Raw genomic sequence first — 70672 nt, 5'->3', positions numbered from 1 at the left:
CAGCGGTCAAAATTATCCTTGGAGGACTAAAGAAATATTTCTCGATTATGGAGGTGATAAAAGAGTTCGTCATAAAGAGTTACGTCGATGCAAGCTTTTGACACCGATCTAGGTGACTCTAAATCTCGATCTAGATACATATTGAAAGTGGGAGCAATTAGCTAGAGTAGCTTCGTGCAAAATATTGTAGACATAGAAATTTGCAAAATACATACGGATCTGAATGTTGCAGACCCGTAGACTAAACTTCTCTCGCAAGCAAAACATGATCACTCTTTGGGTGTTAATCACATAGCGATGTGAACTAGATTATTGACTCTAGTAAACCCTTTGGGTATTAGTCACATGAAGATGTGAACTAATCACATAAAGATGTGAACTATTCACATGACGATGTGAACTAGATTATTGACTCTAGTGCAAGTGGGAGACTGAAGGAAATATGCCCTAGAGGCAATAATAAAGTTGTTATTTATATTTCCTTATATCATGATAAGTGTTTATTATTCATGCTAGAATTGTATTAACCGGAAACTTAGTACATGTGTGAATACATAGACAAATAAAGTGTCCCTGGTATGCCTCTACTTGACTAGCTCGTTAATCAAAGATGGTTATGTTTCCTGACCATAGACATGTGTTGTCATTTGATGAACGGGATCACATCATTAGAGAATGATGTGATGGACAAGACCCATCTGTTAGCTTAGCATTATGAACGTTTAGTTTTATTGCTATTGCTTTCTTCATGACTTATACATGTTCCTCTGACTATGAGATTATGCAACTCCCGAATACCGCAGGAACACCTTGTGTGCTATCAAACGTCACAACGTAACTGGGTGATTATAAAGATGCTCTACAGGTAGGGGTGGACTAACGAGCAGCTCGGCTCGTTAAGCTCGTGCTCGTTAAGGCTCGACTCGTTAAGATTAACGAGCAGAAAACCCTGCTCGGCTCAGCTCGTTTGAAGCTCGTTAAGATCGTGAGCGCTCGTTAACAGATTATAATGTGTTACGATATACATGATGAATGTGTAGGTGTGGTTTTCAAGCTAAAATATGGTGACTACAAAATATGTAGTAGTTTGTTGCCTCATATGTCGATTAGATTGAATAGATGCGCTGATGTGCTACACAAAGTTTGTCACGTAAGATGAAAATATGTGTTGTGTTCTATCTAACGAGCTTAACAAGCTACTCGTGAAACTCTTTAGCTGGCTCGTTAAGCTCATTAAGCTTAACAAGCTGAAACCAATGATTGGCTCTGTTCATAAGAAGCGAGCTACGAGCTTAACGAGCCGAACTATCGAACGTTCATTAAGCTCGCGAGCTACGAGCTTTTGCTCTAGCCCTATCTACAGGTGTCCCCGAAGGTGTTTGTTGAGTTGGCATAGATCGAGATTAGGACTTGTCACTCCGTGTATCGGAGAGGTATCTCTAGGCCCTCTCGGTAATGCACATCACTATAAGCCTTGCAAGCAATGTAACTAATGAGTTAGTTGCAGGATGATGCATTATGGAACGAGTAAAGAGACTTGCCGATAATGATATTGAACTAGGTATGAGGATATCGATGATCGAATCTCAGGCAAGTAACATACCGATGACAAAGGGAATGACGTATGTTGTTATGCGGTTTGACCGATAAAGATCTTCGTAGAATATGTAGGAGCCAATATGAGCATCCAGGTTCCACTATTGGTTATTGACCGGAGATGTGTCTCGGTCATGTCTACATAGTTCTCGAACCCGTAGGGTCCGCACGCTTAACGTTCGATGATGATTTGTATTATGAGTTATGTGATTTCATGACCGAAGTTTGTTCGAAGTCCCGGATGAGATCACGTACATGAAGAGGAGTCTCGAAATGGTCGAGAGGTAATTATCGATATATTGGAAGGTTATATTCGGACACCGGAAGGGTTCTGAAGTATTTTGGGTATTTTCCGGAGTATCGGGAGGTTACCGGAACCCCGTGGGGAAGTAATGGGCCTTAATGGGCTTTAGGGAAATGGAGAGAAGGGCCTCAAGGGGTGGCCGCCTCCCCCCCCATGGCTGGTCCGAATTGGACTAGGAGGGGGCGGCGCCCCCCTCTTTCCTTCTCCCCTCTTCCTCCTTCCCACCTTCTCCTAGTTGGAATAGGAAAGGGGGGTGCGAATCCTACTTGGACCGGGAGTCCAAGTAGGACTCCCCCCTATGGCGCGCCCCCCTTGGGCCGGCCTCCTCTCCCCCCTCCTTTATATATGTGGGAGGAGGGCACCCCAAAGGGGCACCAAGTCTTCTCTTAGCCGTGTGCGGTGCCCGCCTCCACAGTTACACACCTCGGTCATATCGTTGTAGTGCTTAGGTGAAGCCTTGTGCCGGTAACTTCACCATCACCATCAACACGCCATCGTGCTGATGAAACTCTCCCTCGTCTTCAACTGGATCAGGAGCTCGAGGGACGTCATCGTGTTGAACGTGTGCTGAACGCGGAGGTGCCGTACGTTTGGTGCTAGGATTGGTTGGATCGCGAAGACGTTCGACTACATCAATCGCGTTACTAAATGCTTCCGCTTTTGGTCTATGAGGGTACGTGGACACACTCTCCCCTCTCGTTGCTATGCATCTCCTAGTTAGATCTTGCGTGGTCGTAGGAATTTTTTTTAAATTACTACGTTAACTGTGGAGGGGGGGCGCCGCACACAGATAAACACCAGAGATCTTCCCCAACAATTCCAACAAAAGAGTATACTTGGAATTCATTGGAAATCCACCCGATGCACCAGAACCATACCAATGGATATGGAAGTCCTACAGCTTACCTAAATAGAAATTATTTTTCTGGTTGCTCATACAGGACAGGCTAAACACTAGTGATCTTCTCAGAAAGAACTTCTATATTGAAAACAACAGATGTGAGCTATGTAATGATGAACCTAATGAGAAATTGATGCGTTTGTTTGTTAGCTGTGATTTCAGCCAATTTTTTTGGCTTGCACTAGGTTCCCAGTGAAACACTGATTATGATCTAACAGAGATGCTGATGGATGGAAGGAAAAGGGATAACTCAGGGTTTTACAAGGAATGCTTAATTTCTAGATGCCAGAGCTTATGGAAGCATAGAAATGGCATCATCTTTGACGACAAGACCAAAAAACTAGCATACTGCATTGCCTGTTTTAAGGAGCACTTTGGCATCATTATCAAGAAGGCAAAACCAAGTCTGGAAGAAGGAATGCAATCATGGCTAGATTACTTGTGAACTAGATCCTTAATGTAACCCCTGGTATAAAACCATGTATATGTTCCATCCATATTAATGATAAAGAGTTACAGTGGGAGTTTTCTCCACTGTGTTTACGCAAAAGAAAATGCATATCGCCGGAAGGCCTAAAATAAACGGTGTCAAAGTCTAGTACTTGAATTCTGGTAGGCTAGGGATACCACTTTCCTTTTAAGAGTAACTCTAACAGATACCATATATTGCGGTACTATAAAATCGGTTTACAGGTCACCGTAAACTGTTTTCGGTATGAAATTGGGCCTGCCAGAACAGATACCGCACTGTACTACAAAAAAAACCCCGCTTGCTCCAGCGACTGTTGGAAATATGCCCTAGAGGCAATAATATTTGTATTATTATATTTCCATATTCATAGTTAAGAGTTTATATTTCATGTTATAACTGCTATGATCCTGGAATATGCGATTCAATGGAGAACTCATATGCGCGTGTGGAATGATAAACTGTTGACAATAGGTTCCTAGTCTCGCCTCTAAGACTAGCTCAAGTGTTGTTGGTGATCACGTTTTCCAGATCTTATGATATCTTTAAGTGTAATGATAGTCCTAAAACAGCATTGGGATTATGACGTTGGAAGAACGATTGAATCGACCCAGTCTTGTCTGTTATACTTTGTGAGTATTGTTGGGGAACGCAGTAATTTCAAAAAAAATCCTACGCACACACAAGATCATGGTGATGCACAACAACGAGAGGGGAGAGTGTTGTCTACGTACCCTCGTAGACCGTAAGCCGAAGCGTTATAACAACGCAGATGATGTAGTCGTACGTCTTCACGATCGACGGATCCTCAGCACTGAACGTACGGCACCTCCGCGTTCTGCACACGTTCAGCTCGGTGACGTCCCGCGAGCTCACGATCCAATAGAGCTTCCGGGAAGAGCTTCGTCAGCATGACGGCGTGGTGACGGTGATGATGATGCTACCGACGCAGGGCTTCACCTAAGCACTGCAACGATATGACCGAGGTGGATTATGGTGGAGGGGGCACCGCACACGGCTAAGAGATCAATGATCAATTGTTGTGTCCTTGGGGTGCCCCCTTGCCCCCGTATATAAAGGAGCTAGGGGGAGGCGGTCGGCCAAGGAGGAGGGCGCGCCAAGAGGGGAGTCCTACTCCCACTGGGAGTAGGACTCCTCCTTTCCTAGTAGGAGTAGGAGAAGGGAAGGAAGGGAGAGAGGAAGAGAAGGAAAGGGGGGCACCGCCCCCCTCCTTGTCCAATTCAGACTAGAGGGGGAGGGGGCGCGCGGCTGCCCTTGGCCGCCCTCCTCTTCTCCCACTAGGGCCCATTAGGCCCAATATACTCCCCGGGGGTTCCGGTAACCCCCGATACTCCAGTATATGCCTGAAACCTCCCGAAACACTTCCGGTGTCCGAACATAGTCGTCCAATATATCGATCTTTACGTCTCGACCATTTCGAGACTCCTTGTCATGTCCGTGATCATATCCTCGACTCCAAACTACCTTCGATACATCAAAACACAAAAACTCATAATACCGATCGTCACAGAACTTTAGGCGTGCGTACCCTACGGGTTCGAGAACTATGTAGACATGACCGAGACACATCTCCGGTCAATAACCAATAGCGAAACCTGGATGCTCATATTGGTTCCTACATATTCTACGAAGATCTTTATCGGTCAAACCGCATAACAATATACGTTGTTCCCTTTGTCATCGGTAAGTTACTTGCCCGAGATTCGATCCTATGTATCTTAATACCTAGCTCAATCTCGTTACTGGCAAGTCTCTTTACTTGTTTCGTAGTGCATCATCCTGTAACTAACTCATTAGTCACATTGCTTGCAAGGCTTATAGTGATGTGCATTACCGAGAGGGCCAGAGATACCTCTCCGACAATCAGAGTGACAAATCCTATTCTTGATCTATGCCAACTCAACAAACACCATCGGAGACACCTGTAGAGCACCTTTATAATCACCCAGTTACGTTGTGACGTTTGGTAGCACACAAAGTGTTCTTCTGGTATTCGGGAGTTGCATAATCTCATAGTCATAGGAACATGTATAAGTCATGGAGAAAGCAATAGCAGTAAACTAAACGATCAAGTGCTAAGCTAATGAAATTGGTCAAGTCAATCACATCATTCTCCTAATGATGTGATCCCGTTAATCAAATGACAACTTATGTCTATGGCTAGGAAACTCAACCATCTTTGATCAACGAGCTAGTCAAGTAGAGGCATACTAGTGACACTATGTTTGTCTATGTATTGACACATGTATTATGTTTCCGGTTAATACAATTCTAGCATGAATAATAAACATTTATCATGATATGAGGAAATAAATAATAACTTTATTATTGCCTCTAGGGCATATTTCCTTCAGTCTCCCACTTGCACTAGAGTCAATAATCTAGATTACACAGTAATGATTCTAACACCCATGGAGTCTTGGTGGTGATCACGTTTTGCTTGTGGAAGAGGCTTAGTCAATGGGTCTGCAACATTCAGATCCGTATGTATCTTGCAAATCTCTATGTCTCCCACCTGGACTTGATCCCGGATGGAATTGAAGCGTCTCTTGATGTGCTTGGTTCTTGTTGAGGATAGTTATGAGGATGGATCGGAATCTCGCGGCGAGACCGTCGTTTATTCCGGTGACGAGTCATCAACCGGAGAAACCGAATCTCTATATCAGCTACAAGATGGCCGGATTGGGGGCTGTTCCGATGGCGACAGTATTCCGGACCCCTCTGATCAACCCAACCGAGTTGGAATATTCATGACCGGCACACAAGCAGCGCTTCATTCTTCGACCGCTGCGCCAATAACCTCCGGTTCAATAGCGGCGACAACTGTCGGGGGAGGAAGCTCTGCACACCCTCCGGCTCAAGTTCTGTCAGATCTATTTGATGCATTGGCTGCGCTTATGGCAGAAGCTAATCCAGCGGATCAGGAAGTCCACAACGCGGAGATTGCAAAGGTGAAGGAACAGATCACCCAGGCCAAGGCGGACTTGACAGCTGAGAATGCCAGGATGACCACAGAGCGGGCCGCTTTAGACGCACAAGCCTACAGGCTCATGTTGGACGAGAATGCATCGCATGAAGTCATGAAGAGGAAGTACCGATCCCGTTTGCCTTCAGTTTTCGAGGCCAGAGACCTTTTCAACACCCCAGGAGCAGGAACCAGTAATCCGCTGGAGGGGAACCGGGCGAAAGCTCCTAGGACCGGTGCGCCGGTTCAGCCCCGTCTGATGGATCTGTGCCTCGTCAAAACACTGTTATACCTCAGGCTGTTTCAACACCTCCGGGTCACTACTCCAACCCAATGGACAATCTTGTTGCCGCTACTGCACGGCTGGAGGCCATTCCAATTGAAGGCGACTCACCACAGGCGATAGAGACGCGACGGGTCAAGGAGCTTCTTAGGACAACTTTGGACCAACAGGAAGCATACTCGTACAGCCGCGACCGGATCCACTCGACCCCTCGCCCAAGCCGGAGCTATAGCAGGCGTATGGATGAACTGGCAGTGTCAAGCAATGAACGACGTGGAGCACCCCGCGGCAACAACCCGGCGAGTGGTGCTGATAACGCTCAGGAGGTGGTGGACAGGGCCCGAGCACGCAGGGAGGCCGAGTTAGTCGCACAGTATCAGGCTCGGCAGCTTACGCCGGTTCGTCCAACTATCTCAGTCGAACCCGGTGTTACTTCTAGTTCTTTGGGGGTGCCTTGCCTTGTCCCCGCTTTACGCAATGTGCGCCTACCCAAGGATTTCAAGGGCCCGCGCAAGGTACCAAATTACACGGCGGATCAACCCCCAGAGACGTGGGTGGAGAGCTATGAGATGGCCATGGAGATGCTTGATGTGGATGATGCGGCATGTGCGAAGTACTTTACCATGATGCTTGAAGGAACGGCCCGCACTTGGTTAAAAAGCTTACCGGCCAACTCTATCAGTTCATGGGCCCAATTACGAGCCCGGTTTATCAGTAATTTCAAGGATACATGTAAGCAGCCTATGTCGATAGTGGACTTAGCTGCCTGTGTCCAGGAGGAAGGAGAATTAACGACTCATTGGGTGCGCCGGGTCTCACAAGTGTTGCATTCATCAGACCGCATCAACGCTGACACCGCAGTCTTAACCCTAGAAGGCAACTGCCGGTTTGGGCCCCTAAAGCTGAAGCTGGGACGGATGAAGCGCCATTGCACTGACATGGGGACCCTCATGGCTGCTTTGGTAAAGTATGCTGATTCTGACAGTACCAAGGATCCCGAATCTGATGATGACAAGGCAGGGAAGGGAAAGAGGAACAACAACTCCAAAGGTCAGCAGCATCACTTGGCAGGCAATGGTGGCGGAGGCAAGCGTAAAGCAGATGGTAACATGGACTTTTTGGCTAATACCAATGCGCAGGATAAGGGCCAGCGACGCAAGGGTAAACTGCCAAATCACAGTGGGGGACCCAACCCTAACCCGGACCGCCTAAATTATCTACTGAGCCAGCCCTGTCCAAGACATGGGACGAAGGAGGTGCCAACAAACCACCTTTGGAAGGATTGCTTCATTATGCAGGAGTTCAAGAATTCTAATGCTTTCCGATATGATCACGGCTCCGGCGGTGGCTCAGGATCCGGGCCGGGTTACGGTGGAGGAAATTCCGGTTCAGGATTTAATGGTAATCCGGGCGGACATGATAATCAAAATAATCAGAACAACCAGGGTGGTTACAACCAGCAGTAGCAACAGTCAGGTTACCAGAGCAACCCAAAGCAGTTGAATAGTGGGCAGTACCATGTCTTCACCACTAGCTTGGACAAGCGAGACCGGAAGGTTCAGAGGCAAGCAGTCAACTCTGTTGAACCGGCCGTGCCCCATTATTTACGCTGGTCGGAACAGCCAATCATATGGGGCAGAGAGGATCACCCTCCCCAGGTTGATAATCCGGGTCAGTTGGCTCTGGTGGTGGCGCCTCGGGTGGGAGGTTACAAGTTCACCAAAGTGCTCATGGATGGAGGGAGCAGCATTAATATCTTGTACTATGAGACCTTCCGTCGTATGGGACTAACAGATAAAAATCTCAAACCGTCTAATACAGTGTTCCACGGTGTGGTACCTGGCAAGTCAGCATATCCTGTTGGTAAGATAGCTCTGGAAGTGGCCTTTGGAGATGATCATGATTCCAGATCGGAAACATTGACGTTTGAAGTGGTGAAAATCCAAAGTCCATATCATGCCCTGTTTGGGCGACCGGCCTACGCCAAGTTTATGGCACGGCCCTGTTATGTGTATTTGCAGCTCAAAATGCCGGGTCACAAGGGGACAATAACGGTTCACGGAAGCCGTAAAATCGCTTTGGAGTGCGAGGAAGGAGATGCGGCCTACGCAGAGTCGGTTTGTGCCACCGAGGAGCTGAAGTATTATAAGGATAATGTTGATCCGGCGGACATGACTCCATTAAAGAAGCCAACTACGGAGCATGATCCGGCCCTGAAGTTCAAATCGGCAACAGAAACTAAGCTTGTTGACTTCGTACCTGGCGATTCGTCCAAGCAGTTTAGCATCAGTGCTAACTTGGATCCGAAATAGGAAAGCGCGCTCATCGAGTTCATCCGTGAGAATCGGGACATTTTTGCATGGAAGCCCTCTGACATGCCAGGTGTACCGAGGCAACTCGCTGAGCACACCCTTAATGTGGATCCTAAATACAAACCGGTGAAACAGTTCCTCCGCCGGTTTAATGAAGAAAGACGCAAGGCGATTGGAGAAGAGGTAGCCAGGCTCTTAGCAGCTGGCTTTATTGTTGAAGTTTTTCACCCTGAGTGGCTTGCCAATCCGGTGCTGGTCCTTAAGAAAAACGGCACCTGGCGCATGTGTGTGGATTACACAGATCTTAATAAGGCTTGTCCAACAGATCCTTTTGCCCTCCCCCGTATTGATCAAATTATTGATGCTACGGCGGGTTGTGAGCATTTAAGTTTTTTGGACGCATATTCTGGCTATCATCAGATCAAAATGGCAGTTAAGGACCAGGAGAAGACGGCATTCATAACTCCCTTTGGAGCCTTCTGCTATGTGTCTATGCCCTTTGGGCTCAAGAGTGCCCAGGCAACTTATCAATGGTGTGTACAAAATTGTCTTCACAAGCAGATCGGCCGTAATGTACATGCTTACGTGGATGATATCGTGGTTAAGTCCAGGGAGAAGGAGACTCTGGTTGACGATTTGAAGGAAACCTTTGATAACCTGAGGACGTACAAGATGATGCTTAATCCGGCCAAGTGTGTCTTTGGTGTATAGGCAGGCAAGTTATTGGGTTTTCTGGTGTCCAACAGGGGAATTGAGGCTAATCCGGAAAAGATCACAGCCATCACCTCCCTGGCTAAACCGAAGTGTGTCAATGATGTTCAACGCCTAGCAGGCCGGATTGCCGCGTTAAGCCGGTTTATCAGTCGCCTTGGTGAGAAGGCAATCCCTCTGTATCAGATGTTGAAGAAGATGGATCAGTTCGTCTGGAGTTCCGCTGCTGATGAAGCGTTTGAGGACTTAAAGCGGCAATTGGTCAATCCGTCTGTGCTCGCCGCTCCCATTGACAAGGAGCCGTTACTGCTATATGTTGCTGCTAATGCTCGTGCGGTCAGCGTGGCTATTGTGGTGGAGCGAAAGGAGGCAGGTAAGGAGCATCCGGTTCAATGTCCGGTCTATTATATCAGCGAGGTACTCATTGAGTCCAAGCAAAGGTATCCGCATTGGCAGAAGCTGGGGTACGGAGTTTTTATGGCAAGCCGAAAGCTTAAGCAATACTTCCAAGGGCAGCCAATTACGGTGGTCAGTTATGCTCCTTTGGGGGATATCATCCAGAACCGGGAAGCGACTGGCCGGATTGCCAAGTGGGCTATAGAGCTTGGGCCGCACGGATTGAAGTATGTGCCTCGGACGGCGGTTAAGTCTCAAGCACTTGTTGATTTCATCAATGATTGGACAGAACTGCAAGCACCTGAAGAAAAGCCAGATCACACATATTGGACCATCCATTTTGACGGATCCAGGCAATTGGAAGGCTCGGGGGCTGGAGTCGTATTAACTTCCCCACGAGGTGATAAGTTTTGTTACGTTCTCCGTTTAATGTTCCCTTGTACTAACAATGCAGCTGAGTATGAAGTCTTGCTCCATGGTCTCCGAATGGCTAAGGAGATGAATCTAAGTCGAGTTAAGTGCTTCGGTGACTCGGACCTCGTGGCTCAACAAGTATCTGGCACTTGGGATTCCAAGGACCCACTCATGGCAGCGTATCATCGTGAGGTGGATATTGTTGCAGGTCACTTTAAAGGCTATCAGGTGGACCACATGGACCGACGGAAGAATGAAGCGGCTAACGCTTTAAGCCGGCTGGGCTCTCAGCGCAAACCGGTCCCGCCCAATGTTTTTCTGGATGTGCTGCACAACCCGTCGGTCAAGCTCCCTGGTGAAGCGGACTTGGCTATTCCTGATCCGAAGGCTCAATTGGTGGCAGCTCTTCATGTCATTCCGGATTGGACGCTTCCTTACCTGGCGTACATGAATCGGGGCGAGTTACCAGAGGATGAGACTCTGGCCCGACAGATAATCCGGCGATCCAAGTCCATGACTATTGTCAATGGCGAGTTGCATCATTGCAGTGTATCAGGGGCGTTTCAACGTTGTGTGTCTCCTGAAGAAGGCTGTGAAATTTTGCGTGAGATTCACGAAGGAGATTGTGGTCACCATGCCGGTTCAAAATCTTCGGTAGCTAAAGCGTTTCGCCATGGCTTCTATTGGTTAACTGCTCATGCTGATGCGGAGGATCTGGTCAGACGATGTGACGGTTGCCAAAAGTTTTCAAGACGTGCTCATGTGCCGGCTCAAGAATTGAGAATGATTCCAATTACTTGGCCATTTGCGACTTGGGGGCTGGATATGGTTGGGCCTTTCAAAAGGTCTAAAGATAAGAAGACCCACCTCCTGGTGGCGGTTGACAAGTTTACAAAGTGGGTGGAAGCAGAACCTGTTAGCAAGTGTGATGCGGCCACGGTGGTTCAGTTCATCAAAAAAGTGATTTTCCAGTTTGGCTTTCCACACAGTATCATCACAGATAATGGTACCAATTTGTCTAAGGGTGCCATGAAGGATTTCTACGAACGGGAGCACATCCGGCTTGACATTTCATCAGTGGCACACCCGCAGTCCAATGGTCAAGCAGAAAGGGCTAATCAAGAGATCTTGAGAGGCATCAAGCCCCGGCTTATGGTTCCTTTACAGAGAATGCCGGGTTGTTGGGTAGAAGAGTTACCATCTGTGTTATGGAGCATCAATACTACACCCAACAGATCAACAGGATACACGCCGTTCTTCATGGTCTACGGAGCGGAGGCGGTTCTCCCAAGTGATATCCGTCATGACTCACCTCGTGTGACGACTTATGTTGAAGCAGACAACGAGACAGCACGGCAGGACGCTTTGGACTTGTTGGATGAAGAACGTGACATAGCAGCCGCCCACTCGGCGATTTACCAACAGGATCTTCGTCGTTATCACAGTCGCCGAGTCAGAACCAGAGCCTTTCAGGAAGGAGATTTGGTGCTTCGGCTCATCCAAGACCAGACTGATATGCATAAGCTATCCCCACCTTGGGAGGGACCTTTCGTGGTCAGCAAGAATCTGCACAACGGGTCATACTATCTGATCGATATTCGAGAGCATAAAGACTCACGTACATTAGAGGAAGAGACCAACAGGCCGTGGAACATAGCTCATCTTTGGTCTTACTATACCTGAGCCATTGGCTCTACTTATGTACATATTATGACGATGTATATATTATGATTAAATAGAATAAACCGGAACCTCAGCTAAAGCGGGTATCTGTTATTTTACATCATGTGTGGTTACACGGAGTCGTTCTAAAGCGGCCTCCGGTTTACCCCTTGAGTTAGCTTTTCAAAAGCATTATGTTATATCACTTGGGGGCTTGGTCATGTCCGAACCAATGCAACACCTCTTGATAGGCGAGAGCCACCAGATCACTTGGGGACTTGGTCACGTCTGAACCAGTCACGCCTCTTGATCGGCCTAAGGCCACAGAATCACTTGGGGGCTTGGTCAAACCTGAACCATTGCCACGCCTCTTGATCGGCATAAATGCCACGGTTTCATTTGGGGACCTGGCTGACTTGAACCATAGCTACACCTATCGGGAGCTTGGTCGTGTTCGACCATGGTAACGCCATCTGATTGGCTCAAATAAGCCTCTTTTTGCAAACGGTTTTATCATTGCCTTTGCTTCACATTTTTTCTTTGAAAGATATTTCTTTCTTTTTGTTGCGTTTTTTAAACCGACAAAGTTTTAAGCCGGTTCAAACTGTCAATTGACGGAACACGGTGTATTTTTAATCCGGAGACTATTTGCCCGGTTTGATTTTTTGTTAACATCCTATTACGGAGTAACACGGTGCTTTATTATAACCCGGCACGGTTTACATGGTAAACCGGCATTATATATATACAGGAGCTGCTATCTCCTCCAACAGTGTGGGTTTATGAAACCTCCGCTTCAAGATTGGCTAAGCCAACTTCATGCCCAACGATGGCAGGTATTATGTATCTCAAAGATTTGATCATATGCTTAAATTTCAGATATTTTGATTTTATATATGCAGACATCATACTCCACCTGACGGTACAACCGCGGTGGCACTTTAAGATTTTTTATGTTGCAGAAAATACTTTGGAAAGTTCATCACCCAAAGGAAGCACAAGTTGCAGTGGTTATGCACGAAGGCATATTAAGATCGAGAGTATCAGCTAGCCTATTACAAGGCAACACGGTGCCCAAAACAAGATCATTGTTTTTTCAAAGGAGAAGCAGTTTAAACCGGCTTCCGGTTCAAGCTTGGTCACCAGCCTGGCCTGATGGTTGTGGGTCATCCCGCGCCGCTTCAACTTCAGTTTCTCTACCCAGCGGCTGGAAATCAACAGTTGTCCAGTCGATTCCCATTAATGCTCGAAAGACAGCTTCATCATGGATCAGCAACGACGGTTCAATATCGGGAGCGTAAGTATGCTTACGGATTGGAGGATAAGATTTTCCGCTTCATGAATTGGTGCAGCTACTCGCTTGTTTTGATTGTCATATTGGGCTTGATAATGAGACAAGTCTGCTTCTTCAGCCAATTGACAAGCTAGCGGACGCACCTCCCGGTTTATTGCTCGCAGATCCGCTTCACTAAACTCTGACCCGTCTTCCTTCAAGCTAGGATAGCCCTGAGCCGCTTCAATAGGATCAAAACCCGGCACCCAAGCTTTTGCCCGGATTAAGGCATTGATCGCACCGGTTCGAGCAGCAGATTTCTTCAGCTCTTCAACCCGGGCAGGAAGCACCGACAGTTTCTGCAGAGTGTCCTGAATCAATGTGGGCGCCGGCTTGTTGTGGGATGCAGTACAGATGATCCGCTGTGCACCAGTGTATAGTTGTTCGATCAACGTATAGGCGGCTTTCAATTTCTTCCGCACATCTGACCCCAAATGACCAATGCGTGTCCCTGAAATATCACAAAGGGTTAACAAACCGGCAGCTCTATAAGACGGCAGAATCAATTCAGAAATCAAACCGGCTTACCAAAGATAGCAGTGGTCATGGCATGCACGTGCCGCTTTATGCTGGTCAATTCATCCACCACCGGTTTTAGTGCAGCCTCGGCGTCTTCTGCTCGTTTGGTTAAAGCGGATTTTTCAGTAGCCCAATCCGCCCGCTCCTTCTTGAAATCCTTCTTAAGCTGTTCCATGACGCTTAAGGCGCTGGTCAACTCCTCTTTTGCTTTTGAGGTTTTAGTCTGTTGGGACTTCAGATTTTCTTGGAGATTGGCGATTTGGGTCTCTTTGGTCTTCAGCTCAGCCTGCATACAGACAGTTATATGATTCAGCAAAACGGTACAAGAATTGAAGTACCAACCACATAACAAGTTATGCACTTGGTACTTGGGGGGCTAATGCATATTCGATCTTCATCTTTCAATTGCTTACAAAGTCCCAAGCTCAATACAAGTATTCAACTTGGCACTTGGGGGCTAATGGATATTTCTTCAAATAAGTTCTGATCCGGTGATATTAATTACTTAAGTCCCGGTTTAACTACACTAAGTTGAACCGGCCCTTGGGGGCTACATCAGCGAATTTTGAGGCATTAAGATTTATATTAGTAAGTCCTAGTTTGAAAGAAGATTACAAACCGGCCCTTGGGGCTAAGAGAGTCGGCAAGAATTGAAACATACAAGCAGGAAAGAGCATATGGAAGTTACCTCATATTTATCTTTCATCATGTTAACCAGACCGGCTTCATAGTCACGACTGGTATACAGCCGGTTCAGATAGCCGGAATGGATGTCTTGGGCGTTCAGAGCAGCGTAAGTCGCTAGATCAACATTCCATTTGCCTTTGCCAAAGGCAGCAAATTCTTCCTTGGCAGTATGTTTAGACAAAGCGACAGGATTGCTTGGCTCTGTATGGCCAATGCCGGTAATAACAACTTCATCATCCTTGGCGTCGCCGGTTTGCACTGGGGCCGTTGGCTTATCAGTAGGCTTTGTTGGATTGGTGGATTTCTCATTCCGGATGGGGCTTGTGGGTTGGTTGACAGGACTTGAGGTATCAATAGGCCTCTCTTCAGCAATAAGATCGTCATCTCACTGCGGTGGATCATTGGGTATATCTTCAGGAATAGCCGCTTCAAGATCTGGTGTTTTGCCCGGTTCAGGGACGGCATCCTCCTCGGCCGCTTTATCCAGGCGAGCCTTCTTGCTCGGCCTAGGCTTGGCCCTGAAAGGAATAACAAAGTCAAATACAACATATGTTCCAAGGTGATGTACCGGAAATATTATGATAAGTATAGCTTACCCAAGCACCGTTTTGAGCGGTGGCAGCTGAGTAGACGATGACTCGCCAGAGGATGAGTGGGAAGTAACCTGATAGTCGGAGTCAGATGGATTAAGAGGTTGACGAAAACAGCCCGCTTTAGGACAAGCACTGACAAGCAAATTAGAGACCTCTGAACGGCGTTTCCGAACCGGACTATTCGGTAAACCGGTGGAGGTAACTACCTGGCCACTATGCCGGGTTATGCGGCGAGCTTCGTGCTGTTGGGTCTTCATAAGAAATTTGGGATCCAAGTAAGCAAGAGGATGAGAAAATTTAACCTTCCGGTTTGCCCGACGGATTTTTAGTGAAGGCAAAGGGTCTGAATCGGAAGAGAGAATAATTACCTCTGCAGCATCAGCATGGCTGGCTTCGGCATCATCCTGACAAATATCATCATCAATAAGACGCATGAAAAATAAGCCAAGTGAGCCAAGCTCTACCTCAAGGTCCGGATTATCCGCATCATCATCAGGGGCCGGATCAGAAGATGCAGTGGTTTTCTTCTTGGGAGCAGGCCGTTTCACGACTTTAGTCTTTGGTCGGGTTGGTCGTTCCGGTTTGACTGGTTTTTCTGGCTTCTCCTGTGGAAGTTTCTTGCTCCAAAACGGATCATTAACCTGTTTAAGCAGACATTGATATTAAACAATGACCAGATATATCAATAACAGGTTCAGTAAAAACAAAAAATCAAGTTCTTACAGCTGGTGGTTTGTTGGTGGCACAGAAGGGAAGCAGTCCGGTTCGAGCACAGACGTGTTCCGGTTCATTCAGCATTTTATTCACAGCCTCTGTGATTTCTTCGTCGGTGAGCTGGATGTTAGCATGTCGCAGTGGGTCATCAACACTGCCGGTATACTCGCACATTAAACCGGAGCGCTGACTAAGGGGCAGTATGCTCCACGATATCCAACAGCGAGCAAGATCAACTCCGCTTAAACCATTGGCCATGAAGGCTCTGATCTTGGACAGTTGAGGAGCGTATTTTCTTCTCTCCTTGGCAGTCAACCTTTGCGCAAAGGGGTGTGTATTGCTAAGCCGCTCCAGACGAAAGCCAGGCAAAGGATTTTCACCAGCAGGGGAGGTGTCTTTGCAATAGAACCATGTTTGATTCCACTCTTTGGGGTGGCTGTGCAGTTTGGCGTGAGGGTATGTGACCTCTTTCCTTTTCTGAATCGCCACACCGCCCAATTCTGTATTGGAACCATCAGAAAACTCAGTACGGCGGTTTAGATGGAAACAGTCTCTGAACAATTCCACTGTGGGCTCCTCTTGAAAGAACACCTCACAGAGCACTTGGAAGTGACACATGTTTGTAACAGAGTTGGGGCCAGTGTCTTGTGGATGGAGTTGAAAATCGGCTAAAACGTCCCGGTAAAATTTAGAACCAGGCGGCTTAAAGCCCCGGGCTAAGTGGTCTACGAAAACGATGACCTCTCCTTCTTGAGGTGTGGGAGGACATTCTTTGCCAGGGGCTCTCCAATGGATGGTGTTTTTGCTGCCTAAAGCGGCGATCAGGACTAAGTTGTTCAATTGAGTCTCTGTGACGCGAGAAGGAACCCAGTTGCACTCATATACTTGCTTGGCCATGATGAAATCTACAAGATAGGTGATTCCGGTTCAAGAACGAATTGATTAAAGTGCACTGGTATGTACAATGTTAAACCGGAGACAGTTCTATCTAAACCGGAGTTTTATGAAGCAACAACATCCGGCGGTTCAACAAGGGGACTAATGGTATATACCGGTTTGGCAATTTTTCTACAAAGTTAAACCGCCGGATCTAAGCATTGAAACAGTTGAGATTGCGGATGGATAAGTATACAAAAACAGATTTCACAAGATTTCTCTACAGCGACGGATCTAAAGCAAGTTCAGAAAACAAGGAAAATATTCAAGGTTCAAAAAAGAACAGTACCGAATCAATGGGCAGAAATACAGGTAGATCTATGGTCTTGAAGCATATAAGTAAAGGCGGATGCTAAGAACTACCGCTACACAGAGCAAAGGTTCACAGGTTCATCTAAGATCTATCATATGAGTACGAAGCAGACAATGAACACTGAAGAACTTGGAAACCCTAGAACGGATCTACGGGGGAAAAGGTGAAGAACTCACCGGAGCCGAGGAAGAAACAGAAGGTCACCGCGATGCTCTGGTACAATCAGGGTGATGCAGCGGCCAAGGTTGGAGTAGAGGTCGTCGACGGCGGAGGAGCTCCGAAGCTGGACGACGCGGGGAAGACGAAGCAGAAGGGCACGAAGGGGAAAAAGAAATGACCCTTCGGTCGTATTTATAAGGCAAGGGACCGTGGGTTTGGAAACGAAGTTGTCGCCTTAATTGTCGCAGACCTGTTAAACAGGTGACGTCACGCTGGTTTACAACGACCAGAGAAGATGACATCACGGCAGTTCAACAACTACAAGAAGATGTTGAAAATGAAGATTTTTGCTAAGGATTGACATGAACCTGTTCAAATCAATCTGGGGCCTAATGTTGAGGATATCACTACTGGGCGTAAACCGGCCTATCCGGGCCGGGTTAACTTCTTCAGTAGTTAACCATGTTAAAACCCAAGAAGGCAGATGAGGGCTCAAGGCCCATAGTCGGTTCAAGGCCTGTAGCCGTAAACCGACGTTGGTATGTAACTTGTATTGTAAGTTAGGAATAAGTAGAGACCAAACCGAACACATCTATGAGCCGGTATTGGGAATCTGTGAACCGACGGGCGTCACCCGTGTATATAAGGGGACGACCCGGCGGCGGTTTAGAGAAGAGACAACAACTCGAGACATAGGCGAAGCTTGTTTGCTCCCTAGTCATCGAAACCCCATCAATTCCATCACAACTAGACGTAGGCTTTTACCTTCATCGAAGGGGCCGAACTAGTATAAACTCTCTTGCGTCCCTATGTCTTCTTTAACCCCTTCAAGCTAACCCGTCGCGATGGCTCCACGACTAAGTCCTTTCATGAGGACATCTGCCGTGACAAAACCACGACAGTTCTCTTGTGAAATCTGGATTCATTTGCTAAGGCAATTGCAGCAGTATTGTCACAAAAGATTTTCATTGGACCCGATGCACTAGGTATGACACCTAGATCGGATATGAACTCCTTCATCCAGACTCCTTCATTTGCTGCTTCCGAAGCAGCTATGTACTCCGCTTCACACGTAGATCCCGCCACGACGCTTTGTTTAGAACTGCACCAACTGACAGCTCCACCGTTCAATATAAACACGTATCCGGTTTGCAATTTAAAATCATCCGGATCAGTTTCAAAGCTTGCATTGACGTAACCATTTACGACGAGCTCTTTGTCACCTCCATAAATGAGAAACATATCCTTAGTCCTCTTTAGGTACTTCAGGATGTTCTTGACCGCTGTCCAGTGATCCACTCCTGGATTACTTTGGTACCTCCCTGCTAAACTAATAGCAAGGCACGCATCAGGTCTGGTACACAACATTGCATACATGATAGAGCCTATGGCTGAAGCATAGGGAACACTTTTCATTTTCTCTCTATCTTCTGCAGTGGTCGGTCATTGAGTCTGACTCAACTTCACACCTTGTAACACAGGCAAGAAACCTTTCTTGCTTGATCCATTTTGAACTTCTTCAAAACTTTGTCAAGGTATGTGCTTTGTGAAAGTCCAATTAAGCGTCTTGATCTATCTCTATAGATCTTGATGCCCAATATGTAAGCAGCTTCACCGAGTTCTTTCATTGAAAAACTCTTATTCGAGTATCCTTTTATGCTATCCAGAAATTCTATATCATTTCCAACCAACAATATGTCATCCACATATAATATTAGAAATGCTACAGAGCTCCCACTCACTTTTTTGTAAATGCAGGCTTCTTCAAAAGTCTGTATAAAACCATATGCTTTGATCACACTATCAAAACGTTTATTCCAACTCCGAGAGGCTTGCACCAGTCCATAAATGGATCGTTGGAGCTTGCACACTTTGTTAGCTCCCTTTGGATCGACAAAACCTTCTGGTTGCATCATATACAACTCTTCTTCCAGAAATCCATTCAGGAATACAGTTTTGACATCCATTTTCCAAATTTCATAATCATAAAATGCGGCAATTGCTAACATGATTCGAACAGACTTAAGCATCGCTACGGGTGAGAAAGTCTCATCGTAGTCGAGCTTTGTAAACAGTAACATTACCGTCAGCGTCAGTCTTCTTCTTGAAGATCCATTTATTTTCTATGGCTTGCCGATCATCGGGCAAGTCAACCAAAGTCCACACTTTGTTCTCATACATGGATCCCATCTCAGATTTCATGGCTTCAAGCCATTTTGCGGAATCTGGGCTCACCATCGCTTCTTCATAGTTCGTAGGTTCACCTTGGTCAAGTAACATGACCTCCAGAATAGGATTACCTTACCACTCTAGAGCGGATCTTACTCTGGTTGACCTACGAGGTTCAGTAGTAACTTGATCTGAAGTTTCATGATCAATATCATTAGCTTCCTCACTAATTGGTGTAGGCGTCATAGGAACCGGTTTCTGTGATGAACTACTTTCCAATAAGGGAGCAGGTACAGTTACCTCATCAAGTTCTACTTTCCTTCCACTCACTTCTTTCGAGAGAAACTCCTTCTCTAGAAAGGATCCATTCTTAGCAACAAATGTCTTGCCTTCGGATCTGTGATAGAAGGTGTACCCAACAGTTTCCTTTGGGTATCCTATGAAGACACATTTCTCCGATTTGGGTTCGAGCTTATCAGGTTGAAGATTTTTCACATAAGCATCGCAGCCCCAGACTTTAAGAAACGACAACTTTGGTTTCTTGCCAAACCATAGTTCATAAGGCGTCGTCTCAACGGATTTCAATGGTGCCCTATTTAACGTGAATGCATCCGTCCCTAAAGCATAACCCCAAAATGATAGCGGTAAATCAGCAAGAGACATCATAGATCGCACCATATCTAGTAATGTACGATTACGACGTTCGGATACACCATTACGCTGTGGTGTTCCGGGTGGCGTGAGTTGCGAAACTATTCTGCATTGTTTCAAATGTAGACCAAACTCGTAACTCAAAAATTCTCCTCCACGATCAGATCGTAGAAACTTTATTTTCTTGTTACGATGATTTTCCACTTCACTATGAAATTCTTTGAACTTTTCAAATGTTTTAGATTTATGCTTCATTAAGTAGATATACCCATATCTGCTCAAATCATCTGTGAAGGTGAGAAAATAACGATACCCGCCATGAGCCTCAATATTCATCGGACCACATACATCAGTATGTATGATTTCCAATAAATCTATTGCTCACTCCATTATTCCGGAGAACGGCGTTTTAGTCATCTTGCCCATGAGGCATGGTTCGCAAGTACCAAGTGATTCATAATCAAGTGATTCCAGAAGTCCATCAGTATGGAGTTTCTTCATGCGCTTTACACCAATATGACCTAAATGGCAGTGCCACAAATAAGTTGCACTATCATTATCAACTCTGCATCTTTTGGCTTCAACATTATGAATATGTGTATCACTACTATTGAGATTCAACACAAATAGACCACTCTTCAAGGGTGCATGACCATAAAAGATATTACTCATATAAATAGAACAACCATTATTCTCAGATTTAAATGAATAATCGTCTCGCATCAAACAAGACCCAGATATAATGTTCATGCTTAACGCTGACACCAAATAACAATTATTCAGGTCTAAAACTAATCCCGAAGGTAGATGTAGAGGTGGCATGCCGACGGCGGTCACATCGACTTTGGAACCATTTCCCACGCGCATCGTCACCTCGTCCTTAGCCAGTCTTCGTTTAATCCGTAGTCCCTGTTTCGAGTTGCAAATATTAGCAACAGAACCAATATCAAATACCCAGGTGCTACTGCGAGCTCTAGTAAGGTACACATCAATAACGTGTATATCACATATACCTTTGTTCACCTTGCCATCCTTCTTATTCGCCAAATACTTGGGGCAGTTCCGCTTCCAGTGACCTGTCTGTTTGCAGTAGAAGCACTCAGTCTCTGGCTTAGGTCCAGACTTAGGTTTCTTCTCTTGAGCAGCAACTTGTTTGCCGTTCTTCTTGAAGTTCCCCTTCTTCTTCCCTTCTTTCTTGAAACTGGTGGTCTTGTTGACCATCAACACTTGATGCTCCCTTTTGATTTCTACCTCCGCAGCCTTTAGCATTGCGAAGAGCTTGGGAATTGTCTTATCCATCCCTTGCATATTATAGTTCATCATGAAGCTCTTGTAGCTTGGTGGCAGTGATTGAAGAATTCTGTCAATGACACTATCATCCGGAAGATTAACCCCCAGTTGAATCAAGTGATTGTTATACCCAGACATTTTGAGTATATGTTCACTGACAGAACTATTCTCCTCCATCTTGCAGCTGTAGAACTTATTGGAGACTTCATATCTCTCAATCCAGGCATTTGCTTGAAATATCAACTTCAACTCCTGGAACATATCATATGCTCCATGACGTTCAAAACGTCATTGAAGTCCCGGTTCTAAGCCTTAAAGCATGGAACACTGAACTATCGAGTAGTCATCAGCTTTGCTCTGCCAAACGTTCTTAACGTCGTCAGTAGCATCTGCAGCAGGCCTGGCACCCAGCGGTGCTTCCAGGACGTAATTCTTTTGTGCAGCAAGAGGATAATCCTCAAGTTACAGACCCAGTCCGTGTAATTGCTACCATCATCTTTCAACTTTGCTTTCTCAAGGAACGCATTAAAATTCAACGAAACAACAACACGAGCCATCTATCTACAATAACATAGACAAGCAAAATACTATCAGGTACTAAGTTCATGATAAATTAAAGTTCAATTAATCATATTACTTAAGAACTCCCACTTAGATAGACATCCCTCTAATCATCTAAGTGATCACGTGATCCATATCAACTAAACCATAACCGATCATCACATGAGATGGAGTAGTTTTCAATGGTGAACATCTCTATGTTGATCATATCTACTATATGATTCACGCTCGACCTTTCGGTCTCAGTATTCCGAGGCCATATCTGCATATGCTAGGCTCGTCAAGTTTAACTCGAGTATTCTGCGTGTGTAAAACTGTCTTACACCCATTGTAGATGAACGTTGAGCTTATCACACCCGATCATCACGTGGTGTCTCGGCACGACGAACTTTGGCAACGGTGCATACTCAGGGAGAACACTTTTACCTTGAAATTTAGTGAGAGATCATCTTATAATGCTACCGTCAAACAAAGCAAAATAAGATGCATAAAGGATAAACATCACATGCAATCAATATAAGTGATATGGTATGGCCATCATCATCTTGTGCCTTTGATCTCCATCTCCAAAGCACCGTCATGATTACCATCGTCACCGGCGCAACACCTTGATCTCCATCGTAGCATCATTGTTGTCTCGCCAACTATTGCTTCTACGACTATCGCTACCGCTTAGTGATAAAGTAAAGCAATTACAGGGCGATTGCATTGCATACAATAAAGCGACAACCATATGGCTCCTGCCAGTTGCCGATAACTCTGTTACAAAACATGATCATCTCATACAATAAATATAGCATCATGTCTTGACCATATCACGTCACAACATGCCCTGCAAAAACAAGTTAGACGCCCTCTACTTTGTTGTTGCAAGTTTTATGTGGCTGCTACGGGCTGAGCAAGAACCGTTCTTACCTACGCATCAAAACCACAACGATATTTCGTCAAGTTAGTGATGTTTTAACCTTCACAAGGACCGGGCGTAGCCACACTCGGTTCAACTAAAGTTGGAGAAACTGACACCCGCCAGCCACCTGTGTGCAAAGCACGTCAGTAGAACCAGTCTCGCGTAAGCGTACGCGTAATGTCGGTCCGGGCTGCTTCATCCAACAATATCGCCGAACCAAAGTATGACTTCTATCGCCCACAACTCACTTGTGTTCTACTCATGCATATAACATCTACGCATAAACCTGGCTCGGATTCCACTGTTGGGGAACGTAGTAATTTTAAAAAAAATCCTACGCACATGCAAGATCATGGTGATGCACAACAACGAGAGGGGAGAGTGTTGTCTACGTACCCTCGTAGACCGTAAGCGGAAGCGTTATAACAACGCGGTTGATGTGATCGTACGTCTTCACGATCGACCGATCCTCAGCACCGAACGTACGGCAACTCCGCGTTCAACACACATTCAGCTCGGTGACGTCCCGCGAGCTCATGATCCAGTAGAGCTTCCGGGAAGAGCTCCATCAGCACGACGGCGTGGTGATGGTGATGATGATGCTACCGGCGCAGGGCTTCGCCTAAGCACCGCTACGATATGACCGAGGTGGATTATGGTGGAGGGGGGCACCGCACACGGCTAAGAGATCAATGATCAATTGTTGTGTCCCTGGGGTGCCCCCTTGCCCCCGTATATAAAGGAGCTAGGGGGGAGGCGGCCGGCCAAGGAGGGGGGCACGCCAAGAGGGGAGTCCTACTCCTAGTAGGAGTAGGAGAAGGGAAGGAAGGGAGAGAGGAAGAGAAGGAAAGGGGGGCGCCCCCCTCCTTGTCCAATTCGGACTAGAGGGGGAGGGGGCGCGCGGCTGCCCTTGGCCGCCCCTCCTCTTCTCCCACTAGGGCTCATTAGGCCCAATATACTCCCCGGGGGGTTCCGGTAACCCCTGGTACTCCAGTATATGCCCGAAACCTCCCGAAACACTTCCGGTGTCCGAACATAGTCGTCCAATATATCGATCTTTACGTCTCGACCAATTCGAGACTCCTCGTCATGTCCGTGATCATATCCGGGACTCTGAACTACCTTCGGTACATCAAAACACAAAAACTCATAATACCGATCGTCACAGAACTTTAAGCGTGCGGACCCTACGTGTTTGAGAACTATGTAGACATGATCAAGACACGTCTCCGGTCAATAACCAATAGCAGAACCTGGATGCTCATATTGGTTCCTACATATTCTATGAAGATCTTTATCGGTCAAACCGCATAACAATATACGTTGTTCCCTTTGTCATCGGTAAGTTACTTGCCCGAGATTCGATCGTCGGTATCTTAATACCTAGCTCAATCTCATTACCAGCAAGTCTCTTTACTCGTTCTGTAGTGCATCATCCCGTAACTAACTCATTAGTCACATTGCTTGCAAGGCTTATAGTGATGTGCATTACCGAGAGGGCCCAGAGATACCTCTCCGACAATCGGAGTGACAAATCCTATTCTTGATCTATGCCAACTCAACAAACACCATCAGAGACACTTGTAGAGCACCTTTATAATCACCCAATTACGTTGTGATGTTTGGTAGCACACAAAGTGTTCTTCTGGTATTCGGGAGTTGCATAATCTCATAGTCATAGGAACATGTATAAGTCATGGAGAAAGCAATAGCAGTAAACTAAACGATCAAGTGCTAAGATAACGAAATGGGTCAAGTCAATCACATCATTCTCCTAATGATGTGATCCCGTTAATCAAATGATAACTTATGTCTATGGCTAGGAAACTCAACCATCTTTGATCAACGAGCTAGTCAAGTAGAGGCATACTAGTGACACTATGTTTGTCTATGTATTGACACATGTATTATGTTTCCGGTTAATACAATTCTAGCATGAATAATAAATATTTATCATGATATGAAGAAATAAATAATAACTTTATTATTGCCTCTAGGGCATATTTCCTTCAAGTATATCGTCTGAAATCATCTATTATAGCACAGAGCATTAGCATGTGTTTTGGTTCCTCAAACCATTAGAGTGTCCCGGTCACTTCCTACCATACGGTGGGCTTTGGGGTTGCTCAAATGTCATCTATAACAAGGTGATCATAACAACAACTTTTAGGCTCACCAGAAAGTTTGACAAGTGACCGGATAGCTCAAGAGTGGCATTTTTTGCTCCAACGATGGAGAGATATTCTTAGGGCCCTCTCGATGTAACGGCATTCATCATCGTCTGGCCAGACACAGGTGACTATGTCACAGGGATGCCTGAACACGCGAATGAGAAAGAAGAACAAAAATCGGTAATGGGAGCAACGGTATAGTGAGCATGGTGATGACTCAGGAGGATACCGATGCACACTGAGTTTTGTAATGTATCGCGAAGCAAAGGGAACATCACATGATAACCAAAGGTTCATCAAATATCATTTGTGTAATCATAGGGACCGATATGGATGTCCACGGTTCCGCTATTGTCATTGAACGAAGGGGTTTCGCTCATGTCCATGATTACCGAACCTACGGGGTCACAAGCTTAAGGTAATCACGATTTACTGAGTGTTAGTGGTACTGGAGTAATGAGAATATATTTATGAAATTGTTTCATCAATATCCGGAATAGTTCCGAGAGGTTCTAGAAGCGTTTCGGGGTCACCGGAAGGGTTTCGGTGAATATCGGGTTTTACTAATAAATATATATATATATATAGGTGCAAAATGTTTCTAGAGATGTTAAATTATATATAATGGTCTGAAAATATTTAGAACATTTTATATTTAATTTAAATATCAATGGGCCTAAAAAGACCAAGAGGTGGAAGGCAACTTGGGCCACAAGGGCCCCTTGGTGGCTGCCCTCTCCCTCCCCTCCAACATATATATACTGGGGATTTTGCTCTATAGTACACACAAGTTTTGGAGCCTCCTCTATTTGATCTAGTTCTAATTTTAGTTGGTCCTAGTTGACTAGAGCTAGCCCTAGCCACCTTTAATCCTCATAATTAGAAGCCCCGTGTGGTTCTAATCTCCTTCCTCTAATTCTCCGGCGACGATTAGCTCTGGACGGCGAAGCGCTGCCGGATCATGAAGACTGTACGCTTGCAACCAAATAGAGAGATCGTGCTTTCGGTCTTCCGTCTGAGGGCGGTTCGCGGGATCGTTATTGATGTTTGAGAGACTCCAAGTACGATCTACACCGACTCATCTATCTCCGCTGCACTCCGATGTCGGTAATGATGGTTGATCCAAACCCAATATGCATCTTTATATTGTTCCTGGGCTTTCGTTGGATGATTTTTTTGTTTTCTACTACGTTTCCCAACAGGACGCTCCTCCGCTTGCTTCGGCGACCCTCTGGCGAGGCTCCGGCGGTCGCTAAGCGGCGATGCTCCGACGACGGTCCTGCCGGGCTCCTTCGCTTGCTTCGGCGATGCTTTCGACGACCGCTGTTGAGCTCCGCTGCTTCGGCGACGCTCCGACGGCCGCTATCGAGCTCTTTCGCTCGCTCTGGTGATGCTCCGACTGTCGCTGCCGAGCCCCGCTACTCCGGCGATGCTCCGGCGGCCGCTGCCAAGCTCATCTGCTTGCCCGGGCGACATTCCTACTACCTGCTCCGACGTTGACTATTTTACGGTTCACCTCAAAAATTGGCTCGAAAACAGCAAATATAGGGTATGTGGTAGATAATATGCGGTCACCTGCAATTTCTTTTAACGAGATGTGCTATTTTACGGGATCTTTTTTGAACACAGTACAGACGCAAGCGCTCATATACACGCGCATACACTCACCCTATGAACGCACACACGCACACCCTACCCTTATGAGCACCTCCGAAAAACTGATCTGGCATATCATCTTGAGCACCAGGACTTGAACCCTGATGGGCTGGAGATACCACAGCCCCTCTAACCATCCAACCACAGGTTGGTCTTTCTGTGCGTTCTTTTACTAGAATCGTAGATTTGAGCGCTCTCTAGCCAACTAACCCTTGGATAATCCTGGATCGTTATGTGCAACAATCCTAAGAGCCAATTATTTCCCAGAGAGCGATTTGATGAGCGCAGTATTAAAAAGGGCTCCTCTTGTACTTGGCAAAGCATTATGGCAGGAGTGGATTCTCTTGTCGGTTATACTTTGTGACTATATCGTCTGAAATCATTTGTTATAGCACGAAGTGTTAGCATGTGTTTTGGTTCCTCAGACCATTAGAGTGTCTCTGTTACTTCCTACCAGAAGGTGGGTTTTGGGGTTGCTGAAACGTCATCTGTAACAAGGTGAACATAACGACAACTTTTAGGCTCACCGGAAAGTTTGACAAGCGACCGGATAGCTCAAGAGTGGGATTTTTTGCTCCGATGATGGAGAGATATTCTTAGGACCCTCTCGGTGTGATGACATTCATCATCGTCTGGCCAGACATAGGTGATTACGTCACGGGGATGCCGGAACACGCCAATGAGAAAGAAGAACAAAAACCGCTAACGAGAGCAACGCTATAGTGAGCATGGTGATGACTCAGGAGGATACTGATGCACACCGAGTTTTGTAAAGTATCATGAAGGTTAAAATTTTTATTTGGCGGACGCTTCACGGGACTCTACCGTGTCGTGTTACATTGGCCAACAGACATATAAAAACTCAGCCAAACTGCCCAACATGTTTGGATGGGCGAGAGGGCACGAAACATATATTATTTCTGTGCCAGAAGGCAAAAGAAGTGTAGGAATATTTGGGGCCGTATGAAGTGGTAAAGAAAAGTCTGCGTCATTCGGTGCAGGAGAGCAGTCCTTAAATTCTTACTCTTATGCTTGATCATGAACTACTCATCTTGGGCTTCCGAAATGTAGGGAAACTAATCGCTATAGCTAATTGGTATTTATGGTGGAATAGACGGAAAATAATCCATGAGGGTAAGTCTCAGGAGGCGTCCCAAACCTTGATGGGGATTCGGGCTATAACAGTGAATTATATAAATGCCCACTCTCCTAAAGCAAAGAGAAATAGTGAAAGATGGTGCAGACCTTCCATGGAGTTTGTCAAATTGAATGTGGATGCTTTTTTTTATCATGATCAGCTTAGGGGGACAGCGGATGCTGTTATTAAAAATGACAAAGGAAACTTCATAGTAAGTGGTAACTGGAAGATTTAGTACTGTGCAAATATTCTGACAGCAGAGGCGTTAGCACTCAGGTTTGGTCTACTGTTGGCACAAAAGACGGGTTGTAATCATTTTATTATCAATTCTGATAATATGGAAGCCATTGACATAATGAAGAACGGAGGACAGTCTGCGGGAGCGGCGGCTGCAATTTTTGAGGATTGTTTTTTATGGCCTGTGATTTTCCTCAAATCAGTTTTGAACATTGTAATAAAAAAAAAATAAAGTAGCACATGAGCTTGTTAGGTTAGCAAAATGTTCCATGAGTAGGAATTGGATAAAGGAGCCCATGAAAAATCTTGTAACTCTATGGACGATGTAACCATTATTTTAAATTATAAAGTTCAAGTTGTTTTTCAAAAAAAAACCCACAGTTTGGTTCTCTATTCTTTGCTTTGCTGAGGAATGACTCGAGCATTTCCTGCTTCTCTCCCTGCTCACGCAGAGCTGGTGTCCAGCCGCCGCCGGGTGCCCTTCGAGGCCGTCGACCGGAAGGTACTGCGCCGGGCTAAGCCGGGAAGCGAGGCTGCCTGTTAAACCTTCGAACCAGGCCGGCCTCGCCGTCGGCGATGGCTCGCTCGCCGGGGACGGGGGCGATGTGCCCCGATTGCCTGGAGCGGCGCATCCGATCCGACCTCGCTGGTTCCGGACTCTCCTTCGTCCACGGCGTCTCCGACTCCCCGCTCCCCTTCGCCTCCTCCGCTGTCGTCCAGGTCCGTCGCCACTCTGCCTCCTAATTTCTCGCTATTCTCCTGTCCTCGATTATACGGTCTCTGAAGCTCGCGCCCAGTTCGAGCCACCTGCTCTTTCCGATAAAGATTTTAGCCAAGCACCTTTCTGTATGCATTTTAGTTCATTCTTGAGAAGCATGCTAAAGCCTTGTCCATGTAGGCTTGTAGAAGAGCTAATTATTGTGCTTTAGGAATAATTCATGTGTTCTCTTCATTGCAGATGGCATCTGACGGACCCGACCAATGTATTGGGAGGTAAGACTAGGCATTCTTGGTTTACTGTCATACTTCTCCATTTGATTTGGACACGGATCATACTATAAGATCAGAATGTACATCCTATTAACTTGTTATGAAAACACAACTTTATACCTTAGTTAGATGGAGAGGTTAATTAAAATATACAGTACTTCTCTACATTTTTAAGTAATGGGTTTTTCTAAACTTGTAACCACACCAATACAAGTACTCCCTCCGTTCGGAATTACTTGTCGCGGAAATGGATGTATCTAGACGTATTTTAGTTCTAGATACATCCATATCTGAGACAAGTAATTCCGAACGGAGGGAGTAGGTACTTGTCAATTGACGTATCCAACTGTAGTGATTCTACTTTTGATCTAATCAAAGCTACTGCGAACATTTCTGTTGTACATTGGATTTTTTTTAGGAGGAGATACTGAGAATTAATGCCAGATACATGGAATAAATTTGTGTACTATGAAACCAAGTCTTGACAGTGTTGACAAGCCTTACAGTTTTGGAAACAAGAATAATGAGAAATTATATTCAATGGAAAGTAGTTGCAAAACTAGCCAACTTAATCATATGGATAATGTCATGCTTTAACCATATGGATAGTGTCGTACATTAGTCATATATGTAATACCAGTAAACACTCATTAAACAAAGCAATAGCTAAAGCAAATTAATATTAGCACCTCCATGCAGTCCGTGCTTATCAGAGGTAGTGCTGTCGGATGTGATCTATTCTCGTGTCACATCGCTTTCTTTCTTCTCCCTCCATTTTCTTCACTACTACCGCTTCTACACATAAATCAAAGAAGCATTGTGGAATAGTGGCATTTCGTTAATGGCTTAAATATTATTAGTGAAAGGGTTGCGGCAAAACCGGCAAACTCAACTACCAGTTTCCCCTTTCTTATAATTTGCTATTTTTATTTGTTAAAAAGTGACAAATATGTATCTTGCAGCCAGAAGACCTGTGGTTATTTTGTGTTGGTTGTACTAAATGGTGGTAAGACATATGTGGATACAAAAAAATGGTAAAGCTTCTTATCAAGTGTATTATATACATCTCCAAAAGGCATCCATTTTCAAGATATTACATGCTCCACATTTTTCATCCCTGCAGTGAAAACAACCCATCGGAGCAATCACTCATATTTAAAGATGATAATCATTGTGCTGTGCAAGCAGATTCCTCTCCTGGTACTGAACATATTGGAGATCTTCAAAGTTCTTCTAGCTCGAATAATCAGCAACTAATTCTAAACATAATCACCAAGTTAACTCCTGTTTACTATCTGGGCAGAGTCTCCACTACAGAAATTAGAGATCTTATGGCAAGTTATATGAATTTATCCATTGAACAGGATGTGATTGATTCACTAAATCTGTTGTGTGAAAACACCATCAGTGGACCAGCTGGTTTAGGTTTTCTCAGTTTTGTTGGATTTTCAGCATTTGATGATATACATCCTTCTGGGCTTGTGAGACACCCCAACATCTTACCTGTGTTAGGTGTTGTAGAATCATCTGATTGTTGCTACATGTTTCAACCAAAGGCTCCATACACTTTGGAGAACATCATGCACTACAGTCCAGAGGCATTGTGCTCAGATTGGCACATCAGATTTTTCATCTACCAAATAATGTCTGCGTTGGCATATCTTCATGATTTTGGAGTTCATCACGGCAATCTGAAACCATCAACCATCTTGATGTCAGATTCTCTATGGCCTTATCTCAGCATAAGTGATATATCTCATGTTAAAGAGAACTGGGGTTTTGGGGGACCTGAAGGTTCAACACCTAATTCATGCTGTGCTGAGGAGGATTGTTCTTCAAGATCCATTTTTGCTAGTTTCAATCTTCCATCACCCTTAGATTGGTCTTCTCACTTCAAACGATGGTGGACGGGTGAGTTGAGCAATTATGAGTACCTTCTTGTCTTGAACAAGTTAGCTGGTAGGAGATGGGGTGATCCAGCTTTTCATCCAGTGATGCCTTGGGTAATAGATTTCACAGTGAGGCCTGACGAAAATTCTGACATTGGCTGGAGAGACCTCACCAAAAGTAAATGGCGGTTGGCAAAGGGCGATGAACAATTGGATTTTACTTACTCATCATCTGATGTTCCATATCATGTTTCTGATGAGTGTCTCTCAGAGCTAGCAGTTTGCAGTTACAAAGCAAGAAGGCTATCAAAGACCATCTTGAGGTCAGCTGTCCGCTCTGTCTACGAGCCCAACGAATACCCATCTAGTATGCAAAGGCTTTATCAATGGACTCCAGATGAATGCATCCCAGAGTTCTATAGCGATCCTTGGATTTTTGTCTCTCTTCATTCTGAAATGAGTGATTTGGCTTTGCCTTCCTGGGTGACCTCTTCAGAGGAATTCATTTGTGTTCACAGGGATGCCTTAGAGAGTGACCGAGTCTCACAACAACTGCATCATTGGATTGATATAACCTTTGGCTATAAACTTGCTGGGGAGGCATCTGTTGAAGCTAAGAATGTCATGTTGCCTCCCAGTGATCCATCAAGGCCTAAACCAATTGGGCGACGGCAACTTTTTACAAAGCCACATCCTAAGCGTCTTATTAGCACACCTCACTCAGCCTACCACAATAAAGTGGAATCTTGTGCAAGATGCCAAGGAAAAGGAAGTAACTCAACTACTGATCTATTGTTAAATGACTGTAATCCCCCAAATATGTTTTCACAAGTTGACTATTTGGAAGAGTTTGAACAAGCAACATTATTTATGGAGCTTCAACATCATTTGAATCCAATATACAGTTACTCTAACACTGCTGCTTGTTGTTGTTCATCAGTCAAATATTCCAAGAGCCAATTTTCAGATCAGGAGGTATTGCAACCTGATAGTGTATTATCAGTGGTGCCTGATTTTGATTTTGGCTCCTATCTTGAATGCTTTGAGTCTGATGATAGTTCTTCTATTGGTTATCAAGAGCTGTTGCGCTGGAAGCAAAGGTCTTGTTCTGTTATTGAGCATCATGCAAATGATATATTTTCAATAGGGTGCATGTTAGCAGAAATCTATCTGCACAGACCACTTTTTGATGCTTCCTTGCTAGCTGCATATAAAGAAACTGGTATGCTGCCAGGAGCACTCCATGAATTGCCTGTTCATGTCCGTTTGCTTGTTGAGTCATGCATCCAAAGGCAATGGAAAAGGTAACTTAAATAATTATGTCTGACGTTTATATTTGTAGTTTAATACCTTGCCACATTGGTGATGTTTTTCTTAAATTTACAAGCAGAAACTGTTGAATGTTTTTGAATTTTGTGATCTCCTGCAGGAGGCCGTGTTCAAAGCATCTTCTGGAGTCACCATATTTTCCTCCATCAGTTCGATCCGCATATATGTTTCTTGCTCCACTTCAACTTCTGTGTACATCTGGAGACCGCCTGAAGTATGTTACTAAGCTTGCAAGTGAAGGGACACTTAAAGCCATGGGAGAATTTGCTGCTGAAGTGTGTGCACCTTACTGCCTACCTTTTGTTTCATCATCTCGGTTGGATGTTGACACCGAGTCTTGCTTGCGTCTGCTTAAAGAGTTTTTGAAGTGCTTGAGTGTCCAAGCAGCTAAGAAACATATTCTGCCCATCATTCAGAAAATCTTACAGGCCGGTTAAGACATATCAGTGGGGAAATTCCTCTTATATTTTCTTTCATTTCAAGGTTCTGGTCTTTGCATATGTGTCTTTGTTCTGACAAGTCATTTCTGCTGGTTGTTGCTACAGGCACCAGAATATTCCCATCTGAAGGTTTCTCTCCTTCAAGATTCTTTTGTCCGAGAGTTATGGAAAAAATTGGGAAAACGAACTTATATTGAGAAGGTGCATCCGTTGGTCATAGAAAACTTACACAATTCACCTAACAAGATCACTGCATCTTCTGCATCCATTGTTTTAATTGGTTCAAGTGAGGAACTAGGAATACCAATCACTGTTCATCAGGCAAGTCTCAGTGAACACATTCTCTTGGTGTACTGCACTGGCACCATCCTTTACTGATTAATGTGTCCATTTTATGCAGACAGTTTTACCACTAATCCACTCTTTCGGCAAAGGTTTATGTGATGATGGAATTGAAACTTTGGTCAGGATAGGTATCCCAGTTAACACTGTCTCCTTGTGGTGAAAATGTTTTTTTTTGTCGGTGCTTGACGTCATTCATAATAGGTGGACTTCTTGGGGAAAGTTTTATTGTCAAGCAAATTCTCCCCTTGCTGAGGAATGTTATACTTTTTTGTATCGACTCCTCCAAGGCGACTAAGCCAGAACCACAGCAGAGTTGGAACTCTTTTGCTCTGATTGATGGTTTATCTGCGTTGGAAGGCCTTGTATCAGTTCTTCCTGTTAAGGCAGTTCTCAGGGAGCTTCTCCAGGTATTTTGGTGAAAAATACTAAGTTTGGTGAATAAATATAATCATTGGTGAAAATGGATATATTTTGAGTTCTGTTAGAGCTTTGCTAAATTGGACCATATATTTTCAAAAGTGAGCACAAATCAAATTCCGATATCACTCTACTTTAAGCACAACTTTGATGACTACCAGATACCAATCATCATATCTTAATTACACTTTTTTGGGGGGTTTCATGTACAAGTCAATATGATGTAAAAAAATTATAGCAAGAATTCAGCACATTACAATATTTAAATGAACTTGCACAAGATGTCCCACCATTGATAAATTTGAATTCAGGTTTATAAATGCATCATTTTGTTAGTTTAAATTTAGATGCTAATTCCTCTTTCATTTTATTGAATTATATTATTACTTTTTATAGATAATGACCTGGCCATGAAATCCTTGCGTTTAAATTGGCATATATATCAAATTAAATGTGTACTTACTCCTACCTTGACCGCATTTACAGGACCAAGTCTGTCTTCATATAAAGATTCTTATGCTGATCCATTTGGACCTTGATGTGATTCAGGCAATAACTCTTCACTGACAAAGTGACATGATTTTCTTGTACTAGTTCTCTCCCAATAACACTCCTTCAAATTCATTTGATCGAGTTAATTTGCTTGATTTCTATTAATTAGGTGGCAGCTACTGCATTTGTTGACCTTTGTCTACGAATTGGACCAGATAATACTGTCATACATGTTTTGCCACATCTAAAAGAGCTTTTTGCTGAATTGGCCTTTTTTCAAGACTCTTCCGCTGTTAGCCTTCCTACAAAAGGGTTAAAAATCTCAGAAAGAAACAAAAGCGAGACGATTAAAATGGAATCTAGAATTGATCTCGTGTAAGTAGAAACATGTATTTTCCGTTGTTACATTGTTTGGTATAAGTAACTATACACGCTTCATTATATTTACTTATTGAAGGTAGCTGTTGTAGGTTGTTGCTATATCCTTTCTTGGCATCACTTGTTGGAATAGAGAAGCTCCGTGAATACTGCTCTACATGGTTTCTATTGGAGCAGTCTCTTCAAAGGTTGTACAATTGGAAGGTATGTGAAAGCTGCTTTGGTTCCTATTGACCGGTGAGATTTGTGTTTTCCTTCTTATTTGACTAGCCGTGCTTTCTTTCAGTTTGAGCCTTCCAGTAAATGTTCTATAAGTGGTGAAAACATGAAAACTCAAAGGTTCCAGCCTGGCAACGACACCTCGTCTGAGGTTGTTCCAACAGAACTTTTTAATGGGGCAGGGTCATCTGTGTCTCAATCTGAAATCCCTAAAACTGGTTGGATGGCAGCTTCCAAGCACAGATTTAGGCTTGAGCATGGGACATCTAGTGACAATTTGTCTGCATCAACTTCTGGAAATCAGCCGTGGTTTTGGTTCCCTTCTCCTGACAGTAGTTGGGGCGTACCAGATCTTCTTGGACGCAGTAGCGGTTTGAAGGATGAACTTCCATGGAAGATCGAAGCTTCCGTCCTTTACTCAGCCCGTGCACACCCTGGGGCTCTGCGGTCATTAGAAGTCCATGATGATGGGTGCACGATTTTTACTGGGGGAGTTGGACCTGGTTTTAAAGGAAGTATACAGCGTTGGGAGTTGGCCAACATGAATTGCACATCTGGATATTACGGGCATGAAGAGGTCAGTTTCTCTTGCTACCTTCATATGACTTTCTTTTTCGCTATTATTGTTGGATGGTTCTTATTTTCTGAATGAAACACAGTTTGTACAGACCATGTAGTGATGTTTAGCTTAGTGTCTGAAATACGGTGCTCTGATCGTTTAGTGGTTATGTTTGCTGTGATGAAACAATAAATCACTAAAGGGTAATATCACTGAGAGGACGGTGTTCTTTCAGTAAATGCCGATTGATTTCTAGCTCAACTGTTCTAATAGTATTAGATTCTATACCATATATTGGATTGCTCGATCTTGCTTGCATTTCTTCTGCGTTTGAACTCATTGATGTACTCTTTGTAAGTTAATTTCACCCCCTAGATATAGCGCTTTATCAATATATTCCAACAGTTCATTTTTTGATATTTTATTTACATAGGTTGTCAATTCCATCTGTATCCTGTCAATTACTGGAAAAGTAGCTTCTTGTGATGGCACGATTCATATTTGGAATGGGCAGACAGGAAAGCTCATAGCAGCTCATACCGAGTCGTCAACAAGCTTTCCGCTGCAAACTGCATCTGTTGAACAGGCAAACATGCTTAATCAGGACGCGCTCTCAGGTGGAATATTGTCGAATGCATTTCGTGGTAGCTTGTATACGACCATGCATTACATGGCATCTGAAGATAAACTTGTTGCTGGCATGGGAAATGGATCTATCAGGTATATACACTTTGTCATCTGTTTGTTGGATTTGGTCATTTTATTATGTTTCTAACATACGTTGAAAATATACTTCCTACTATTTTACTGGGGTAAGTGTATGGGTGATCACTGCCGTTCCACTTGATTACTTATGTTCACAATTTTGACTATGTTTGGTAGGCACATCTGAAACAAAATAGGGAGAATATCTACTTCACTTAACCAGGGCATTGTTATGTGAGCTTGGAAGCATTGTTAGTTTTTGTTGTAGAATTATTAATGCAAGTTAGAACATATTTCTTTCTTGCTGCAACTCACTGTTATTTCACTCTGTTTCTACCTCACTACCGAAGAATTTGTCTACTATTGAACTGCACACTGATTGAGTTAAAATGCAGATTTATTGATATCTCTCGGGATCAGAAGCTGCATTTATGGAAGAGTGATTCGGCTGAAATCTCCTTCTCATCACTCGTGTCAGCTATTTGCTCGTCTGGCTCAGACAAGCCGAGGAATGGAAGCCTAGTGGCTTCATCATCCTGGATTGCAGCAGGTCTAAGCTCTGGTTATTGTCGATTACTTGACGAGCGTAGTGGAAAAATCATTGCAGTTTGGCGAGCACATGATGGTCACATTACGAAGGTATGCCAATGCCCCTACTAGGTTGCTATCCATCGTAGGGCAAAACCATGAGCAATTGTTATTCTGGTATCTGATGGGTTCCTTTTTATTTGCGCATAAAGTTGGCATCACCAGAGGACCACTTGATTGCATCTAGCTCCCTTGACAAGACTCTTCGAATTTGGGATCTAAGAAGGTATTATTCTTTGACTGCAACAATTCATTGGTTGTATTACCTATTTTGGTATGACATGTTCTCCATTCTCTTATTGTATTACTGCAGTGTACAATATTTTCTTGCACTATTTGTGTTCTGAAACTTTCCTGATACACGACTATCTTGTTTGGGCCATAGTGGTAGTGATAAGATTATGTTATATCACACTGAATCCACAATTTCATAGAAGCAGCAGTTTGATTCTCAACTTTGGATATACGCATATATCTTATTGCTTATGATTTGTTTCCAGTTTAAACTTTCTTAGTTTCTTAAAGTCTTGTGCGCAATGTGACAGGAACCTATCAGTCCAGTCAAACATTTTCAGAAGCCATTCAGATGGCATCTTTGACTTCTCTGTTTGGGGTCAAGACCTGGTATCGGTGTCAAGAAACAAAATTGCACTTACATCCCTATCGAGACCAACAAGTGAGGTATGTTCTTTCTCCTCTTGACCACATTCACCACCACGCTCTTTTGCAAGCTTTACTATTTGGAGCAGCAGTGCAGCCTCTTTTGGAATTTCACATACCATATGAATTGCAAGTCCACTCAGTTCCTGCCGAAGTAACTGTTGGTACATTTTGTCAAAAAAAAAACATGCAGATCGGACATCAGCAGCTCGTACTTCAGAACTTATATTCGACTGACAGAGGAGTAAAATATAAAAACATGTCTGTTCTTTCGGCTATTTCTGTGCTTCCTTTGTCAAGATTGTTTGTCGTTGGAACAGAAGATGGTTTTCTCAAAATCTGCCACTAGATGGTTCCAGTAGTGGTAATCATCTCTCCCTTGTATCAACTTAAATATTTTAGCAGTGCCTCTCTCATTTCTAAAATTTTAGTGGTGCCTTGCTCATAGTTTTTGTTTACTTCAATTCGCCAGCAGACACTACAGGTTACAGGATACATATGTAGCCAAATTTACTGTTGTAAAATTCATGGCTGAGTATAAGCTTCAAGTTTTGTCTAATCTTTTCCCTTGCAATTATGCAATAACACATCGCTATATATTACTTGAACTTTCTAGCTTTGTTGTTCTAGTGAAGCCGAAGGTTGTAGCTCTCACTCTTTGCTCTAGTTTGTTGCACCGTATGGTTTTGCTTGCCCGGTTTTGGACACAATGTATCCAAATTGTAGTTGGCAAAACCTGATCAACGGTAGGAAAACTTGTCAGCATATATCGCATACATTTGTTGTACTGGACTCTGGAGTCTGGATCACTCTAATAATAAATCATTTCTTGTTGACCGTGAAGCCATCTTCTACACCTTGAGTTGAGATCTGTTCTGAAACCTACCTGTCCTTTATTTGAGAAATGTTACAGGGTTGTCTGTCGATTTCCTATTGGTTTGTTCTGCCACAAAGCTGAGGATGCCTTAAATTTGCTGCAGACCTACCTGACATGGATCATGGGAGCTTAAATGTGGGTAGTTGGGTAGTTGTGGAGGAAGAGTAAATTGGTGCTTGGTTCCTGTTACGGTCCTGATATGAATGCTCTCGTTTTATACTGCAGTCTGAGGCCTTGCAACCCTCGATATGCGCACCCAGGCCACTGTACACCCAGCATCAGATATGTACATAAGTTCAGTATGTCAAGTCTTAGCTTTATGAGTTATGATCTTAACTCAAGCTAGAAGTACACCAACAGAGTAAACATGTATGGTCCCATGGAGATCTGCGGTCCATGTTTTGGTTTGACCGTAGCCAAAACCTTTGGAGCCACTGGCATAGCTACGCTCACTGGCAGGTGGGTCCTGCCGCAAAGAAACACAAGTTAGACCCACCTTTCAGTTCCAGTCATAGCCACCACAACGATCATGCACAGTACACTACACTAGCGGTTATAAAGGAGGGGGATGTGCAACTTGCTCTTGGCCAAACAAGAAGGTCGGCAAGCAAAAGCAGTAGCAACAATGGAGAGACGTAACGGCGTCAGCGCGAGCCTTGTTCTTGGCCTCCTGCTCGCCACCACCGTTGCTTGCCATGGTGTGAGGGACATCCCAGCAACTGAGCCCGAGTCCTACCGTCCCCAGAACGTCTTTGGGTTCGGTGGTTTCTACCCTGGCCCGTCAGTCAACTGGGTGTTTCCGGGGCCAAACGGCATCACACCACAGGTAGGCTTCGGCGGGATGCCGGGCTCTAGCTCCTTGCCTGGCACTGGTGGCTCGTCCGGCAGCAGTGGCGTGGTCGGCATTCATGGTGCTGCCAATCCCTGATCGTGTTGTTGTCTGTCTTGGTGTCTTGATGTTTAAGCCTTTGCTCTTTAGAGCTATGCAGGTGCAGCATTCTACCGTGGTGTTAGAGAGTAAGCTTCTTGCTTGCTCTAGTTTAGTAGTATTGTGTTATGGCTTATGTGTTGTGTGTTGTTTTCAAGTGATCTGATCTGTGTCCCGTGTCTTTGTAAAAGACTTGTTCTTGGTTGTTATTTAACCTTGTGTACTTCTTAGAGGTTGTATTGCTGTCGTGGGTTCGAAGTCCCATTGCTGTATCTTTGATTTGGAGAGTGAGGATTTGAACCCATGAGCTTTCATTGTCTCGTCTCTTTAAGTATTTCCGTCATTCTTCTCAGTGTGCTTTCAGTTTATTATGTTGTTGATGAAATGCATTTCCATATCTTTGTTCTTGTTCAAAAAAAATATATCTTTGTTCTTGTTTATTTTCTGTGACCATTCATAGGTTGGTTCAACTTGCGGCATCATCTTTAGTCATGGAACACTGGGTAGCATTGATACTGTGCACATTGGTTAAGCACCTGGAAGGCTACAGCCAGCCAGTTATAATTGATAATCGTTATGCTCAGTGATAGGACCCAGCTTGTTTAGAATATTCGAACTTTTTTGCGTCAAGTTTATGGCCTTTTCCCCTCCTTTTCCTTAGGAATGGGTGGTTCTCTTATCTACTACAAATGCCGAGAGGTTGTAATGGGAACTGTCGAAGATCTTCTAAGTAAACTAACCACTACTTGTACTTACATCATTTTTTGTTGAGATGCTAGTCTTCCTGTTTGATATATGCACTGATTATATCATGTTCATGTAGCTAAAAGTCTAAAAGTATCTCTGTAATTGCTAGTGGCCCTTGATGCTAATTTCTTTGAATGTGAATATGATGTCTCATTTGGGCCTCAACGAAGTATAAGAAGGGCGAGTCAGCTTTTAGCATTTAAGCCGATTAGTTTTCATTACTAGTTCTCTTCAAGAAAAATGCTCCCGATATTAGTTTAACTACTACTAAATATTTCTTGAGATAACAATTCAGTTGCCATTTCTTAGCATAAATTTAAGAGTCCAAATAGAGGGGCATCTGTTTCTTGTGCCCCAAACAAAGCCGAAAATACGGCGATGAATGTCATTGTCAGATTAGGAGTAGTTCTTGAAGAATCCCGCGTGTATGAAAACTGGAGATAGTCAAGACTGGCGCTCAAAGCTGAAGAAAATAGGTTGTAAACAACTTTGACCACAGCTATAGAATAAAATTCAGCATTTTGTGCACATGTTTGGGCTCAAAGTTTCCGAGAGCTATGACCAGAATAGCATTATCTGGAGTTGTCGGCATTGATGTTGCCCTCCTTTTGCTATTGTCATACCTAATTAGCAGCAATGATCTCAAAGACTTGTGATATTTCTACGGACGCGCAACATTGTAAAAATAACTTTTATCTGGCATTGTTACAAGAAAACTAAACAGACGGAACAAAGCAGAAAACCGGACAATCTTTTCTTTTCCTTGAGTTGTTCTATATGTTTGTTTTTCTTTTATTCTTGTCAAAGCAACGACCTAAGCATAGCGTTTATCGAGTTACTAGAGACCAGTCCACAACTGCCACTAGCTTGTCGCTAGTTCAGTGAATTCACCAGAGTCAGGGTCATTGTTAAGCTCAAGACCAGTACAACCTTTGTTTATGACCCTGCAGCTGAGCCGTATCTTAACCATGGACTTTAACAAACTTGCTCTTCCATCTCTTCTCGCTTTTGACAAACTCGTCAACTGATGCTCCCAGATTTGAGTTTGTGAGCAATGCCTGGTCTGACGTGAACAGGCCTAGGTTGTTTGTCAGACCCACATAATACTTGTTGCCAAGCATCGTCGGGGTAAGATCAGCCTGGCAGTAAAACAATCATTATAGACATAGATACTAGACTAGATGCATACCATAAGGCCCGAAAGGAAAATGTCTGAGATCTAGCGATAGTTCTGAACACCATCATACCTGACTGGTGTTGCTGAAGCCATATAGGATCTTTGTAAGGACGAGCAATGCGAGACGCCTATGGTGTGCGCACGAGAGAGGATGACCATGTCCTGAGCTGTGAGGTCCTTCAGGTGAAGTCGCCGACCAGCTCAGAAGCTGTTGAGAGTGGTGACTAGTGAGGGTAGGTTGTTGAGGGCATTCTGGTCAGTGGACGTCATGCCGTCGCGGCGCCCAGCAGGCACCTTGTAAGTAACATTTCCTCCTAGCGCGATGCCGTCGTGGGCGGCGAAGGCAAGGATGTCCACGCATGAGACTGTCTTGGGGCATTGGGCTTTGATGGCCTTCTTTGCAGTTTCAGTTACCTCGAACCCACGGAGGCTGGGTTTGTTGGGAATGACGTCTTTCTCAGAAGTTTTGTTTGCCGTCGAGTCAATCCGGATTCAGGACTGAGCCATCACAAACCTGTTAGCATATGGTAGTTGTGTTTTATAACAGTAGATCACCTCGCAAATATTTGTTTGAGTATGAACGTGGGCATTAGATTTGATGATAGACATATATGCTGGTTGCTCTTTTGCATTTTGTTAACATGCATGTTTCTTGTTGGTATATACAAAAGCAGTGTTGACTGATCAATATTGCATATTGCATATCAGCTTTATCTTTTTGGGCCATATGCTGGCTAAATGCAAATTTGCATACAAATTGAGACTTTAACGAGAATGCGTGCCACAAACCAATCTTTGCCTGTGTGTTGGGAGTTTTTGACAGATCAAATACCCTTACCTCCGCGATGGGTCTGAGGTGCTTTGGTGGCAGCACGAACTAGTCAACGATACAAATAATTATCAGCCTGCAGTTGCGGCTAGCTTGAAAATAATACTTACACGATCGCTTTATGCTATGTGCTTATGTTGATTATAAAGGATGGTACCGTCTTTTCTGCTATGAGAAAGGTGTTTGTAACTCATATTTGTTGTAGTTTCTACGTTGTGCATATGTGACAACAAATAGATGTTCCTGAGTACTTTACTCTAGCTTCTACGTATGTGGCATGCTGCAGAATCGATACTTTTCCTGCAGTTCATAATTCAACTAGGGGTGCAAAGAAGGAATCCTATTGGTTGTTACCGTGAACATACATACAACTCATGCTTACCTTATGTTGATAGTGCAGGTATAGGAAAGTATATGCCGTCTACATGCCTTGACAAAACAGTTGTGGAAGCGCAGGCGACACCAGTGATTGTTCTTGAAGGTTGCAGGTGACTGCCTGCTTTACCAGGTTCTCTGCTGATGGGCAGCTCTTGCTGTAGAATCCGACTTCCAGGCCGGCGCCTACAGCGGCAATGCGGAAAAGGGCAAGGGCGGCGACTGCCGAGGTGAAGAGCAGGCACTTCATGGAAAGGGAGCTCATTTCAGTTGCTTGTGTCTCATGGGTTTATATAGCAGACCAGAGTGGTTTTGCGGTCGAAGTGGAAGGGCATGTCTGTCAACAGGGGTGTAAAAGCTCGGTGCTGCACAAGTGGTGTCATTTGCTTGCTTCTCTGCTTTGTGGCCATATCGACATGCTCCCTGACCCTGAGTTCGTGTTTGGTTTATGACTTTGTAAGTTGTAACCTAGTCTATTTACAGAGGTATTGGATGGCGCTAAATCTCGGTTGGTTTGCTTCGGTTGTAAAAGCTCGGTGCCTGTTGCAGGACCAGAGTAGAGATCCGGTTCAGCTCAAGATCGTGTGTAAACGGAAAGTGAGGCGAAGCCGACCGGTCTCGCGTCTACAAGGAAAAAAACAGCTTCTTCTATTTAACCTGCTGATCTCCAACACCACATAATTCACAGGAACGGGAACGGCCTTGGCAACGTCAGCTTAGCGCCACCGCCCAGTTACCCTAGCGTGCAAGCGAGGCGAAGCCGTGCCGAGTCCCCTGATTTCCCCTTCGTTTCGCAGAGAAAAATAATAATTTGCTTCAACGTCGGCTGTCAGTTTGTCCACGGGGTCAGTTTCCATGAAGTTGCGCTCCAACAAGATAATTTGCTTCAATCAAGATTATAAAACCAGCAGACAACGGTAGAGTTGGTTTGCAGTTTTGCTACACACGCACCGATGGCTCGGTGGCCGCCGGGCATCCCCGGCTTCTCCCTCCCCCCGCCGGCGTGGCCATACCGTCCTTCCATGCCGCCGCCGCCGCCGCCGTCCGGCGGTTCGTCTCAAGGCAGGACCGTCGCCGGCACCTTCGGCGGCCTCGTCGCCTGCCTGCTCGTTGGCCTCGCCGTGTGCAGCCTCTGCAAGAGGCGTCGCAGCAGCCGCGCACGCGCCGCGGCAGCGGCTCCGACGCAGAGCCTGCCGGAGAGCGGCGGCGTGCGGCAGCTTCACCGGGCATGCGCCGCCAGCCCGACGGCCGGGCTCCCGGCGTTCACGTACAGCCTGTCGGTGAAGCACAACGTGGCGGGCGGAGGGGAGGAGGCAGCGACGTGCTCGGTGTGCCTCGGCGCGCTGCAGGTCGGCGAGACGGTGCGGCTGCTGCCGGCGTGCCTGCACCTGTACCACGCCGAGTGCATCGACCCGTGGCTGGACGCGCACTCGACGTGCCCGCTCTGCCGCTCCGACACCGACCCGGCCGCTGTCTAGCTAGATGCACATTTTGACGGGTGTTAGTTTGCTGGATTGATTTTGCTTGCTGTATATATTCAAAAATACGTATACTCAGTTGTCTGGGCAACATAAGACAGGAATCTTCAAATGATGCATCTGTCCTATTTGCAAGTATTTGTGGACGTCCTCAGGGTCATTTGGTCTCCAATGTCTTGTCTTGAAGATCTCACTCTCCCGGCTTTGTCTTTATGGAAACCTTCGAATTATACGGTTCCCCAGTAGAACTGTTGAGATCGTCCGCAATGGCTTTGCCCAACCATATGAAAGGAGACCTTTATAAATGTCACACGCATGACACAAACACATGGCAACTTTGAACGTTTTTTATAATAAATACAGTGACGCGAGGATGGCTATTTTAGTTGTCAAGCATGGCAACTTTCTTTTCGAATGACAAGTTTTAGTATTTTTTTAGTTAGTTTTTTCTTTTCGGATGGTAGTTTTATTTAGTTGTAAAAAACGCCATGACCGGAGTGCTTCGTGCCACAAGTGTGACACTTATCATTTGGGCTGAAATAAGGATCATGTGTGTGTCATTATGTAGAAGGGATGCAATTTTCGCTTACAATTGGACTTGGGTATGTCCGTAGTTCACCTACACTCGCACCTTTCCTCCAGCCTGAGCGAAGCCCATGACATAGACAGCAGCAGTGCCACGACGTCGCTTGGTATCGTGCCGCGATTTCCCTTCCATTAAACGCGCATTTGACAATGAATCGGCAATCAATTAACTAACCCCTTTGACCACAGGCTTGCAAGTAGGAGTGGTTCATTTTATCCGCTTATAATTCTTCCCCGACAGAGTCTGCTTATACTGCTTAAACCATACCACAAGCAACAGTTGCGCACGACGAGCATCAATGGCTCAATCGCCCCCGGGCTTCGTCCCCATTGTCACCTCTCCCCCTCCACCGCGGTGGCCATTCCATCCTTCACTACCGCCGCCGCCGTCCAATGCTAGGCCATCGTCTACCCAAGGCAGGATACTCGCCGGCCTCCTCATCGGCGTCGTGGCGTGCTTGATCGTGTTCACCGCCGTGTGCACCCTCTGCAGGGAGTACCGCGGCCGCCGCTTGGCGGTGGCCCGTGCCGGAACGCAATGGCGTGCGCGTCGTTGGCGAGCGGCAGCTTGGCCGGGCCTACGCCGCCAGCCCCACGGCCGGCCTCCCGGCGTTCACGTACAGCCCGTCCGTGAAGCGCAACATGACGGGCGGCGGGGAGGAGGAGGCGGCGACGTGCTCGGTGTGCCTCGGCGCGCTGCAGCTCGGCGAGACGGTGCGGCTGCTGCCGGCGTGCCTGCACATGTACCACGCGGAGTGCATCGACCCCTGGCTGGACGCGCACTCGACGTGCCCGGTCTGCCGCTCCGACACCGGCCCGGCCGCGGGCGTCGGCCGGCCACCGTCTGTTTAGGTTTTTCCGTGGAGAGGTGTATGGTGCGTGCTGCTTTAGATATTCGTGTACCAGTTTATCTAATTCACATCTAGATGTTTTTTAAGGATGTCACATCTAACCTCCCACAAGTATATAATGCATCAACAAAAAACAAAGAAAACTAGGACAAAAAAAATAGACCACAAACAGAGTGAAAATCAGCTTATGTCACATCTAGATGTGTCCTAAAGAGACCCTTCGTGTACTATACACGCTGTACATATTTTGCTTCCTTGCATGTAAAAATGGTATATTTTGCTTATTTGTTACTTCCTCCATCCTACAATATAAAACGTTTTTGCAAGCTGTAGTGAAACAAATTCACAAATTAGCTTGAACATTTTTCTTACAATATACTCCTTCAGTTCCCAAATATAAGTCTTTATAGAAATTCCAACAAGTGACTACATTCGAAGCAAAATGAGTGAATTTATACTCTAAAATATGTATACATACATTCATATGTTGTATTTCATTTGAAATGTCTACAAATACTTATATTTAGGAATGAAGGGACCAAGGGAGTATTAAAATCCTCTATGGACGCTGAACATACCCCCCCCCCCCCCCCCCCCAAAAAAAATCTCACATAATAGGGAATATTCTCTATGGTGCACAAAAATTGTTTTCACAAAAAAAAAACACATTGTTAGATGGTCGGGAGGGTTGTTGAACTTTAGCCCGGCAAGGATCAAACTTTGCATATCTCATTGAGGCATAGCTAGGGAATTAGCCTGAGTTATGATGAAGACATCTCCCGTGTAGTAATATTCTAGTAGAAGATGGCATTTTCGTCGATAGTGAAACATATATCATGACTTTGTCGATCATGATTGTGGCTAAAGCCCGTTCAAATATTAAAATTGTTGGTTATCATCAGAGAAATTGAATTGTCTCCTACGATATTCTTGTAGAGTTGCGGATGATAAGTGAGGTTGCTTCCTTTGCCATGGAACGCGTTTCAGTTTCTACACTGATAAATTACGATTACAGTGTTGTTAAATCTTAGTCGACTGAGACTTGGTTATGTCTCAGCCGATGTTATATTCATGAGATCTTGAGTGAAGATTTCTTTCAAGTTTTTTTTTCTTTCTTATATGTTATGCCACTTTTTTTTTGAAAATAAGAGACTTTATTCCTGAGATGGTAGCCATATCGTTTATAATGTAGGAGAGAATAAATCAAGGATAGTATCCCAAGAGTAGGAAGATTTACTACAATAAGAATCCTTAGCTAAACTATTTGCTACTGTACCTCATTAGCTTCTCTAGGACAAACACTACCAGAAACCGCAATATTTCTGTGGGTTGGAAACCGACAGGAAAAGAGCCAAACCCGACAGGGAAAGTATTTCCCGTCGGTCACCCGTCAGGGAAAGCTGACAGAGATAGCTTGACGGGGAAACTTGCTTTTGCCTGTCGGCCGACCGACAGGAAACATTTCCCTGACGGTCACTCCTGACGGTGACCGACAGAAAAACATGATTTCGTCAGGTATAAGGTAGCCAGGAGTATACGTTATTTCCCTGTCGGTCCGAACCGACAGGAAAATTTGCAACATTTCGCTGTCAGTTCATCACCGACAGGAATACTCATTACATTTCGCTGTGAGTTCGTGCCCGACAGGAATTTGTGCATGTCACAACCAGAATTATTAGTCCTGTCGGCCCAAAACCGCCAGCAATGGATGGTGCAGCTTAATGATCCATTTGAATTTGTATACTGCATCTATCAACGCAAATTATACCATGATGATCCTTGTGTCAACCACTACCATAAATTGGACTGATAAGATTTAGTTTTGCACATCTAAGTACATAACTGTTCTCGACAACAAAAGATAAATTGTTCAACTTGCAAGTTTCAAGGATAAGCTCCAGTGCATTACAAACAAAATACAACATACTTCACAGAAGTAGATAACCTGCCCCTAGTGTCTATTGCAACTTCCAAAATGCTACTCTGTTACCAACACCACCATTAGTTCCAAAGTTGTGTTACCCTGCTCTAAGTCAACAAAGGCACTGCCCAGGTTACTACCACTCTAAGCCTCGCTTTCCAGGTTGTTGGAGTGAAGGTTAGTTGCACCAATAGCCATGTCGCCAATATTCCCATTGGAGTTGTCACCGCCAACAGTCCCACCCAAATCACCATCACCGGTGTTGTCATCAAGTGCTTGGGTTCCAATTTGAGATGAATTTGTGCCCCCCTACATAGGATTATTTATTTAGACAAACCAGGAGAGGTTATGAAGCAAACCAGAAAAGGCTTCTCAATTAAAAGTTGCAGTAAACCATCAGGTAGAAAAATATAAATGATAATAAAACCAAATGGCCTTTTGTGAGTAAACCATCAACACACCCATTTTGGACAGATTTGGCCAACAACGTTAGTAGTAATTTTAACTAAGAGAGGATGGTCAGAATAAACAATGAGCATCTACCACAAATGGTGTTTCGAACAGATTTGGCCAAGAACTTAAGTATGATAAATTTAACTAAATGAGAGTGACCAAAAATTGAGATCCTAGAAAAATATAATGAATTATGGTGTAAATTCACTTAAGTTGTGCATGCAGGAATCAAGATGCACTCCCACAAGCATATCTCAACATATTTGTGTGTGTGTGTGTAGGGGGGGGGGGGGTTGAGAGGAAGTAGTGCCATCTATCAAGCTAAATCTGTATAAAGTACCTTACCAATCAATAAGATCTAAGATATTCATGATATGGCTAATGGCTACTCAAATAACATAATACTCTTTATTTGCAATGGTTGGCTGACCATCAGTTTGAGAAAAAAGTTTCAGGAAGTAATGTACTTACATGTGGTTGGAAACTTTCTCCTTGGCGTAGCTCCTCTGGTAGTTCTTTTCCCATCTCCTTAAAAAGGGCCTATGAACAAGTATGCAACATTAGAATAGCTGGTTTGAACAATCAATCTGCAACATGTACACAAATTTGCAAGTACCAAGAAAAGTCTTCCATGCATATCCACTATCTTTTGAAGGTTCTCATTACGTCGCTTCAGTTCTTCGTTTTCTTGAATAGCTCGTTGCTTCAGTTCTTCGTTTTTTTGAATAGTTCACCGAAATGATGTTGAAGATAACGGCCTCAGTTTCTTCTCTCTAGCTATTGAGATAACATCAGCCTTCTTAATTGCTCCATCCGCTATTGCTAGTCGCCCATGAGGAATGCCACCTGATGACTCATATAACATTTGCCCATCTAACTCTCGCTCCTCCCAATCATCAGGATGTGCGGCTCTAGCCAAATCACAGTAATCATCCTAGAACAATAGTAATTTTTACTTGTAAACTTGCAAACAGAACAAATAGTTGGTGATAAGAAGACGAGCAAGAACATACAAGAACAACAACATTCTAGCCGAGCTTCATAAGGGAAATGGATGATTACCTTTCATAGATGTACATCCATCGAGCTAATACAGGACCTCCTAGACGAGCTTGGTATGGAAGATGTATGATTAAATGTTGCATGGGATTGAAGAAACCAGGAGGGAATATCTTCTCCAATTTGCATACAAGAACAACAACATTCTCCTCAAGTGAACGTATGGTATCCTTGCTAAGTTCTTTTGCACATAGCTGCCTATAGAAATAACTTAGCTCTGCTAGACACTTCCATATGTCCTCTAGAAGGAAGCCACGAAATGCAACAGGAAGTAGGCGTTCCATGAAGATATGGTAATCATGACTTTTGAGGCCAAAAATCTTTTTGTGTAGTAGGCTAAATCCCCGTCTAAAGCTTGATGCATACCCATCAAGGAACTTCAGCTCTTGGAACCATTTCAGAATGGTTATCACATCCTTCTTATCGATGACAAAAGGTGCTCTTGGCTTCTCCCACTTCCCATTGTCCTTCAATTTCAAGTGCATCGAAGGACGGTTGCAAATTTCAGCTAGATCTTTTCTTGCCTTCACATTATCTTTAGTTTTATCAGGAATTACCACCTTCGGCTACGCCGGGAAAGATTTCATCATGCCTCGCACAGTTTGTGGCAGAGGAAGATCCCTGTTGGCTAGGAACATACTTCTCACCATGTTCTATCCACGTTTCATAGTTTTCCCTGAACCCGTATTTATACAAGTGTTTCTCTACCTCATCCCTACCGTGCTTATTATAATTACGACACTTGGCACATGGACACCTGATTTTACCACCTTCGGCTACGCCGGGAAAGGAGAATGCATGCTCTAGAAATCGGTTGGTTTGTTCAAGCCATAGGTTAGAGGGAATTTGACCATACTGCCAACCATTATACATCCATGCACGATCAACCATTTAACAAATTCTGTGTTGAAAATGGAATAGATCAGCTATTTGCTTACTTAACCTCAACATATCATACTTAATATGAGTTATTTATCAACAATAATACATATATAGCAATTGGAAGCAAACAGATGTACACATAAGATAAAAATGTAATGCTGAAAGTTTAATGCTTACCAAAGACTTGCTGAAATAGTGAAAAATATGGAGTCACCAAGCAGGCTAAGAAACTCCCAAAATCCACTAGCAAATCCAAGATCTAATCCTATTACACACAACATAACAATTTAAGATAATTAGCATAAGGATAGTACGAAATGAAAAAGAAAGAGCTCAAAAAACAATCACAGCAACACAATAATAAAAACCTTTGGTAAGCATTATCAGACCAGAAAACAAGACATGCATAGAATATATTTGATAAATCAACCAATATTAAACGACAACAAGCATGTAGTACTGACCACTACCTTGACAATCAGCAGTTTAACTATGTTTTCTTTCTCGTCAACAAGTGAAATAACTTCAGAAGTCCTGTAACCTGGGAGATGTAAGCAAAAGATTCGACTTAGATTTTGGTATTTGGTAGTCTAATCAGCAAGACAAAGTATTTGATAGTCTACTAAAAAAAAAGTGCCAAATCAGGGTAGGCGTACAGATTTGTATTTTTTTCAGCACAAATCTGATAGGGCCTAATACTATGCCGTGGATGGGTAACAACCACAACCCCCAACTCTATCAAATCCATCTTATTCCTAGATGGATTAGGCATGTACTACCAGCACAATGAAAGATTCGGCCATATGGGCTCCTCTGCCACTTACCACAAACGAATCTCATATACCATATGAGCGTCACCTGTACAGGAAAGGGTGGTACCTGGATTGGAAAGGGCACCGCTCAGGGAAGGATGCGGTGGTCGAGTGACGGCGGCCACGGGGTCGTTGACGACGACCCTCTTCTGGAAGCCGCGGGAAGCTTTGCCGACAACACTTCGGAGGCAGCGAGTCATTGGGCTACTGACCAGTGAATCGGGCAGAGGGGACGGACGAGAGGATGGAAGAGGCAAGGGATTTGGGGGCGGAGGGGGCGAACGAGAGAATGGAATAGGCGAGGGATTTGGGGGCGCAGCCGACGGCGAGGGACTCGGGGCGCAGCCGGCCGCCGGCCGATGGAGAGAGAGCTAGGTTGGGGGCTGAGATTTGGGGGAGAATGTTCGTGAGTGAGCTAGGTCTGGGAGCGATCTGGGGATAGAGCCCATATGTTCTTTTTTTTGAGAAAAACGGCAGGCTCGAATTGGCAAAGCGGCGGGACATGGGCTACCTTTGGCGCGAATTAGATGAATCCGTGGCACCAAATGGGCTATTCCTGTGGGCCGAGAACCGACCGACAGGTATATTATTATTCCTGTGTGTCGATGGACGAGCGCAAAGGAAAAGAAATCCATTCCTGGTGTGCAGTTGCGGCCCGACAGTAGAAGCCCATTTCCCTGTGCGCTAACGCGGGCCCAACAGGAAAATAAGAGACTCACAGAAATATTTCAGTTTCTGGTGGTGAAAAGGCAAAGCCAACACTAGCAAAATCTAGAGCCAAAAGTTCACATTCAGCAACTACTGAAACATCATGACCGAGATAATCTTCTATGCCCATCACCACGTCAACGGCCGCCTTGCAATCTGACTCGATTAACACGCGATTACAACCCACCTGCGATGCTAAGTATAGGCCGTTTCGAATAGCATTGATCTCGGCTGATACAGCACTGGAAATTTGAGGCAAAACCCATGTAGCTGCTGCTATAAAATTTCCATGGTCGTCTCGGGCAACAGCCCCAGTTGCACCGGGCATAGTTTCATAATGGAAGGAAGCATCAACATTCACTTTAGTAATTCCCGTCAGCGGCCTCTTCCACATATTATCATACTGCCGGACCGGTTGTTTTGGCGTATATGCTCTAGTGTAATTCATCGCCAAAACCCAGATTGAGATAGATGTCCGATCTGGAGCCTGGATGGTCTCTCCCTTTGTACTTTGCCTTCTTTGCTATCATTATATACCAAGAAGCAATGATCGCCAACTCAGGCCAAGTTCATACCTTCAATCGTCTGTTGCTGTCGTAAGAGAATGTCCATTGTGATAGATCCTAAACGGTCTTCACTGACCGCCTTGTCGATAATCTCAATTAGACCTAAAGCTAACCAAACCTCCCTCGCACACGAACACGAGAATAAGCAATGCTGGATGTCCTCATATCCCACTCGACACAGCGGGCATTGTGGGATAATCGGGATCTGACGCCCTGCAAGGACGCTGTAGCACGGGAGAACGTCCCGTAGCACCTTCCCAGTTGAAATGTTTAATTTTCCCAGGGACACGAAGCTGCCATAAGCTTTTTTACGCAAGATTGAGGATCATATTTCCGTGTCCATCCGCACGTTCCATTTGAGAACCAAAAAAGTGCTTAAATTCGGTATGATAAGTTGAGTGTTCCATGTGTTTTACAGATGTCCCCGCGCGGTGGAGCTCTGGCGAGCTATGGCCAAACATTGGAACTTGCCGAACTTAACCACTATGCATCCTACGGGCGTTGAATGACTCTTCGACGTCCTGCACAATCTGGGAGCCGATGACCGCATGCGAGTGTTGATGGTACTCTGGCGCTCTTGGCACCTTAGAAGTGAAATCGTCCACAACAAACGTCTGCCCCCAGTTGAAGTGTCTTGCCGATTCTTACTCAGCTATGAATCATCGTTGCTCGCTATCAAGAGGTATCCTACAGGTGATCTTGTTAAAGGTAAAATGGTGACTGATGATGGAGGCCGGCTGCCGCTGCTATCATATGCAGAGGGCACTCAGTCTCTCCCCATCAAATGGCAACCTCCAGCCTATGGTCGTGTAAAATTAAATGTTGATGGGTCCTACTATGAAGCTTCTGGAAAGGCAGGTGCGGGCATGGTACTGCGCGATAGCGACGGTGCCATCATTTTCTCGACTTGCAGAAGCCTGGTTAACTGCGCAAATCCCTTGCAAGCTGAACTTGCAGCCTGCTTGGAGGGTTTAAACTTTGCTATGCAATGGTCGCCACTTCCTGTGGATGTCGAGATGGATTGTCTGGTTGCCGTGGACTCGATTTGGGCACCAGTGGAGGATAGGTCGCTGCATGCGATGATGATAAATGAAGTGAAGTCGCTTCTTGGTGGTAGGGATTGTTCCATTGCTCATATTAGTAGGTGTCAAAATACTGTCAGTCATAGGTTGGCGACTTTTGGTCGTGTAGAAGCTAGGACGGCAGTTTGGCTAAAATCTGGCCCTGCTAATGTACTCCAACTTTGTTTGGAGGAGCTTCCTCCAGTTTGAGCAATGAAATTCCTTTAACCTCGCAAAAAAAAGTTGAGCGTACACGGAACTTGATTAAGTCATAGTCGACCGAGACTTAGCCTCGCAAATTGCTGATGTGACCGTCTGCCAAATATGTAGCCCGGCCTCTCGTTCAATTCCCTAGTCCCTGTCAACAATATACTATTACTCATTAGCATAATCCAGAGCGTATAATCTTCTGATAAATAAGATATGCACGCAAGGATCTCTTCATTTGTTACGAACCCGTACTACTACCGACCCCTTCAAATCAGTGGAATGGTCGCTCTCGCCGCCGCTGCTGCTATGTTAACCACCAGAGAAGCGTCAGTTGAGGCTTCAATCAGTCAGACAAACTAAACCTAATCATCAGAACGGTCCACTTCAGCTCAAAAACTTCGAGGCGGAGGCAGTACTGTGCACGCAACCACAAGAGACATAAACCGAATCATGCCACACGCAGCTCCACTCCAGCGCCCCTCAGCTCACGCCCATTCCAAGCTCGGCTCCTAGCTAGGCTAAGCGGCATGCGTTTCGCCATGTCGCCCGACAGCCTCCTCCTCTTCTACGCCGCCGCGGCGGCCGTCACCGCCGCCTTCGGCCTCTTCTCGCTGTACAAGCACCTCGTGCGCCAACGGCGGCACCACCCCAGCGCGGACGCACCGGACGGGGACATGGAGGAGCGCCGGCCGCTCGCGGTGACCACGGTGGCGTCCAGCATTCTCCCGCCGTTCATGTACAACCGGCTCGTCCGGCACAGCGGCAAGGGCGACGACGCGGGCTCGACGGAGTGCGCGGTCTGCCTCGGCACCATCCGGGTCGGCGCCATGGCCAAGCTGCTGCCGGCTTGCGCCCACGTGTACCACGTCGAGTGCATCGACCTGTGGCTCGCCGCGCACTCGACGTGCCCTCTCTGCCGGTGCACGGTCGGCGGTGATCGCTCGGCTCAGGACCTTGCTTGCCTCTCACCTGCATAGATTGATCGACCATCACATCCGCAAGAGATATCTCTGTACAGCTTTTTTCTGAACTTCGAGATAAAACCTGCATGTATGCCGGTGTATATATATAGTGTGAACTGTAGACTCGTGTGTTTCACTTGGAGTTGCATCTCAGCCATCAGGATCCCATGAAGGCATGAATTGATTGCCAAATTGTACACTTCCAATGTCAACATGTGAGACCCAAATATTTCAAGTCGACGCAGCATTCGAGCAGGGGAATGCATGACATAATGTCAATCTAATCATCAGGAATGTGATAATGAAATATAACAGATAGCAGGAGATGAATACATAAAACCGAAGCGAACCAAATAAAATGTAGTAGGAGATGAATGAATGCATAAAGAAAATGCGTGTACATGAGGCGACGGGGGCAAGAACCCCTCTGATTGCTCAGTTGCAAGACCAGGAAAAAAAGGGGGGAAGCATCAAGAGAGGATCTTTTTTTCCTCACTCCACGCTCCACCACATATGGAAAACACAATGCATTGCTGCAGCTCAATAGTTTATCATATACATAGACATGCAGACAGGAGTTAAGCAAACCCATCAGAAACGCGAGACAACAAAAATTGTTGCAGACAGAGATATGCACAAAATAAATGACCAGGTGTTGAGTTGCCATGAAGAACTTTGGCTTAAATCTGCACCGGTCCGACCATAGGTTGTTATTCCTGTGAAGCTGCCATTTCTGGGGGATGAACTGCAGTGGGACAAGTATGGGGTTAATGGTTCCGCAAAGACTTGACATGTTAAACAATATGTAGCTCAAAAAAGAATTTTCCATGATCCAGTTTCTAAGAATTGAAATAGGCAAACTGGCTGCATTATCGTGACTCTTGGCTCAGGTGGATTATGATAATCTTGTTGGTGAAGCTGTTTTGGGATATTTGGGTGTGTTCGGCTAACTGCCTTTTCTCATGACTTCAAAAAGGGATATACTATTACTTTCTAGAACATATGAAATGTGAGAAGACCATTGGATCAAGAAATATAATCATAGTTTAATTTATCAAAACAGAGTAATTTTTCACAACTTTTTTTCCGCGGCAGCTTAATAAAAACTAGCACAACACAATAACCATAAGTTGCATTAAGCTTCATGCATTAGCCAACACGTGAATAGACTCAGAGGTATGGCTCAAGAAGCCTATACGTGGACACAGAGGGAGTGGCATCAATTTTTGGATAAATTGTGAAAGTCGGGATTTGAACTCAAGATCTTAGGCCCTGATACCATGTTAAGCTTCATGCACTAGCCAACGCAACTAAAAGTCTGAACTGATGGAAAGGGATAAGCAATCCACATATACACGTCAACAAGCTGAATCTAAAATGTGTATCTTCAATAACGTACCAAATAAAATTTGCTTGTTCCATTCCATATTTCCATGCAACAGATATGCTAATCACTTAGAAAGAACCTCCAAAACTTTGGGTAAGTGTCTAGCTACGGAACTACAATTGGTATCTCACCTTAGTGGTCTAGTGGATATCTATGACTGGTAAAATTTATTTGACGACTAATTATGTGTACAACTACATGTAGACATGCATGCCAGTCTTATATCATTCTCACTCAATCAATGATATATAAATCATATGAAAGATTACACCCAACAATTTTAAAGGTCGAATTAAAAACTGGTATCCTCCAATGCATGATATGGTTAAGCAATGTGTATGTATGTGAAAGCAATAAATTGGTATTTTATTGTGACAGAAAAAAATAAGATATCTACACCACTACCTCAAAACCACACCATCAACATGGATGAAACAGTGCAAGGGCAAGGGCGGAGCATGGTGGAGGAACAACTAGTGCAAGGGCGGAGCCAGGAACTGAACATGGTGATGAGCCGAGTTGAAAGTTAAAAACTTGGCACCGGAGAATCAGTGATGACATATACCATGATACCAACCAAATAAATGCAAATGATATTTGAAACCCGCTCACATGCTCACTAGATTAATATATGATGAATGGAGAAGTAAAATAATACTTGATTAGATTCTGTGAACATCACGTAATTAAAACTTAGAAAGAAAAGAATCGGCAGTACATAACTCACGAAGAATGATTGGTTAGACAAACTGCATTACTAGCCTTGACCATACTAATATTTCTAGACTAAAAGGGTATCATCAGATGAACTCGGGGAAGAAAAAGGAGAAGGAAAGACTAATAGCATGCTTAGGTCATATCATCAGATGGACACTTTCTTCATAGCTAGTGCTTATCCTAGCCCTGAGTCTAGTCTCAACCACACAAAATGCCATGCATTCCATGTAGTTACTGATACTGAGATTTGATAAAACCTAGCAATTAATTGATGCTTGCAAAAGATAACTGATATAGATCATCTGATCTGCCCTTCTGATGCAATATTGACTACAGTATTTGTCTATAGGGCACTTAGCAGAAGTTATGTTTTCTAGAGATTTTGGTTTTCAATCTCTAGCACTGAGCTCAAGTTGTTTCTGACAATGATGTGGGTGACACTTCCAAACACGACCCTCCAACAGTCTAACACACACACTCTGCTTTGTTGGTTCTTGATAATTTTGAAATAAAATATCCAGTTCCTCGAACAATAGGACCAATATCCACAATTTAGGCAGGAAGCCAGAAGATTAACTGATACTCAAAGATGGCGAATGCAGAGATACCATTCAAAGAATGAAAGCTGAACTTGGAGGCCAGGCGCGGTGCACGAACCTGGAAGGAAACACGCAGTTCCCATGACCTGCAAAAACAAATGCCGGTGGCAGCACCGACACCAAGGTGTCACAACTCCATAGCATGAATCCAGCCTTTAGCGAAGCAAAACAATGCTTGGTAAATTTGAAATCAATGGACGCTTCATCATCCACGAGAGAATCCGGGTCGAGCCGGTGCTTACTAGGGTTGAGGCCGATGAGCGCGGCGGCGCCGGAGAAGTCGCAGGCGGCGGGGCTGGCGGCGCCGCCGGATCGGAGGAAGTAGTCGTTGAAGGCGTAGGAGGCGTGCGCAAGGAGGTCGGGCGGCTCGTAGCAGGCGCCGCCCTGCTGGATGGCGCGGCAGTCGGCGCCGCCGTCGGGGCCGCAGGCCCAGTCGATGGCCGACTGCAGCGCGCCGTCCTCGGCGTTGTTCTTCGCCACGCACCACAGCTGCCCGCCGCCGCTCACCCCGACCGCCCCCGCGGCGCCGCTGACGGCCGCGCGGACTGCGAAGAGGAGGAGGGCGAGGTGGAGGGAGGGAGGCGAGGCTGCCGCCATTGGGCTCCGACGATTTTGGGGGCGCCGGATTGGAGGACGCGGAGCACAGCAGAGTGTGATGAAGTGGAGTGTGCGGGAGCACGGCGCGTCTCGAGGCGCTTTCGCTCCCGCTTCCGGCTGCTTTCTGGTCTGTAGCGGGCCCGGGAATGTGCTGCTCCCTTTTAGCTTTCTCTTTTTATATGTAATATAAATAAACTAAAAAAAATACCCCGCACCATTGCACCGGGAAATTATTAGGAGTGGTTTGAATCCATATATTTTAGGGGAATTTTTGAATTCATATTGAATATGATGTATGATCTATGTTCAGAATTAACCCCCCCCCCCCCCCTCCTCCCCCCAAAAAGGAATTTGAAACTGTTGGTGATCATTCTCGTCAAAGAAAAATAATAGTAGGACCGGCATAGACGTTTTGTGCCAAAAAAACAACAACAAAGGAATAGCCCCGGCGAAAGTGCTTTTCTGAGCTTGAGTGAACAATAAAATAAAAAATGAGAAAAAATATTTAAAAGTTGATTTTTTAGCAAATATTGACAGATGTTTTCATTGTTTGCAAAGTTTCATCACAAAATGACATTCGGGAAAGATAAGGCAAAAATACAATGCTCCAAAATGCTTTTGCCATGTTTTCACGAATGTCATCCGATGTTGGGAACTTTGCAAGCTATCAAAACATTAATCGATGCTTGCTAAAAAGAATTCAGAATTTTTTAATTCTCTTTTATTGTTCATCCGAGCCCGCATGAGCTCAAACTCAGTTTAACCGTGTCGTAGCCCCAACCTAGACGTTATGATATCTAGGATGAAATGATCGATATAATTGACTAGAGGGGGAGGGGGTGAATAGGCAACTAACAATTTTTAGCTTTTCTTTACCAATTTAAACTTTGCATCAAAGTAGGTTGTCTAGATATGCAACTAGGTGAGCAACCTATATGATGCAACAAGAACAAGTACACAAGCAAGCAAGGGATATAACACAAATAAGCTTGCACAAGTAAAGACACGAGATAACCAAGAGTGGAGCCGGTGAAGACGAGGATGTGTTACCGAAGTTCCTTCCTTTTGAGGGGAAGTACGTCTCCGCTGGAGCGGTGTGGAGGCACAATGTCCCCCAAGAAGCCACTAGGGCCATCGTATTCTCGTCACGCCCTCACACAATGCGAGATGCCATGATTCCACTATTGGTGCCCTTGGAGGCGGCGACCGAACATTTACAAACAAGGTTGGGGCTATCTCCACAACTTAATTGGAGGCTACCAACGATACCACAAAGCTTCACCACAATGGAATATGGCTCCATGGTGAACTCAATCGTCTAGGATGCTCAAAGACCCAAGAGTAACAAGATCCGCAAGGGATGAGTGGGGGAATCAAATTTCTCTTGGTGGAAGTGTGGATCTAGGCCTTCTCAACCAATCCCTAGAGAATCAATAAGTTTGATTGGCTAGGGAGAGAGATCGGGCGAAAATGGAGCTTGGAGAAACAATGGAGCTTGGGGATGGAAGAGATGGTCAACTTGGAGAAGAAGACACCCCTTATATAGTGGAAGAACAAATCCAACTGTTATCCACCAACTCAACCTGCGTAGCACGGTACTACCACGCTGGGGACGCGGTACTACCGCAAGGCCCCGTGGTACTACCGCCTGAGCAGCAGAAACCAGAACAGCCCAGATGCAATGAAGCAGAGGGCGGTAGAACCGCTGGCTCGGTACTACCGCTCCCCCTTGCGGTACTACCGCAAGGCAGGGATGGTCCAGATTTTGGGAAGGCACGGACATATAAAAATACATCCATGGCAACTTCCGATGAGTTGGGATCTATGCAAAAATCTGACACGGTAGTACTGCAAGCCAGAAGCAGTACTACCACGCGGGGTGCGGATGTAAAAAATTACATCCGCTCCTACTGCCGCGCAAGCTGCTGAGCCTGGCCAGAGCGCACGGCGTGGTACTACCGCGTAGGGCGCAGATGTAAAAAATTACATCTGCCCCTACTACCGCAATAACAGCAGCGCCTGGCCTGAGGCCACAGTACTACCGCTCCAAGGAAGCGGTACTACCGTGGGCACTTGCGGTACTACCGCGCCAGAGGCCGATACTACCACAAGGGCATGCGGTACTACCGCTCCTAGGAGCAGTACTACCGCATGCCCCATATCAGCAAACACGACATTTTGCATAGACAAGAAAAGACGGAGGATGCTCCAAAGTGCCAAAGGAAAGGCGGTGCAAAGGAGTAGATGTGTACGTGATGATTCCACCCAAGCCTTTCCAAAGCGGATCCCCTCTTAATAGTACGGGTTTCCTACGACTCAAATCCACCGAAAAGAAACATACAGAAACGCCGTCTTCAATAGTCTTTGAGGAGCACCAAATCGTCTTGTGCCTAGTGATGAAATGTCTGAAATACTCAGGCCCTGTTTGGTTCGGCTGTGGATTTTTAAAAGCAGCTGTGAAAAATCTGCTGTGAAAAAACAGCTGTGGAAAATCTGATGTGAAAAAGATGTAGGTCATTTGGCAAACCGGCTGATACAGCTTTTCCAGATTTTGACCCGCAGCGGAATTAGATTTTGGAAAGCACGTCCTGGGCTGCTTCCGCTTTTGGTTCAGATTTTGGCAGCGGATTTCTGGAATCAGATTCTGCTGGGTTCGCCCTTTGGTTCAGATTCTGCTGCGCGGCAGTGGAATCCGTCGATAAAAGCTGAACCAAACAAGGCCTCAATGCACACGATTAGTCCGCAAAAGCATTGTCATCAATCACCAAAACAACTAAGGGAAAATATGTCCTTACAATCTCGCCCTTTTTGGTGGATTGATGACAATATGGGATTTGCATAAAGGGAGATAACATATAACATGGGCAAACCCCACACCTCTAAAATATAGACAGGCTCCCCCTAGATGTGTGTTATCTAGATGAGTGCTTTGGACTGCACGACACACATACTAGGATCAACACTCCCCCTATATTTTATAGACAAGGCATATCTTACAACAATAAGGCTAACACTAAGTAAGATAGTACATATGAGCATAATGTAAATAGCACAAGATAGCATAAGCTCAATAAGGTACGGTAGAGTGCATATGTCTTACACCATATGCTCGAAAGGTCTCACAAGCACAAACCAACCAAAGCAAACGAGGTTCAACGGAACGAAAGCAAAGCGAAAAGATGAAACACGACTCACAACTCGCAAATCCTACATTCTCTCCCCATTTGGCATCGAGACACCAAAAAGGCAGAGAGGACACCTACACCACAAGTGGTGGCTCAAGCGGAGTAATCACTCGCACGCTCCTCGTCAGACTCGGCAACAGGGATGGTCTCCTCCTTGTCCTCCTCAAAATCGGTCCACTTGTAGCCCTGCTTCGCCATCCAGGCTGCCTCTGGCGTGATGACCCTCTTAGATCCGCTGGATATCTACTCGCCAAACGTCCTCAGAATCCGCTTGTTGCGGCGGCGACTCTCCTTCTGAGCAACATGAGACCTATACTGCCCCTTGGCCTGCATGCAGAACAAAGCCTTCATCTTGTTCTTCAGCTTCTTAGCCCAAGCGGGCTCAGAAGATGAAGGCGAGTAGCCAGCAGAGCTGCCCTCATCAGCGTCCTCCTCCTCAATATCATCTGCATCCACATCCATCTGAGCAGCCGCTGCCTCAGCACGGGTAGTAGTGTTGGCCCACTGGGGCTTGACACGGAGCTTAATGGGCTCATGACGAATCTAGTCAGGGGCAAGAAACTCCTCATCGGGATAGAGCTTCTCCCAAGTCCTCGAGATCAACAGAAACAGATAAGGTCCATAGATGGGTACCTTACGGGTGAACACCGCAAACCGAAGCTCGCACCACATGATATGTGAGATGTCAAGTGGTTGAGTCTAAGAGAGACGCGCCTCCTCACAAATGAGCATCATATCCACAAGATAGGCATGCACTTTGTCCTTGTCACCAATGCGGGGAAAAAGAGAGTTGCGGAAGATGCGATACATGATGTCGAGGAAGGGGTTCAGCACCCATGCTTTCTTGCCACTGGGAAGCAACTTCTCAACATAGTAGGGCTGAAACTTGTTCTTGTTGGCTGACTCGGAATTGGCATGAGGGCGTACACCAACGGGTGTGTTGAGCCCCTCATCAGGAACCTGAAGCAAATCCATGAAATCCTTTCATGTAGCAGTCATCCGCTGTCCGTTGGTCATCCAGGTCATGTGCCGTTCCTCATTAGTATGGAAGTGGACCGAGTGTGACGCCCCCGATTTGACCGTACACTAATCATACACGCAAACGTGTACGATCAAGATCAGGGACTCACGGGAAGATATCACAACACAACTCTACAAATAAAATAAGTCATACAAGCATCATATTACAAGCCAGGGGCCTCGAGGGCTCGAATACAAGAGCTCGATCATAGACGAGTCAGCGGAAGCAACAATATCTGAGTACAGACATAAGTTAAACAAGTTTGCCTTAAGAAGGCTAGCACAAACTGGGATACAGATCAAAAGAGGCGCAGGCCTCCTGCCTGGGATCCTCCTAAACTACTCCTGGTCGTCGTCAGCGGGCTGCACGTAGTAGTAGGCACCTCCCGAGCAGTAGTAGTCGCCGTCGACGATGGCGTCTGGCTCCTGGGCTCCAACGCCTGGTCGCAGCAATCGAGTATAGAAAGGGGGAAATGAGGGAGCAAAGCAACCGTGAGTACTCATCCAAAGTACTCGCAAGCAAGGAGCTACACTACATATGTATGCATTGGTATCAAATGGAAAAGGCTATCATATATGGACTGAACTGCAGAATGCCGGGATAAGAGGGGGATAGCTAGTCCTGTCGAAGACTACGCTTCTGGTAACCTCCATCTTGAAGCAGGAGAAAAGAGTAGATGGTAAGTTCACCAAGTATCATCGCATAACATAATCCTAACCGATGATCCTCCCCTCGTCGCCCCGTGAGAGAGCGATCACCGGTTGTATCTGGCACTTGGAAGGGTGTGTTTTATTAAGTATCCGGTTCTAGTTATCATAAGGTCAAGGTACAACTCCGGGTCGTCCTTTTACCGAGGGACACGACTATTTGAATAGATCAACTTCCCTGCAGGGGTGCACCACATTTCCCAACACGCTCGATCCCCTTTGTCCGGACACACTTTTCTGGGTCATGCCCGGCCTCGGAAGATCAACACGTCGCAGCCCTACCTAGGCACAACAGAGAGGTCAACACGCCGGTCTAAATCCTATGGCGCAGGGGTCTGGGCCCATCGCCCTTTGCACACCTGCACTTTACGAACGCGGCCGGAGAGCAGACCTAGCAACCTCCATTACAAAGGAAGTTGCGTTACGCGGTCCAACCCGGCGCGTGCCGCTCAGTCGCTGACGTCACGAAGGCTTCGGCTGATACCACGACGTCGAGTGCCCATAACTGTCCCCACGTAGATGGTTAGTGCATATAGGCCAGTGGCCAGACTCAGATCAAATACCAAGATCCCGTTAAGTGTGTTATTTTGAAATAACCACGGACGCCGACCAGGGCCAGGCCCACCTCTCTCCTAGGTGGTCTCAACCTGCCCTGTCGCTCCGCCACAAAGATCCACCCAGAGGGCCATCGGGACAAAGGTCCTTTCAGCCCCCAATCTGTGAATCACTCGCGGGTACTCCTCGAGCCAACCCGACTTTAGTTATCACATGTAACATGTATAAAGTATATAGTATATACCCGTGATCACCTCCCGAGTGATCACGGCCCGATAGTATAGCATGGCAGACGGACAAGAATGTAGGGCCACTGATGATAAACTAGCATCCTATACTAAGCATTAGGATTGCAGGTAAAGGTAACAACAGTAGTAGCAAGGACAGGCTATGCATCAGGATAGGATTAACGGAAAGCAGTAACATGCTACACTACTCTAATGCAAGCAGTATAGAGGAGAGTAAGCGATATCTGGTGATCAAGGGGAGGGGGCTTGCCTGGTTGCTCTGGCAAGAGAGAGGGGTCGTCAACACCGTAGTCGTACTGGGTAGCAGCGGCGTCGGTCTCGGTGTCTAGCGAGAGAAGAGGGGGAAGAAACAATAAATATAATGCAAACAAATGCATGACGATACATGACATGACAAAGTGCGGTGCTAGGGGTGCCCTAACGCGGTATGAGGCGATACCGGTGAAGGGGGGAAACATCCGGGAAAGTATCCCCGGTGTTTCGCGTTTTCGGTCAGATGAAACAGAGGGGGAAAGTTGCGTGTTCACTATGCTAGGGATGCGTGGCGGACGAACGGGCCGCGTATCCGGATTCGTCTCGTCGTTCTGAGCAACTTTCATGTTGAAAATAATTTAATCCAAGTTACGGATTAAAAGATATGATTTTCTAAAGATTTTATTAATTTCTGGAATTTAATTAATTATTTAATTTAATTCGAAATTGGATTTATGACATCAACATGATGTCATGCTAACGTCAGCAGTCAACGGGGGTTGACTGGGTCAAACTGACGCGTGGGTCCAGTGGGACCCACCTGTCATACTCTGTTAGGTTAATTAGGGTTTAGTTAAACTAATTACTTTTTAATTAAACTAATAGGTTAATTAGATTAATTAATTAGGATTAATTAACTTAATTAATTTAGTTAATTAATTAATTAAATTTATTTTATTATTTTGTTTTTCGTTTTCGTTTTAACCAAAAGGGGCGTGGGGCCCTCTAGCAGTGGCCCATCGGGGCCTAGCGGGGCGGGCGCTAGCGGGCAGTGGGGCGTGCGGGCGCCAGCCCGAACGGGCGCTACGATTGTGGGTGCCCGCCCGGTGGGAGGAAGCGGACGTCGGCGATCTGAGCGGCCGTAGGGGGGCTTGCAGGCGGTCGACAGCGAGCGGCGCCGGCGGAGGGTGGCGTCGGTGGGGTAGAGCCAGCAACAAGAGGGCGCGGTTGCGCGGGCGGCAGGAGGAGAAGTAGCACGTGGCGCGCGCATGCGCGTCGTGCGGGCGCGGGCGGAACACGGCATGGGCGGGCGGAGCGTGGCGGGGACACACGCACGCGGTCGAGCGGGCGTGGCCGGGACAGCGGTGGCCGCAAGCACGGCACGCCGGCGTGGAGCTGCGGAGAGAGGGCGCGGGTGGTGGAGTGACCGCGCATCGAACGCGCCCGGAGCACATCAACCGCGGACAAGATTGGCGGGGACCGCGGCGACTACGGGAGGGAGAAGGCGGAGGGGGAGCTCATAGGGGCGGTAGGGTTTAGGCAGTGGGGTCGAGGTGGTCCGGTGAGGGCGAGGCCGGAGAAGCGATCCGGCGATGTCGTGGCGGTGACGGTGGTCGGCGACGACGGGGTCCTCGGGTGGTGGTGGTGGCGCACAACGATGAAGAGCGGGAGCAGCCCGGTGACGAGGGGATGGCGGATAGGAGATGAGGACGGGGCCATCCGGTGGGCGGCGCCGGCAAACTGCGAGGCGGCGGGAATGGGCCGAGGCGTCGGGGGCGATGGGGACGAGGCGAGATCGCCTCGATCCTGATCCAGACGGGTGCGAGAAGGGGATCGTGGGGGGGGGGGTGGAGAGTGGGATCGGGTTAGGGTTTGGTTACAGGATGGGGTGGTTATAGGCCACGGGAAAAACTGGACCGGTTAGCTGGGCCGTGGCCTAGTGGGGGTGGGGGCCCTTGTTTTCCTTTTTTATCTTTTGTTTACTGTTTTGCTCTTTCTCTTTTTCTTTATTTCTTTTCTGTTTTCTCATATTCCCTAAACAGTATAGTTTTAAAAAAAATTGCATAGGTTGCACCTAATTTAATAAACTTAATTATGTCACATTCTGAACATTTTTGTTTTAATATTTGAAAACTTTCATCATTTGACTTTAATTTGAATTCGAATTTTGAAACGGTTTCGAATCATCGCGAGGTTAGCAACAGTAACCGTGGTGACATGGCATCATTAACAGAGGTTTACTGTAGCCTAATTATCCGGGCGTTACACCGAGGCAAAGAACTGGGCCACAATCTCAGGGTCATAATCCAAATGGAATGAGATCGCGTGCTCAATGCCAAACTGCTCCACGAGATCCAGAGCCTCACCAAAGTAAGCATGGTGCATATCATCCCTCATGTGATGCATGTCAATCCAGTGCACGTCCACATAGATGTTCTGCTTGTCCTTGATCACATCCACACAAATGAGATACTGCTACTTGGTCCAGAACATATCATTCCCTCTGAAGTTGGCACGAGGATTCACATAGGGGTTGATCTTCCTTCGAGTGGCAAACTCAGCAAGTGGTATCTCATCCATGCCCTTGGAGGGCTCCTTGAGCTTGGTGGCGGTGGTCTTGGACCTGCGTTGGGGGGCATTCGAGCCCTCTGGAGCTTCGTCTTGGTTGCGCAGACGCTTGGAGCCCGTGTCACGGCTGGGATTAGAACGGCGAGCAGGTGCACCGGAGCCACCCCCTAAGACACAAGACACAAAAACACACACGAGAAGCGAGAAGGATCAATGCAAAGACCACAACACAATAGGTGAAACAAGTAGAACTCGCACTTGGTAATTGCCACTTGGAAGATTTGACTACAACGGTAGTACCGCATGGCTACGCGGTACTAAAATTTTAGTGCCGCTCCTAGCCACGGTAGTACCACGCCGGGGTGGCACGGTAGTACCATGTCTCGGGGCGGTAGTAAAATTTTAGTTCCGCGCCTCGCGCGGTAGTACTGCTCCTGAGGAGCGGTAGTACCGTACGAGCGGTAGTACCGCACAGGAGATGCGGTAGTACCGCACAGTGTCAGATCTGAACCTCAATAGGATCTGAGCACAGCCGTGACAACGAAGCGGTACTACGGTTGATCAAATCTACCACGGGACAACATAGCAAGTACCATCTCTACGCATTACTACTCTCCTACATCCTACTCTTGCATAGATTTAGCCTAAAATCTCAAGAACAACATGCATCTCCCCAAAAACCTAGAAACGAAAGAACGAACCAAAGAGAGAGGGATTTGGGGAGAAACCTTGTTCCATGGCAAGAGGAAGTGGTGGGGAACGATCCCACCGGACGGAATGCGAGGAGAGCGGCCGGAGACGGAGATCCGACAAGGGTCTCCGGCGCCGTTCTTGGGCAGGAGAGTGAGAAACGGCGTGGGGAGAAAGAGTGAATGGGTATGGGGGAGTTGGAACTCCCCCTGCTCGCTCTTAACCCCCACGCACTCTCGATTGCGTGGTAGTACTGCGTGTCATCGCGGTAGTACCGCCTGGGCGGAAGTACCACACCGAGGACGGTAGTATCGCTCCCCTAGGCGGCAGTAAAAAATTACTGCCATGCTGGGTGCGGTAGTACAGTGCGCAGCTCCTGCGGTAGTACCATGGCATGCCGCGGTAGTACCATGTGCCCAAGAAAATGCAGGTTTCAAAACAGAGAAGACCAAAGGGCCTTTGCAAAAGAAACCTTCAAGCGAACGGATGCACCAAAAAGCTGACACACGAGACAACACACACAAGCTCGACACGAAGAAAGAGAGACAAGAGACAAACAAGGACTAAACATGCAACACAACCTCTCCAAAGATAGGGCGGTGGCCGGAGCCACCTATGTTTGAGTCAATTGGTATGGCATTGCGAAGAATTATCCTTGGGCCCATGTCCAAAACTCGTCTTTGAAGCACAAGTACCATCAACAATGGCTAATGTGAAAGAGTTGATCAATTTATGCATAACAGGGGGAGGAAGAGTTCATTGAGAGAACAACACCCCCCTATGTCCACGCATACACCTAAACAAGATAACAAGTTGAGTATGGTGGGGTGTGCAAGGGTTCAAGCAACATTGCTCAAATCAATGATATTTAGCTCATGCCTGAACTCGCGAAATCTTGCTTCATCCAAGGGCTTTGTGAAGATATCTACAAGGTTATCAAGAGTGTTGACATAGTTGAGCTTGATCTCCCCTCGCCTAATATGATCCCGGATGAAGTGATACCGAATCTCAATATGCTTCATCTTGAAGTGTTGCACCGGGTTGAGAGAAATCTTGATGGCACTTTCATTGTCACATCAAAGAGGCACTTTGTCACAAATGACACCGTAATACTTTAAAGTTTGTCTCATCCATAGAAGTTGTGCACAACAACTACCGGCAGCCACATACTCCGCTTCCGTGGACGAGAGAGACACACAACTTTGCTTCTTGGAAGACCAACTCACCAAAGAGAAACCAAGAAATTGGCACCCTGTGGAAGTTGACTTCCTATGCACTTTGTCTCCCACCCAATCGGAGTCCGAAAAGCCCACAAGGTTGAAGTTAGATCCTCTTGGATACCATAAGCCAAAGTTTGGGGTATGAGCCAAATATCGAAAGATTCGCTTGACCGCCACATAGTGGCTTTCCTTAGGTGCGGCTTGAAATCGTGCACAAATTCCCACACTCAACATGATATCCGGTCTAGATGCACAAAGTTAAAGCAAGGAGCCAATCATGGAGTGATATACCTTTTGATCCACCGCTTTACCATTGGGATCTATGTCAAGTTGGCATTTGATGGGCATTGGAGTGGAAGCCGGCTTGACATCACTTAGCTTGAATCTCTTGAGCATGTCTTGAGTGTATTTGGCTTGGTTGATGAAGGTTCCTTCTCTTCGTTGCTTGACTTCGAACCCGAGAAAGAACTTCAACTCTCCCATCATGGACATCTTGAACTTGGAGGTCATGAGTGCGGCAAATTCCTCATTGAAAGCTTTGTTAGGGGAACCGAAGATAATATCATCAACATATAGTTGGCACACAAACGACTCCCCTTTGACCTTCTTAGTAAAAAGAGTGGGGGTCGATTTTCCCAATTTCAAAACCACGATCTTGCAATAACTCGGTAAGGTGGTCATACCACGCACGTGGGGCTTGCTCAAGGCCATAGAGTGCCTTATGGAGTTGGTACACATGATCGGGAAAATAGGGATCCTCGAACCTAGGGGGTTACTTGACATATACCAACTCATTAATATGACCATTAAGAAAAGCACTCTTCACATCCATTTGTTGTAACTTAAAGTTATGATGACAAGCATAAGCAATCAACATGCGAATGGATTCAAGGCGAGCAACGGGAGCAAAGGTTTCACCGTAGTCGATACCCTCGACTTGGGAGTAGCCTTGAGCTACCAAACGAGCCTTGTTGCGAATGATAATCCCATGAGCATCCTGCTTGTTCTTGAATATCCACTTGGTTCCAATGACATTGTGGTTCCCCGTTGGCCTTGGCACCAATCTCCACACCTTGTTGTGCTCGAAGTTGTTGAGTTCTTCATGCATGGCATTAAGCCAATACGGATCCTCAAGCGCCTCATAGACCTTTTGGGGTTCAACACAAGAGACAAACGCGTGATGTTCACAATAGTTTGCTAATTGTCTATGAGTGCTTACCCCCTTTATTAAGCTTCCAAGCACATTTGTCATGATATGATCTTTGGTGGATAGCTTGGATGCGATCTTGGAGGCACAACACTCTAATTCCTCCTCTAGAGAGAGTTGAGGAGCGGTTACTTGATCATCTTGAGCGTCGTATTGAGCTCGTTCTTGATCTTGAGCTTGCTCTTGATCTTGAACTTGCTTGGATGAGAGAACTTGACCTTGGGCATCACTTGGTGATTCAACACCATCCTGAGGTTGATCTTGCCCTTGGTCTTGTTCATGAGGTTGAGGGCCTTCACTTTGTTCTTCAGAAGCATGTGGGCCTTGGGTTGGTGATGGCTCCACGTGAGTGGAACATTGTCCTTCTCCTTCGGCCATAAGGGGATCCTCAATGGGTAGGATAAAACCAACACCCATTCTTCTTATGGCTTGGGGAGGAATTTCATCACCTACATCACAAGTGCCACTTTGCTCCACTTGGGAGCCGTTATTCTCATCAAACTCCACGTTGCATGTCTCCTCAATAAGTCCCGTGGACTTATTGAGGACATGGTAAGCATGGGAGTTTGTAGCATAACCAACAAATATGCCCTCATGAGCTCTAGCCTCAAATTTAGACAAACGAACACCTTTCTTGAGAATGAAACACTTACACCCGAACACCCGAAAGTACTTGAGGTTGCGCTTGTTACCGGTGAGTATCTCATATGGAGTCTTTTTCAAGCCTTTGCGGAGGTAGAGCTGATTGGATGGATGACACGCGGTATTAATGGCTTCGGCCCAAAAGTTGTATGGAGACTTGAACTCCGCCATCATGGTCCTTGCCGCATCCATCAACGTCCGGTTCTTCCTCTCCGCTACACCATTTTGTTGAGGGGTGTAAGGTGCGGAATATTGATGCTTGATCCCCTCATCACTAATAAACTCATCCAAGGTGTAGTTCTTGAACTCGGTGCCGTTGTCACTTCTTATTGTCAAGATCTTTGCATTGTGTCGACGTTGAGCTTCATTTGCAAAGTCAATGACGGTTTGTTGGGTCTCGCTCTTCCTCTTGAAGAAATATATCCAAGTGTATTTTGAATAATCATCCACAATCACCAAGCAATACTTTCTACCCCCAAGACTATCAAAATATGGAGGCCCAAAGAGATCCATGTGAAGGAGCTCCAAAGGCCTCTTCGAGTAAATGATAGTTGTGAGAGGGTGAGCCTTTTCATGTAGCTTTCCTTCGATACAAGCACTGCAAGCACGATCTTTAGCAAAACTAACATTTGTTAGTCCACGGACATGGTGCCCCTTGAGAAGACTTTGCAAAGATCTCATATTAACATGGGCTAAACGGCGATGCCAAAGCCATCCCACGTCAACTTTAGCCATTAGGCATGTCACGGTCTTAGTGGGTCGCTCTGAAAAGTTAATCACATAGAGACCGTTCTCGACATGCCCAACAAAGGCTACTTTAAGAGTCTTGCTCCACAAGAGGGCCACGGTATCAACATCAAAGAAAGTGGCAAAGCCCATGAGTGTGAGTTGACGAACGGAAAGTAAATTGTATGCAAGGGACTCAACAAGCATGACCTTCTCGATCGTGAGATCACGAGAAATGAAAACCTTGCCAAGTCCCAGTACCTTAGAGGACGAGGCATCACCACACTCGACATTTGTGGGCATAGATGGAATCTTGTGAACGTCCACCACCAAGTCCTTGCTTCCGGTCATATGATTAGTGGCTCCACTATCGAACAACCATGATCCTCCTTCAAAAAAGTTTGCTTGAGAGGGGGGGGGTCGTTTGGCCTTGTCTTCCTTCTTCTTGTTCTTGGACTTGGGTGTGAACCCAATTCATTCCTTGGCCACAACCTACTTTTGATTGCTCAAAAGGTCGTTGAGGTTCTTCTCACCTTGTATGCATGACACAAGGCCTTTATCAAGTTGCTTATTCAACTTTGCATTCTCCTCAACAAGATGCACATGCTCACAACAAGGGTTAGTATCATTTGCATTATCAATTAAAACCATGTGAGGAAAAGTGGCTTTCTCCTTGGTTAGCTTTACTTGGAGTTGATCATGAGACTCTTTGAGACTAGCATGAGCACCCTTCAAGACCTTGTGAGCCTTATCAAGTAAGTCAAACTCCTCTTTGAGTCTAGCAAGATCAACCCCAAGCTTGTCATTCTCGGAGTTTAACACACGATATACAACAAGAGCATAATCAAGATCTTTCATTAATTTAGCGTGGTCACCGTTGTATGACTCCTCAAGAGCCAAACGAAGACCTTGCTCTTCCTCAAGAGCATTGGAAAGATCCGAAATCTCATCGGCATAGTCACGACTATGCCCTGATACGTCTCCAACGTATCTATAATTTTTGATTGCTCCATGCTATTATATTACCTGTTTTGGATGTTAATGGGCTTTATTTTACACTTTTATATCAT

General features: G+C 45.6%; 7 protein-coding genes and 2 pseudogenes across 13 annotated transcripts; 6 read left to right on the top strand and 3 right to left on the bottom strand.

Annotated features, from left to right (window-relative positions):
• The first annotated feature begins 28466 nt into the window (after window positions 1-28466).
• On the top strand, window positions 28467-42531 carry LOC125520091 (protein serine/threonine kinase). 7 transcript variants are annotated; one of them, XR_015611401.1, is made up of 19 exons: window positions 28467-28788; window positions 29027-29061; window positions 30021-30092; window positions 30182-32251; window positions 32377-32704; window positions 32822-33037; window positions 33117-33189; window positions 33263-33468; window positions 33965-34027; window positions 34140-34345; window positions 34432-34552; window positions 34635-35144; window positions 35560-35846; window positions 36227-36470; window positions 36572-36645; window positions 36965-37100; window positions 37273-37443; window positions 39546-39614; window positions 42038-42531. XR_015611401.1 is itself a non-coding variant. In XM_048684905.2 (18 exons), the coding sequence occupies exons 1-17, from the start codon at window positions 28645-28647 to the stop codon at window positions 37426-37428; spliced, it is 4932 nt and encodes a 1643-aa protein (XP_048540862.2). In that variant the 5' UTR covers window positions 28467-28644; the 3' UTR covers window positions 37429-37443; window positions 42038-42531. The 7 variants fall into 7 exon arrangements, 6 of the variants coding, with proteins under 6 accessions (XP_048540862.2, XP_048540859.2, XP_048540860.2 ...); XM_048684905.2 differs by lacking the exon at window positions 39546-39614 and having other exon boundaries at window positions 34441-34552; XM_048684902.2 differs by lacking the exon at window positions 39546-39614.
• On the top strand, window positions 38516-39114 carry LOC125520092 (uncharacterized). Its single transcript, XM_048684907.2, has one exon. The coding sequence runs from the start codon at window positions 38525-38527 to the stop codon at window positions 38882-38884; it is 360 nt and encodes a 119-aa protein (XP_048540864.2). The 5' UTR covers window positions 38516-38524; the 3' UTR covers window positions 38885-39114.
• LOC125518992 (peroxidase 1-like) lies at window positions 40494-42277 on the bottom strand (annotated as a pseudogene).
• A 132-nt stretch (window positions 42532-42663) lies between the features above and the next one.
• Window positions 42664-43676, top strand: LOC147960230 (RING-H2 finger protein ATL39-like). Its single transcript, XM_087536410.1, has one exon. The coding sequence runs from the start codon at window positions 42966-42968 to the stop codon at window positions 43488-43490; it is 525 nt and encodes a 174-aa protein (XP_087392536.1). The 5' UTR covers window positions 42664-42965; the 3' UTR covers window positions 43491-43676.
• A 613-nt stretch (window positions 43677-44289) lies between these two features.
• LOC125524665 (E3 ubiquitin-protein ligase Os04g0590900-like) lies at window positions 44290-45315 on the top strand (annotated as a pseudogene).
• Window positions 45316-50768: 5453 nt separating this feature from the next.
• On the bottom strand, window positions 50769-51209 carry LOC147960229 (uncharacterized). The gene has a single exon (XM_087533222.1). The coding sequence runs from the start codon at window positions 51207-51209 to the stop codon at window positions 50769-50771; it is 441 nt and encodes a 146-aa protein (XP_087389348.1).
• Window positions 51210-51828: 619 nt separating this feature from the next.
• On the top strand, window positions 51829-53772 carry LOC125524685 (RING-H2 finger protein ATL39-like). The gene has a single exon (XM_048689721.2). It carries the CDS (start codon window positions 53126-53128, stop codon window positions 53573-53575), a length of 450 nt encoding a protein of 149 aa, XP_048545678.1. The 5' UTR covers window positions 51829-53125; the 3' UTR covers window positions 53576-53772.
• On the top strand, window positions 52041-52598 carry LOC147960228 (uncharacterized). The gene has a single exon (XM_087533221.1). The coding sequence runs from the start codon at window positions 52041-52043 to the stop codon at window positions 52596-52598; it is 558 nt and encodes a 185-aa protein (XP_087389347.1).
• A 239-nt stretch (window positions 53773-54011) lies between the features above and the next one.
• On the bottom strand, window positions 54012-56994 carry LOC125524684 (PLASMODESMATA CALLOSE-BINDING PROTEIN 5). Its single transcript, XM_048689720.2, has 3 exons — window positions 56506-56994; window positions 56322-56349; window positions 54012-54305 (listed from the first exon to the last, which is right to left on the bottom strand). The coding sequence occupies exons 1-3, from the start codon at window positions 56858-56860 to the stop codon at window positions 54152-54154; spliced, it is 537 nt and encodes a 178-aa protein (XP_048545677.2). The 5' UTR covers window positions 56861-56994; the 3' UTR covers window positions 54012-54151.
• Window positions 56995-70672: the final 13678 nt, after the last annotated feature.

This window comes from Triticum urartu, chromosome 7A (genome assembly GCF_056163025.1).
Source record: "Triticum urartu cultivar PI428250 chromosome 7A, HENAU_Tu73, whole genome shotgun sequence".
NCBI lineage: Eukaryota > Viridiplantae > Streptophyta > Magnoliopsida > Poales > Poaceae > Triticum > Triticum urartu.
Note: the sequence above shows the minus strand (reverse complement) of the source record. Positions and strands in the feature narration are given on the sequence as shown.

Bases quoted from the DNA above. Each gene is read 5' to 3' on its own strand.
- LOC147960229 (XM_087533222.1), bottom strand. From the start codon at position 51,209: ATGAATTACACTAGAGCATATACGCCAAAACAACCGGTCCGGCAGTAT.
- LOC147960228 (XM_087533221.1), top strand. From the start codon at position 52,041: ATGGTGACTGATGATGGAGGCCGGCTGCCGCTGCTATCATATGCAGAG.
- LOC125524684 (XM_048689720.2), bottom strand. From the start codon at position 56,860: ATGGCGGCAGCCTCGCCTCCCTCCCTCCACCTCGCCCTCCTCCTCTTC. The intron at 56,350-56,505 runs GTAAGCACCGGC...TTGTTTTTGCAG, and splicing joins GCTCATCGGCCTCAACCCTA to GTCATGGGAACTGCGTGTTT. The intron at 54,306-56,321 runs GTTCGTGCACCG...GTCCCACTGCAG, and splicing joins AACTGCGTGTTTCCTTCCAG to TTCATCCCCCAGAAATGGCA.
- LOC147960230 (XM_087536410.1), top strand. From the start codon at position 42,966: ATGGCTCGGTGGCCGCCGGGCATCCCCGGCTTCTCCCTCCCCCCGCCG.
- LOC125520092 (XM_048684907.2), top strand. From the start codon at position 38,525: ATGTGCAACTTGCTCTTGGCCAAACAAGAAGGTCGGCAAGCAAAAGCA.
- LOC125520091 (XM_048684902.2), top strand. From the start codon at position 28,645: ATGGCTCGCTCGCCGGGGACGGGGGCGATGTGCCCCGATTGCCTGGAG. The intron at 32,705-32,821 runs GCCGGTTAAGAC...TTGTTGCTACAG, and splicing joins TCATTCAGAAAATCTTACAG to GCACCAGAATATTCCCATCT. The intron at 34,553-34,634 runs GTATGTGAAAGC...GCTTTCTTTCAG, and splicing joins AAAGGTTGTACAATTGGAAG to TTTGAGCCTTCCAGTAAATG.
- LOC125524685 (XM_048689721.2), top strand. From the start codon at position 53,126: ATGCGTTTCGCCATGTCGCCCGACAGCCTCCTCCTCTTCTACGCCGCC.